This window comes from Pelodiscus sinensis, chromosome 5 (assembly GCF_052426305.1).
Source record: "Pelodiscus sinensis isolate ZL-2025 chromosome 5, ASM5242630v1, whole genome shotgun sequence".
Classification (NCBI taxonomy): domain Eukaryota; kingdom Metazoa; phylum Chordata; order Testudines; family Trionychidae; genus Pelodiscus; species Pelodiscus sinensis.
In genome coordinates, this window is record NC_143056.1 from 134082248 (window position 1) to 134139421 (window position 57174).

The window sequence follows — 57174 nt, forward strand, 5'->3', positions numbered from 1 at the left end:
CTGAACCGGTGCCAATGCAGACGCCCGTCGCTAGAACACGAGACGCCCCCGACCCCCACTCCTGCCCCATGGAGAGAAACCCCGGAATTCGGAAAGGTCCCGTCCCGCCCATTCGACACCTGCTCCCGGCCATTCCCTGTCCTGCCCCGGGACAGGCTGCCATGCGGGACGGCGCCCAGCCCAGCCCACAGAGCCCCCAGGGAGCGGCTGGGCTGAGGGTGCCTGTTCTAAAATGAAAGGAACTAGAAATCAAGCCGGTCCCACGTTTATTAGCGCGATGGCGCTGAGGTGGAACTGCACGGTGCAGCAAAACCAGAGCTACTGCAAAGAGTGACGGAATGGGAATACGCACGGCCCTGCGCCCTCGGAGATGGGGGGTTGCTGGGAAAGGAGGGGGCTGTATTTCCTTGAGAGCCTTGGGAACTCCAGCTCAGGCAAGGGGCTGGGGGCTACAGAGATGGAGGGGAGCTGGCTGTGGGCGAGGACTCCTGGATTCTCTCCCCAAAGCCCCTCACAGGCACGTACTCCTGGCAGCTGTCCCCGCCCAGGTTGGGCCCGCACTCCAGCGAGTAGGAAAGCTGCACATGGCCCCGTTCCAGGTTGCACATGAGCGTGACGTTCCTGCCGGCCTTGAGTTGGGTGAAGCAGACTCCCAACAGGTCGTCCGGCGAGATGTCGCTGTCCCACACCTCCACTTTCAGTTCGGGCTCCTCTGGTAGCGTCACCGCCCCGAAATCCAGGTCTTCGTTCCACTCGGGGTTGTCGTTGTTTGCAATGAGGCTTGTCTCCAGCTCCTGGCCTTGGAAGAAGACCTTGACGTAGCCGTCGGTGGTAGTTGTGATGTCCCCAAACAGCTCTTTGCCCGACATCACACGAACCTTCAGCCGGGCCCCACCCCGCCGGAGGGAGCAGCACATGGAGTTGGTGAGGGGGTTCCCGGAGCAGTGGCAAGTGCAGGGATCCAAGGTGTCGGCGTAGCCGCCTTCTGAGCAGCTCCAAGGACACATCCTCTGCCCCCGCTCAGCCACGTACTCCTTCACTGCCTGCCTCAGCGCCTCCCGCCGGGGGTCTCCCGGACTCGCCAGGGTGTGGATGGGCCCCAGGGAGTAGGAGACCAGGCTGGATCTGGCTTTGAGGCTCTCCAGCCAGGCTGTGAATGTCGTGGTGTTCTGGGTGGTGGAGAAGAGTTCCTTGGTGTGGCGGCTCCCCCCCGTCACCTCAATGTGCTTCTCCAGGTAGGGCACCAGGGAGCTGAAGTTGCCCTGGCTACTTGGCTCATGGGTGTGGGAGTCCGAGGGGAACTGGTTCAAGCCCAGGTCTTCCAAGAACTCAAAGCCCAGAGTCTCCCTGATTTCAGTGTCTGTCAGCCCGTGCAGCGCTGCCCGGCAGGTCGGGATGGCCGTCAGCTTCCGCATGCGCCCGCCGAGCGCTACGTGGCTCAGATAGTGGGTGCCGTATGTGGCCAGGAAGGACCGGTACGTGTCAGGTTCGTAGCTGGGTGGAAGCTGGCGCATGGCCTGGGAGAATTGTGGAGCCAGCCGGGGCTGATGAGTAAGTCTCAATCTGCCCAGAAGGGAAAGAAAGATGAGACAGCTACAGTCCCCTGCTCCTCTCCCCAGGAAAACTGGCCTCACTGCCTCAGTGATAACTCTGTGGCTTTCCTGAGGGGAGGTCAGTAGGTGACACTCTCCCTTATACTCAGTGCTCCCCAATGGCTCCAGTGAAGCAGTAGGAGTAGCAAACCCAAAAGAATGACCAGATGCAGCAGGAGGCGCTTTGCTACAGGGTGAGGGGCAGGAACCCAGCAGGGGGCACTGCGCTGCAGGGGGCGGGGCGGGGGCCCAGCAGGGGGCGCTGTGCTGCAGGGAGCAGGTGGGGGCCCAGCAGGGGGCGCTGTGCTGCAGGGAGCGGGGCGGGGGCCCAGCAGGGGGCGCTGTGCTGCAGGGAGCAGGTGGGGACCCAGCAGGGGGCGCTGTGCTGCAGGGAGCAGGGCAGGGCCCAGCAGGGGGCGCTGTGCTGCAGGGAGCAGGGCGGGGCTCAGCAGGGGGCGCTGTGCTCCCGGGAGCAGGGCGGGGGCCCAGCAGGGGGCGCTGTGCTGCAGGGAGCAGGGCGGGGGCCCAGCAGGGGGCGCTGTGCTGCAGGGAGCGGGGCGGGGGTCCAGCAGGGGGCGCTGTGCTGCAGTGAGCAGGGCGGGGCCCAGAAGGGGGCGCTGTGCTGCAGGGAGCAGGGCGGGGCCCAGCAGGGGGCGCTGTGCTGCAGGGAGCGGGGGGACCTACCGGGGGGATTCTCACCTGTAAAACACACAGGACACGTCATTGAGCACAAACATGTACTTGTCCTGCTGCTCCTTCTCGTAGGCGAAGCTGGCGAGCGGGGATCGCGCCCCCCCCAGGGCCAGGTCTTTTGTCTCCTCCGTCAGATCCAGCCCCTTCTTCCAGTCGTTGGTCACAGCCGATGCCACGGCCTGGGCCACGGCCCCAGCTGACTGCTCCACCGAGCTTCTCACCTCCTGTTGGCAGGAAACGGTTTCCTTCCAGTTCACCACGACCAGCGGCACCTTCCTGTCCTGCCGCGGGGTCTGGCACAGGGTGCAGGTGCCATCAGGGCCCTGCCACAGGCTGGTGTCCAGCAGGGAGGCCTCCATCCAGCCCAGCGTGGTGATGTCGATGCCCTTCCCCACCAGGCTGTGCCAAGGCATCGGGGGCGTCGTCTCACTGCACTTCTCAGCCGTGGCGGTGTAGCAGTGCGGGGAGACTCCAGGGAGAAAGAGGAGAAGTGGGATGAAGATGCTGCAACTAGGCATGGCTGGTGCGGTAACGCCTTCACCAGGAAGCATCTTTCAGTGTCTGAGCCTCCCTAGTGGGAGAGAACCAGAGAGAGCCTTCATCAATGGGAATCCAGTGGCAAGGAGTTCCACAGGCACAAGACATACTACCAGTATTCCAGCAACCTCCAAGCTGCTACAACTCTCCCTGGATGTGAGAGGAAAGATTCCAACAACCAATGTTAGAGCTGGCCCACCCCTCTGAATCTAACAGAGAATTTCTGCAGGGGGGGGGGAGGATGGGAGCAGTGCAGGGGCTATGACACACACAAGATGGCAGTTCTGATTCTGTCCACTAGGGGGCAGTTGATTATATTGTGTGTAGGAGGGGACATAAAACACACATTAGTGAGTCGTTCTCATTCCATGCAATGGACAAGCTGCTGTGCACAGCCCTCCCCCCACGCCCCAATGAATCTCCCCTCCTGTCGGGCTTTGAATCCCCCCATGAGCAGCAGCCGCACAGGCAGGGGCTCTCAGACTGTGTCTCCCTCCCAAGGGATCCATCGCATGGCCCTGAGATGCGGCCACCTCTGTGGTGCAGCAGCTGGGGAACAGCAGTGGTACCACGTAGGTAAGGGGGGTGTAGGGAGGGGCTGTGGTCCCCCCTGAGGTTTGAACCCCTACTCTTAGCTGCACCAGGGCCTGGGCTGCTCCCAGCTCTGCCTGTGGGTCACGAGGTTTGTACCAGGGAGGCGGGGGAGGCCGGTCACAAAGGGCTGAGCCTGCCAGGCACTGAGGGACCGAGAGAGGATCCTGCAAACCTGGCTGGTCCTCCGCCTTCTGGGCAGAATCAAAGGGCAGGAGCAAACGGTGGGGGGAGGGGGAGTCGTGGGGGCGCAGGGGGCTGGATGGGGACCAGGCGGTTCAGTTTATTCCTTAACGACCCTGGGAAAGGCGCAAACGCAGAGGTGGAACATTTGCCCTCAATACAAAATTCCCCGTCTTGCTGCAGGGCAGAGCTGCCTGCCCAGCGCTGCAAAGGGGCCTCCCAGCACTGGGTGCCTGGGCGCCGGGGGCAGAGGGAATCCAGGGAGCGGAAACGCAAAGGAACGCACAGGGCAAGACAATCCCACGTGTGACCCCACATCGGGGGGGGCGCGGCTGGTCCCACTCCAGAGAGATCTGGGAGTCGCTGCGGAGAGCTCCCTGAAAACCTCTGCAGTGTCTGTCGGAAACGCTCAGAGAATATTGGGAATGGTTCGGGAAGGAACCGATCACAGACAGAAAGTGTCGCACTGCCGCGATGTACAGCCATGGCAGCCCACAGCGTGAACTCCACAGGCCGGCCTGGAGGTCCCACCTCAAAAAGCAACCTTGGATTTGGGAAAGGTAGGGAGAATGGCACCAGAAATGCTTGGAGGGGCCCATCCTTAAGGTGACATAGGCCATTGGGTGCCAGCAACGCCCCCTGCCCTGGGCATCCGCCAAACCAGACTCCCTCTGAATAGACGGATCAGTGCACACAGGTCAGGCATTAGGAGCAGCAACATACAAAAGTCCCCTGATCAGTTTCAGACTTGCAAGCTGCCAGCCTGAGACAGAAACCTCCAAACACAGACCGGAGAGAGATTCTGCTGAGCTGGGATTCAGGTGCAAACTGGACTCCCCGAGCCAAGGTCTAAACACGCCCAGGGAGCCGTTCTCCCAGTGCACTGGGGAATTTCCCGCTCACGTCCGAATTTGGGCAGACGCCCTCAGCGGTGCCCAGACCCGGCCCGGTCCATCACACAAGTCCCTTGTCCAGGTGTGACTCCGCCCGGCAGCCGTGGCTCAGACTCTGCAGAGTCACAGCAAAACTCCTCAGCTGGGGATGGGCCCCCCCGAACGTCCACGACCCGCCCAGAGCCTCGACTCGCCGGCCCATCGGCCCTGCCACCCTCGGTGGGGACGCCTGTTGTGTCTCCCAGAAGCAAACCCCTGCGATCCCAGCACGGAGCCGACACGCCTCCCCTCCGCACACAGCCCACAGGCAGGGGAGCAGGACAGACAGACGCAGCAACGCACAAGCTTTCCCTAGACACCCACGGAGCCCACTTGTACCCCACGGAGCCCAGAGGTTCACAACAACTGTCAGGTCACAACAACCATCTCCCTGGGGTGTGTGCACTGAATTAGGGGATCTCTGCCCCTCTGCTTGCCCCCGTGTGTGTGCTGGGATGTGGGGCCAGGCAGTAACGATTCGTGGGGCAGGGGCGCTGGGGCAATGGGGAGTGGTGGGAGATGTGGGGGTGCAGGTGGAGTAGAAAGGGGGTGAAGGAGGAGATCGGGGGTTCAGGGCTCAGAGGGGTCAGTGCTGGGGGGACAGAAGGGGGGACACCAGGGCGGTGGAGTCAGCTCTGCACTTTGCTTGGGAAGTTCCCTCCTTTGCCCGGGCACCTCCCCTGCCCCCCCCCCCCCCCCCGCGTTTCCCCGTGTCCGGCACGTACCTGTTCTGTGCCCAGGCCGGAGGGATCCAGCGCCCAGACTCCCTGCCGCCGGGTTTGCCGGGTGCCCTCTAAATACAGCCCCAGGCGCTGGGGGCTGGTGTTCCCAGGGATGCTCCGCCCCCTCCCCTCGGGCCCCCCCCTCTCTCCGCCCACCCCGTGGTGCCTGGCCCAGACACTGACCCTCCCTCAGCCCCCCCCCCTCCAGCCTGGGCAAAGGAAACCCTGACCGGCCGCCCCTCCCCCCGCCCCCGGTGAGCCCCCGGCCCCCCCAGAGCCTGGGCAGACCCCCCTCTGCACCTGTCAGGGCTGGCAGAGCCTGAGTCCTTCCCCTCTGGTGCCAGGGCTGCGGGGCCCAGTCCCCTCCCCGCCGCACCCAGGGCCGGAGGGGCCCCCCGCCCACCCCAGCCGGCCCAGAGCTCCGCAGTCCCAGGCTGGCTGGTGCCCTGGGGGAGGGGTGCGTGGGGCCCCCTCTAGGCTCTGGGGCAGGAGGAGGGGGGATGCTACTCTGAGCCCCAGGACTGCCACTGACAGGCCAAGTGGATGAACGCGGAGCAGCTTCCCGAATATCCTGACCCCACCCCCAGGCCCTGCCTTCCTGCTGCCTCTTCCCCCCCCCCACTCTGCCCCTTCCCAAGTCCTCCCCCCCCCCCCCCACTGCTCTCCGGTCTGGCTGCTGCAGTCCCTTTGACACCTGTGCCCAAGGAACTGCAAGCGGCAGCCTCAACCCTGAGGCTCCCCTGCTCCCCGCTCCCCCTCCCGGCCAGCATCCCCTGGGAACTAAGCACTAGTGCAGCCCCTCAGGGGAGATGCCAGTGTTGCCCACCTCACTAACAATGCCCTCAGTGCACTTTTTTCTACAGGTGGTGCACGTTGCAGAGGCCCTGGCACACAGAAAAAATTATTCCGCACATAGGTGGAAAAACTCCACCAAGAGATGGAAAACATTAGAGAGAAATTGCTCCTGGCCGGCTACGCTGCTTGGTTCCTCTGCTCCCCTGCCAGCCGCTGTCCCCACAGCCCTGGTTACAACCCTCTCCCCCTCCGACTGACCCACCGCCCAAGAAACACCCGAAGCCGCCCTGCTGTTCCCCTCGGGGTCCCTGGGTAGGGCTCTGAACCCTCCTCCTGTCTGATCATTTCTTGTATCCTGCATTTATCTGAGCTTTGGACTCAGCGGTTTCTCCCCCCTGTGCTGGGCAGGACACGTCCCCACCCCCACTGTCCCAGGTTGGATCCCCACCCCCACTGTCCCAGGTTTGATCCACACCCCCACTGTCCCGGGACTGCGATTGGTGGGTTTGGTTCCTACAGTGTAAACAAAGCTGAAGAGCCAATCGGAAGCTGACAGTAAAAATCTTCCAGGGACGCTGGCTCCAGCCCCGGCATTTCCCAGAAACCACCCAACTGTAAAGGGCGGAGGGGGGGGGGGGGGAGAACAGCACACAGAGCCCAGAAAAGGTCGCTGGCCTGTTCCCCACTGACCCAGCCCCGACGCGCGGCAGGGCGGGTGGGGGGCAGTGCGACTGACCCTGGGGAGGCAGCCGACGTGTGGGCCCTTCCCAGCTCTGTGCAACAGGCCAGCCCAGGGAGCTGTGTGTGGTGAGCCAAGCCCTGGAAGGGATGGCAAAGGGCAGGGAAAAGACAGGTCCTTTGGGCGTCACTGGGCACCCCCTTGTGGCTGATTTGGAGGCTCTTCCAGACAGCAACACGGAAAACCAACCGCCCCCTAGTGCACAGAGTCAGAGCTGCCAGCTTGCGTGTGTCATAGCCCCTGCACTGCTCACACCCAGCAGCGATTCCCTTTGGGATCCGGAGGGCGAGGGGTGGGCAGGCTGTAGCATAGGTTGCTGGAGATCTCCCGGGAGGGGTGTAGAGGTTGCCGGTTTCGGGGATGCTGCCGGGATGGGTTGTGCCTGTGGAACGTTGCTAGTTCCAGAGGCATAAAACCAGAGACTCAAAGGCACAGTCTGTCTGTGGATGAGAGTCGGAGGCCCGGCGCTTGAGCTCAGCCCTTTGGTGGAGCAGCAGGAGCAGCCGTGGCTGGGAAGGGTCCGGTCCCATCCTCACGGCTCCCAACCCAGCCCCACTGACACGGACACTCTGGGGCGAAGGAGAACAAGAGAAAAGGGGGAAAGACACAGGAAACTGGATTCCCGCCTGTGGGAAATGAACCCCAAGTCACACTGAATTGTCCCAGCTCTGGACTGTCTCTGAGCGCGCGAGAGGACCAGGGAAGGGGGGGGGTCGGATAAACCCTCTGACAGGCTGCCAAAGGAAGCACCCCAGAAGCGCAGGATCACACCGTGTCCAAAGCAGTGAGCCAGGGATGCCCCTGATCCCATCCACTTGGTGTGGTAGGGTCTGTCCACACTGCATTCCTCTTTGTAGTGAGGAATGCACCGTCGGCATACCAGAGTTGCAAATGAAGCGGGGATTTAAATATCCCGCCCTTCATTTGCATACTCTCGCCCGAGCGCTCTTCCGAAACACAGCTGTTTCGAAAGTGAAAGTGCGCTCCGGCCGGGGTTAGTTCAAAATACACCCCTGGATTGAACTAACGTTACTCCTCAAAAAATGAACGCTCGCTTTGGAAACGGACTCGAAATACGCTACGCACGGTGCAAAGCTCACATTGCATAGCTCATTTCGAGCTACAGGTGCAGTGCAGACACCCTAAGAAGGCCTGTGTTTGGACGTGTGTGAGTGTCTCTCTGTGTGTGTAGGGCTGCGTGTGTGTGTCTGTGTCTTTGCAAAGGGACTTTCACCCCCAGCCTAGGCCAGCCTCGAGGGACAGCAGAGATGTGCTTACACACGTTCCCTTCTTGCATTGAGTCGGTCTACTTTTGCTGCAGTGACATGAAGTTGCCCATTTAAACTAAGAAATGTGGTTTTGCATTGTTGTTTTTAAGGTGTTCCTCACACGCACCGGTCCTGTGTGGCAGCCTGTCCAAGAGCAGGACAAGGAACGGGCCTGTAGCTAGGGTTGCCAGATGGTTGAAACAAAAATACTAAACACCTCCCCCCCCCCCAAAAAAAACACCATGAAGAAATTCTGTTGAAGGAAAAAAAGGGGGGGGAGACCAAAATTGTTGAGCAAAAAAAAAAAGGAATATAACACTTATTAAGCAAAAAAAAAATTTTTTTTTAAATAAAACAGCATGTCCCCTTTAAGAGTGAGTGCAGGGATAGGAACAGGGAGCGGTTGAGCACTAAGACCCAGGGGAACTTCCCCTTGGTTGGCAGCCATTTCGTGCCAGCAGCCTTGCGGAAGCAGGTAAGCATGGGGGCTGGGCTCAGGGGGCTGGGGGTGTTGGGGGCCAGAGGGCACTTCAGGGAGGCCAGGCGCTGAGTGTTTGTAGGGTTGCCAGGTGCCTGGCATTTTTGTCTCCTGGCCAGGGAAAAAATCAGAAAATACCGGACATCTCGGGTGTGTCTGGATTTTTTACCGGACAGGAGGCAAAAATACCGGACTGTCCGGGTGAATACCGGACACCTGGCAACCCTACCTGTAGCAAGTGTCAAACGGGTGGGATGGGACCTTCCTGAATTCCGGGGTGTTCTCTGCATGGGGCGGGAGTGGGGGTCGGGGGCGTCTCGTGTTCTAGCGACGGGCATCTGCATTGGCACCGGTTCAGCCCCTGCACAAACAGCCCAAAGCCGAGACCCCCAGTGAAACAAGCCCCAAAACAGCCCCCCAGGCCCAGAGAATAAAAGCGATTTTTGACTAAATCAGGCCCAGTTCTGCGGGGTGCAAGCTGGCGCCCCCTGGTGCCTCCCCTAGAGACTGCAGGCCACTGCTCAGCACCCCCTGGTGCCTGGGATTTCCCCAACCAGACTTGGTGCTACATTTGCATTCCTCTCTCGAAAGAGACATGCCCTTAGAGACCTATTAGGCACTAATGTGTGTGTGTGTGTGTGTGTGTGTGTGTGTGTGTGTGTGTGTGTGTGTGTGTGTGTGTCTGACAAGGAGCAATGGTCTAAAGTTGCAGTGGGGGAGGACTAGGTTGGATATTAGGAAAAACTCTTTCCCTAGGCGGGCGGGGAAGCCCTGGGCTGGGTTCCCTAGGGAGAGGGAGGAATCTCTGTTCCTAGAGGTGTCTCGGCTTGACCAAGCCCTGGCTGGGATGATGGAGTTGGGATTGGCAGCGAGCGAGCCGCCCCTTGAGCTGCAGGGCCCATGGCTACCACCTTGTTCACCTTGCCCTAGGGCTGGGCCTGGGCGTAAAGCCTTGGTGGGAAGAGAGCACACAGAGCCCCTAGCATGGGAGAAATAGGGGACCCATGTCATGGGGCAGGCGAGCGTGGGGTTTGGAGAGCCCCTGCCATAGGGGGTAGGAAAGAGGAGGACCAGGGAGGGGGCACACAAGGCGCTCGTGGGGGTCCAGTGAGCTCAGCCCACAGCAGCCCCAAGGTGTGATCCCTCCGTCAATGTTTTACAAGCACAAAGTCTCCTTGTGAGAATTGGGGGTGCCAGAGCAGCAGCCAGCAGGCCCCAGGGGGCAGGGGAGGGTGTTCCCAGGGGAGGCACCAGGGGGCGCCAGAGCAGCAGCCAGCAGGGCCCCGGGAGGGCAGGAGAGGGTGTTCCCAGGGGAGGCACCAGGGGGCGCCAGAGCAGCAGCCAGCAGGGCCCCAGGGGGGCAGGGGAGGGTGTTCCCAGGGGAGGCACCGGGGGCGCCAGAGCAGCAGCCAGCAGGGCCCCAGGGGGCAGGGGAGGGTGTTCCCAGGGAAGGCACCAGGGGGCGCCAGAGCAGCAGCCAGCAGGGCCCCAGGGGGCAGGGGAGGGTGTTCCCAGGGGAGGCACCAGGGGGCGCCAGAGCAGCAGCCAGCAGGGCCCCAGGGGGCAGGGGAGGGTGTTCCCAGGGGAGGCACCAGGGGGCGCCAGAGCAGCAGCCAGCAGGGCCCCAGGGGGCAGGGGAGGGTGTTCCCAGGGGAGGCACCAGGGGGCGTCAGAGCAGCAGCCAGCAGGGCCCCAGGGGGCAGGGGAGGGTGTTCCCAGGGGAGGCACCAGGGGGCGCCAGCTTGTGCTGGCAGAACTGGGCCTGGTTTAGTCAAAAGTTGCTTTTACTCTCTGGGCCTGGGGGGCTGTTTTGGGGCTTGTTTCTCTGGAGGTCTCTTTTTTTCCTACCAGGGGCCGAACCGGCGCCAGTGCAGACGCCCGTCACTAGAACATGAGACGCCCCCGACCCCCACTCCCAGCCCATGAAGAAAACATCCAGAAGGTCCCGTCCTGCCCATTCGACACCTGCTATGGACCAATTCCTTGTCCTGCGTCGGGACAGGCTGCCCCACGGGACTGCGCCCTCTCAAGGCCAGAGAGCCTGCCAGTGGGTGGGGATCCGAGGGGGACCTTTTCGAACAATAACTAAAATAAAACAATGCCAGTGCCCACGTTGATTAGCGTGATGGTTTCGGTGCAAGTGAAAGGTGCAGGCAGCAAATGGAAAGTGTCCATCCGTTTGAGAGAGGGGTGGGAAATGTGGAGCTGCTGGATTTTCTCGAGAGCCTTGGAAACACCAGCGCAGCAAGCACGTGGGGCTAGAGGGTTGGGGGGGTGCGTCTTGTGTTCTCTCCACCTAGCCCCTCGCAGGCACGTACTCCTGGCAGTCGTTCCCACGCAGGTTGGGCCCGCACTCCAGCGAGTAGGAAATCCTCACCTGGCCGTATTCAAGGTAGCAGGGCAACGGAATGTCCCGATTAGTCTCCAGGTCAGTATTGCAAGATCCCAGAGAGTGGTCCGTCCACGGCCAAGATTCGCTGTCCCACACCTCCACTGTCAGTTTGGGGGTCGTCCATGCCTCCAGCGTCACCGTCCCAAAGTCCAGCTCTGTGTCCCACACCGGGTCATTACGGTTGTCAATGGTGCCCGTCTTCATATTTCTGTCTTGGAAGAAGACCTTGACATAGGCATCAGTCCCAGAGGCGGGATCCCCCTGCAGGCCTGTGCCCGACAGCACCTGGACCTTGAGCCGGGCCCGGCCCCGCTGCTTTGAGCAGCACCTGGAGTCAGCGAGCGGGTTCCCAGAGCAAGAGCATTTGCAGGGGTCCAAAGAGTCAAAGTTGCCACCTTTTGGGCAGTGCCTGGGGCAATTCCTCCCCTGCCCCCGCTCAGCCACGTACTCCTTCACTGCCTGCCTCAGCGCCTCCCGCCGGGGGTCTCCCGGCCCCACCAGGGTGTGGATGGGCTCCAGGGAGTAGGAGACCAGGTTGGGACTGGCTTTGAGGCTCTCCAGCCAGGCTGTGAATGTCGTGGTGTTCTGGGTAGAAGAGTTCCTGGGTGTGGCTGCTCCCCCCCGTCACCTCGATGCGCTTCTCCATGTAGGACATCGGGGAGCTCAGCCTGCTCTGGCCGCTCGGCTTGTGTATGTGGGAACCCGAGGGCAATGGGTTCAATCCCAGGTCTTCCAAGAATTTGGAGCCCAGATTCTCCCTGATTTCAGCGTCTATCAGCCCGTCCAGCACTGCCCGGCAGGTCGGGATGGCTGTCAGGTGCCGCACGCGCCCACCCAGTGCTGCCAGGCTCAGATAGTGGGTGCCGTACGTGGCCAGGAAGGACCGGTACGTGTCATGTCTGTAGCTGGGCGGAAGGCGGCGCAGGGCCTGGGAGAACTGTGGTGTCTGCTGGGGATCATGTGCGAGTTTAAATCTGCCCAGAAGGGAAAGAAAGAGGAGTGATGAGCCAACTATGGTCCCCTGCTCCTTTCCCAGGGAACCTGGCCCCACTGCCTTAGGGCCAACTCTGTGGCTTTCCTGAGGGGAACTCAGGAAGTGACACTCTCCCTTGTACTCAGTGCTGCCCCAATGGCGCTGTGGAGGGACTAGTAATCAAAACAGAATGACCAGGCCCAGAAAGAGCTGCTTTCCTACAGGGAGAGGGGCAGGAACCCAGCAAGGGGGGCTGCGTTGCAGAGAGCGGGGCGGGGTCCCAGAAGGGGCACTGTGCTGCAGGGAGCAGGGTGGGGGCCCAGCAGGGGGCGCTGTGCTGCAGGGAGCAGGGTGGGGGCCCAGCAGGGGGCGCTGTGCTGCAGGGAGCAGGGTGGGGGCCCAGCAGGGGGCGCTGTGCTGCAGGGAGCAGGGCGGGGGCCCAGCAGGGGGTGCTGTGCTGCAGGGAGCAGGGTGGGGGCCCAGCAGGGGGCGCTGTGCTGCAGGGAGCAGGGCGGGGGCCCAGCAGGGGGCACTGTGCTGCAGGGAGCGGGGTGGGGGCCCAGCAGGGGGCGGGGCAGGAGCCCAGCAGGGGGCGCTGTGCTGCAGGGGGCAGGGCAGGGCCCAGCAGGGGGCGCTGTGCTGCAGGGAGCAGGGCGGGGCCCAGCAGGGGGCACTGCGCTGCAGGGGGCGGGGCGGGGGCCCAGCAGGAGGCGCTGCGCTGCAGGGGGCGGGGCGGGGGCCCAGCAGGGGGCGCTGTGCTGCAGGGAGCAGGGCGGGGGCCCAGCAGGGGGCGCTGTGCTGCAGGGAGCAGGGCGGGGGCCCAGCAGGGGGCGCTGTGCTGCAGCGAGCAGGGCAGGGCCCAGCAGGGGGCGCTGTGCTGCAGGGAGCAGGGCGGGGGTCCAGCAGGGGGCGCTGTGCTGCAGGGAGCAGGGCAGGGCCCAGCAGGGGGCGCTGTGCTGCAGGGAGCGGGGCGGGGCCCTACCGGGGGAGTCTCACCTGTAATACACACAGGACACCTCACTGAGCACAAACATGTACTTGTCCTGCTGCTCCTTCTCGTAGGCGAAGCTGGCGAGCGGGGATCGCGCCCCCCCCAGGGCCAGGTCTTTTGTCTCCTCCATCAGACCCAGCTCCTTCTTCCAGTCGCTGGTCACAGCCGATGCCACTGCCTGGGCCACGGCCACAGCCGACTCCTCCACCGAGCTTCTCACCTCCTGTTGGCAGGCAACGGTTTCCTTCCAGTTCACCACGACCAGCGGCACCTTCCTGTCCTGCCGCGGGCTCTGGCACAGGGTGCAGGTGCCATCAGGGCCGTGCCACAGGCTGGTGTCCAGCAGGGAGGCCTCCGTCCAGCCCAGCGTGGTGATGTCGATGCCCTTCCCCACCAGGCTGTGCCAAGGCATTGAGGGCGTCGTCTCTCTGCACTTCTCAGCCGTGGCGGTGTAGCAGTAGGGGGAGACTCCAGGGAGAAAGAGGAGGAGGAGCGAGATGAAGATGCTGCATCTTGGCATGGCTGGTGCCAGGGCGCCCTCGCCAGGGAACGGCTTTCAGTGTCTGAGCCTCCTTAGTGGAGAGACCCAGAGAGAGCCTTCATTAATGGGAATCCAGTGGCAGGGAGTTCCACAGGCACCACACACGCTACCAGCATCCCAGAAACCTCCAAGCTGCTACAACTCTCCCTGCATGTGAGAGGAAAGTTTCCAACAACTTATGTTAGAGCCGGCCCACCCCTCTGAATCTAACAGAGAATTGATGCAGGAGGTGAGCAGTACAGGGGCTTTGACACACACAAGCCGGAAGTTCTGATTCTGTCCACTAGGTGGCACTTGGGTTTGTAGTGTGTAGAAGGGCGTATAAAACACAGATGGGTGAGTAGTTTTCATTCCATGCAATGGACAAGCTGCTGTGCACATCCCTACCCCCATCCCCGGGTGCATCTCCCCTCCTTGTGTCAGGATCCTTTAAGGTGACATAGGCCATCGGGTGCCAGCAACGCCCCCTGCCCTGTGCATCGGCCAAACCAGACTCCCCCTGCGTAGATGGATCAGTGGACACAGATCAGGCATTGAGAGCGGCAACATACAAAAGCCCACTGGTCAGTTTTGGACTTGCAAACTGCCAGCCTGAGACAGAAACGTCCAAACACAGACCGGAGAGAGACTCTGCTGAGCTGGGATTCGGGTGCAAACTGGACTCCCCGAGCCAAGGTCTAAACACGCCCAGGGAGCCGTTCTCCCAATGCACTGGGGAATTTCCCGCTCACGTCTTTGTCCTCGCCCCTTCTCCCCCTGCTGGAGATGAGCCACTGCCAGGCCGGTTCGGTTAGCTCTGGGGTCACTCTGCCTTGCTGCTTTCTTTCTTTCTTTCTTTCTTTCTTTCTTTCTTTCTTTCTTTCTTTCTTTCTTTCTTTCTGCAGCGGCAGAGGACGTGAGTTGCAGCTCCCAAGGCTCATGCCCTAATCCCCTCCTACGTGTGTCAGTCTTTAGTCCACATGTTGGCAGGCAGAGGGCCCGGGGGGCACTAACAGCCTGTCCCTGCGCCTCCTTCCAGCCTGCAGGGAACTCCCCGTGACTGGCCCGAGATGGGCAGGGGCCGGGTGCCGATCCATGCAGCGAATCGCCCCTTGGCGGCCCTTCGGAAGTAGCAGGCCGGGCAGGAAATCACCTGGCACCGGGCATGGCCTGGAACCCGACACACCGGCCCGGGAAAGGCGTCTCCGCAGCTCCCACGCTCCCGATCTCTGCCGGGAACGGAGCTCAGACCCTGTTCTCACCTGTGTGTGCCGACCTCTCACCCAGTCCCCCCCCCCCAGTTTTGTAGGGTGGGGTGCAGTGACCGGGGGGCTGTGAGTGTGAGCCGGGGAAGAGCTGAAACACTCGCTGCTCTGGGGGAGCCTGGGGCCGAGCCTTTGGGACTGGCCATTTTTACACCATCAACCAGATTTTTCAATCGTCCTCGTCAGATTGGACTGGCTATCGGGGAGGGAGCCCAAGGCCGGGTCCCTTTCAGGGGGCTTTGGGGTTCAGACTGGCCAGTCGGGGAGAGGAACCTGTGTCATTGCTGGTCCGGGGAATGTACGTGCTGGAAATAACCCTGAATTTGGGGATTGTCTGGCCCGTTAATGTCACAGGTTCTGGGGGCACCGCTGAGAGGTCAAGTCAGGGCAAACTCCTTAAAAACAGGGCTACTTCCAGCGCAAGCCTGGGGGTCCTCTCTAAGGCACCGAACCAGCCCCAAAGCGCACTCGTGTTTGCCACACTGCTTCCCCAGAAACCACACGAGACTGGGGCGGCCAACTCGTTACAGACGAAGAGCCAAACGAGTGGTGGATACAGTTAGGGGCGGCCTGTGACTATAGGCCGACTCAGCCGTCGCCTAGGGCACCGCCTTCAACGGGGCACCCGGGGCACCCAATGATGATGTCACGGGGCGCACAGTGCACCCAATGATGATGTCACGGGGTGCACAGTGCACCCAATGATGATGTCACGGGGCGCACAGTGCACCCAATGATGATGTCACGGGGCGCACAGTGCACCCACTTATGATGTCAATCCCTTGACGGCCGTGCAGGTGGGGGCGCCGATTGTGCGTTCCGCCTGATGCGCCAGCTGCCACAGCTCGCCTCGGGCCGCTCCTGGATACAGTGCAAAGAGCCAAGGGAAGAAATGTGTTGAGGAAAAAAAAAGCCCCAGGTGCCGTTTGGTCAAGCAAAAAAGAAAAAAAACCCAGTTTGCCCTTTTAAGAGTAAAGCAGCCATTGCCCTTTTAAGTCAGCCGTTTGGAAGTCTGCTCGGGATGCTCCGACTCCGGCTCTGTCTCCTTCAGAGAGAAACATGCAACTCCTTCCAGAGCCGCGACTGTGGGTGCGAGTGCGGGAGCCTCCATGTTTTCTTTTAAGAGCTGCACGCGGCTCACGAGCCGCAGGTTGGCCACCCGTGTCTTAGACACTCCGGCTTCTCCAGTACCACAACCCGCAGCGCACCTGGCACAGATGAAAGTTAGGAAACCCAGTCTCCCCAGATCCAGACAGGTTCTCCCAACGCAACGGAGCAGCCACAGTCCCCGGTCAATTTATACCCCAGATTTTATGCAACCCAACCCGCCCGGCCCGTCCTCTAGCATCCAACATGGAAGGGTTAGGAGGAAAAGAGAGAAGAGGCCGAGAGTGAAATCAGTGAAGGACTCGAATTCCATCCCCCCAGCAATGCAGGGATCCTGGCGCAGGCGTGTCGCCGGGGTGGGATATTCTGCTATCACAAGTCTCCGGGACACGCCCTGTGCTGGGAGGGGCCGTCAGTCCTGCCCGGCTCAGTTCCTAGCAGAGATGCTCCTGCGGGGAGGAGCCGGAGCGAAGCCCAAATGGAGGAATCTCCAGGGGCCGTTTTCTCCCCTTGCCCACGTGGGGGGAATCCCAGGCAGCCGGCCGTGGTTGCGGCTGGTTTTGTGTGTTCCCGATAGCATCCCGACACGTCTCACCCACCATCACTTTGGGCAACTTCCGGGTGTTGGCAGAGCCAGGGCACTGGGAAAGAGACAAGGGGGCAGAGCAGAGGGACCCCTCCCTCGGCCCCTGACACACGCGGCCCTGAGCCCCTGACCTGTGTCTGCTCCAGGGTGTGGGTGGCTCTGAGTCCCTCTCTTGCCCCCCCCCAGTGTGCCAGGATCATCGGGGGGAGGGGAACGAGGCCCTCTGCCCTGGCTGTGTGCATAGAATTGGGGGGCCTGTGCCCCGCTCCCCACCCCCGTGTGCATGCTGGGATGTGGGGCCAGGCAGGAACGATTCCTGGGGCAGGGGCGCTGGGGCAATGGGGAGTGGTGGGAGATGTGGGGGGGGCAGCTGGAGTAGAAAGGGGGTGAAGGAGGAGATCGGGGGTTCAGGGCTCAGAGGGGTCAGTGCTGGGGGGACAGAAGGGGAGACACCAGGGCGGTGGAGTCAGCTCTGCAATGTCTCTGTTGGGGGGGAAGTTCCCTCCTCTGCCCCCTGCCGGGCACCTCCCCTGCCCCCCCAATCCCAGTCACCCGCTTTGGGCAGGGCCCAGGCCGTGGCCCCCTCTCCCCAGAGCTCCGGGTTTGCCCCGGATCCGTCCCCTGCGTTTCCCCGTGTCCGGCACGTACCTGTTCTGTGCCCAGGCCGGAGGGATCCAGCGCCCAGACTCCCTGCCGCCGGGTTTGCCGGGTGCCCTCTAAATACAGCCCCAGGCGCTGGGGGCTGGTGTTCCCAGGGATGCTCCGCCCCCTCCCCTTGTCTCGCCCCACTTCTGTGCCCTCCTCTCCCCAAATCCCCCTTTATGCTGCCTCTTCCCACCCCCACTGTGCCCTCTCCCCCAGGCACCCCCCAGACCCGTCTCTGCTCCCTGGCCTCCCCGCCCACTGAACACTCCATCAGCAGCGGTAGCTGCTACAGCCCCACTGGCGGCCCTAATCCCCCGGCCCCTGCCTCCTGCTCCCCCTCCCCAACCCCAGATCCCGCTGGCTGCACTGGTCCCCTCCCCCCCCCCCCCGTCCACCTGCTGCCCCCACAGGCCATTCGCCGGCCTGTGTCCAACGGGCAGACCTGACACGTGCACATTCTGGCTGTTTTCTCAGCTGAATCGGAGTGGGGACAGAGGAACTCCAGTTTCTGACGGCGGCGTCTCCCCTGACCGTGGCTGTCCGTGGAAACGGCTCCTCCCACCGGTTTTAAAGGGCGGCTGTTGAGGTGGCCGGATGCCCCGGTGTCTAGGCCTGTCTGGGGCTGTGTCTCTCACCGGCGCTCTCTGTCGCAGTGCTTCTCTGCACTAGGGGGCGGCTGGGAACAGCCCCAGAGCCAGTCGCAAGCTGGTGCCCGGCCACACTGGAGGGACCTGCCTTTTCCCGTCACTGCCAGGCGTGGCCTGCCAGCAGAGGGCTGCCCTGTTGCACAGATGTGAATGACCCACCGTTCGGCGGCTGCCGGGTATCTACCCCGCTGCCCCATGGCTGGCCTGTGGGTCAGGGCCGGGGTCAGCAGGGGAAGGGGAGCGGTGACCGGTTCTGGGCTCTGTGTGCTGTCCCCCCGCAATGCAGCTGGGTGGTTTCTGGTAAATGCAGAGGCTGGGAGCCAGCGTCCCTGAAAGAGCAAACCCGCCTACCAGCGTCCCAGGACAGGGGGAGGGGAAACCCGCCCAAAAGCTAAGAGCTCTGGGCCAGGTGAGGGGAGGAAGTCTCGACCCGTCCATAGCCGGCAGCAGATCCTCTCGCTCACATGGACTGTGGGCCAGGGCAGCCCGCGGGGACAAACGAAGGTGGGACAGAGACCCAGGGAGTGGGGGAGTGAGTTGCCAGAAGTCTGTACCTGTGAGAGGCTTAAGGGAGAAAACCCAGGAGTCCTGGCTTAGTCCCCTGCTCTGCCCCACCCGCCCCCACTCCCCTCCCCAAGCCGGCTCCCAGATCTACCTCCCAGCCCCATGCTCTAACCCCTAGGGTTACCAGATAGCTTCAGAAAAAACACCGGACACACTTGATCGTGGGGGGGAAGGGACCATCCAGGAGGGGAGTGGGGCTGGCCGGGAGGAGGGGGGATGGGAAGCAGGGCTGGCCGGGGGAGATGGGGGGTTGCCGGTGGGAAGCAGGACTGGTCTGGGTGAGGGGCCGGGGGGAGCAGGGCTGGAGGGGGATATCGGGGAGGGGGTTGGGGGAGCGGGGCTGACTGGGAGAGATTGGGAGGAGAACCGGCTGTTGGGAAGGAGGGCTGGCTGGGGGAGATCGGGAGGAGCAGGGCTGGCTGGGGGAGATCGGGAGGAGCAGGGCTGGCTGTCGGAGATCGGGAGGAGCAGGGCTGGCTGGGGGAGATCGGGAGGAGCAGAGCTGGCTGGGGGTGGGGAGCAGGGGAGGCGGGGAATCAGCCGACAGCAAGACGGACTGACCCGGGCACATGCAGATCCCAGGGCGCTGTCAGTCCTGTGCACGGTCCGGCAAAGCGCGAGCGAGTCCGGCTGCGGCTCCACAACGCGCTTGACCAGCACCCGGGAGCAGGGACCCGGCTCCTCCTCCTCCCCAAGGCGTCACGCACAGCCAGAGGCTCCCAGACACTCCCCCCCGCCCCTGCCAGGCTTCAGTTGGGCGCGTAGCCGGAAAACCAGAGGATACCGGACATTGCACTTCGCCGGTATTTTCGGAATTTTTTTCCCAGACAGAGGGCCCAGAAACCGGACTGTCCGGTTGAATCCCAGACACCTGGCAACCCTACTCACCCCCAACCCTCAGCGATCTCCTGGGGGGTGCTCCCACGTGGCCCCTCTGCAGCATGTCCCGCAGCAGGCTAGGCCTTTGGCACATGGCCCGTGTTAAAAGGGCAGCCCGAAAGGTCCCACGTGTGGGCTGTGTGCTTAGCTGAACCAGGGTGGGGACTGGCTGGCTTATGGGGTGGGGACTGGAGCTGTTCCCTCTAGGGAGCACAACAGCCGCATGCCGTTCATCGGAAGCTGGTGCGGGCTGACCACCTCTTGTACCCGCTGGGCCTGCTGCTGTTGTGGTCGGGGGGTTGCTTTTCCAGCATCCACTTCAAGAGCTTTTCCATGTCCATCCTGCCAAAGGTCGTGGGGACGGGGCGGCCTCCCGAGGCTTCAGACACAATATTACTTTTCCGCGTGCTTGTCCCACCATTTTGTCCTGTGCTAGGTTTGGGGGGGGTGCAATATCCCCTGGCCTTTATGGAAACATGCTCATGACTAGGGATGTAACTGGGAGATGCTTCCCGGTAAGTGGTTAACCGGTGCCTGGCCCCATTGTGCGGCCCTGCAGGGCCAGCAGCTGGCAAGCCCACAGGGCGGAGTTCATGTCCCGGACACTGACTGGCCGGCAAAGATCGGCCTGCCTGTCGCTCAGAGCTCCACTTTTGCTGACTTTGCTCAGGCCCATGCATCAGGCTCTGTCTGTGTATGTCCCAGAAATCACACAGGTGCTGGGGGGCAGCACGCAAAGCCCAGAAACATTCACCAGCCTCCCCCTGCAGACCCCAGCCCCCTTCTTGGCCTGGCTGGAGAGCCTCCAAGGGGTCTGTCTTTCCCCGACCGTTTGCCATCACTTCCAGCACAGAGCTGCGAATGACCCCTGTCGGCGGCCATCCTGGTAGCAATCGCATTCTCCCGCTGCCCGCTCGTGGTGCATCAGGGCTGGGTCAGCAGGGGAAGGCGGGCAGAGGTGAACGTCCCTGGTGCACAGCCCCTGAGCTGGGCGAAAGCCAGCAGGGAGCCGTTTCAAGAGCTGGCAGAGCCCTGGGGTGCGATAGGACAGTATCTGTTTGATGTTTCAGTTCCTTTCGCCCCCAAAGGCCGGTGACCTTTTCGGAGCTCTGTGTGCTCCTCCCCCCGGCCCCCCATCCTGCAGCTGGGTGGTTTCTGGTAAATGAAGAGGCTGGAGCCAGCGTCCCTGAAAGAACTGTACTTTTAGCTTCCAACTGGCTCCTTGGTTTGTTTTTTATTTTTACATCACAAAGCAAACCCACCTATCAAAGTGCCGGAAAAGTGGGTGGGGGGAGAAACTGCTGACCTCAAGGTTCAACTCAATTTGGGGGACAACCAGTGATCAGACAGGAGCAGGGGAGAGGGTCACAAGGCAGAGCCAGGGATTGTGAAAGGGACCCCTGAGCGGAGACCCCTGGACAGCACCCGCCTCAAAGGTGTCAAGGGCTTTGAGCAGACCGCAAGAGTGCGGCCAAGGGGAACTGCCTGGCTGGGCGGTGGGATGGAAGAACGGAAATAGGCCCCTGGTTGCTGGACCCCTCCCCATCTAGCATCCTTCCCTTGCTGCTATCCATGGCTCCTGTGGCGGCAGGAGCGGGTCCAGCTGGTCCCTTGGCGCGGTTTGGAACCGAACTGGCTGCAGCTCATGCAGCCATTCCCAGCTGGGAGGGGGCAGGTAGCGGAGGCTCATGGGGCGGGGCTGATAACAAGGTTTGGAAGGTGGGGGTGAGGCAGGCAGGGAGCATCCCCTCACAGAACCTGCTGGAGAAAAGGCAGCCCTGGTCGCGGGAGCACACCCCATAGCGAGTGAGAGGCGGAGAGCCCAGTGTGCATCATGGAGGGCAGCCAGACCCCCAGCGGTAGTCCAGGGGGTCTCCAATCCTGTGGCTTCCTTCCGGCGCGCTGAGGAGAGCCCTGCCAGCCCCACGCCCAGCTGGCAATTGTGTTGCTGGGCTCCGCAAAGCAGCTGCCAGGGAGCTAGATGCCGACACCACGTTCCAGGCTCAGAGAAGATGCTGGTAGGAGACCGGCCGTGCAGAGGCCTCACGGAACCCCCCTCGGATGCAGATCCGAGCGGTCGGTCACATCGGAGCCCTTGGGGAGGTGGAGGAAGTTGTCTGCCCTCGTGCTTCGTGCACGGTAAAGGAATCTGTGCAGGGCCTGGAGGCGGAAGACACGGACCTGGCCACCCTGGCCTCCATCCTCTAGGGGAAGACTCCGAAGCCCTGCAAAGATCCAGTGGAGTCCTGGCCGGCGCGATCAGGGGCCCGTTCAGACACAGCAGATACTCTGCGGAGGGGTACGGCACCTGGAGAAAACCCCCAAACGGTGGCCTGAAGCCGAAAGCCTGTGGAATGGCCAGGACACACGTGGTGGTCCCCCTGTCGAACGCCTTCTCTTCCACGAGAGTGAACGACACACCACCCCCAAACCGGAGCTCAAGGAGTTCCCGGACCAAAGAAAGATGGTGACCTTCCTGGCCACGTAGGGCACCAGCTGTATGAGGCAGGCTGCTGGGGAGACGCATGCAGTCACTGACCGGCATTCAGAGCTGCTGGGTGGTGCCGGACAGGTTGACAACCACCAGCCCGAGGAGCACCCGGGCCCAGTTCTCGCTAGGCCTGGGGCTGCTCTCCAGGGCCCTGAGGCAGTGCATGCACAGGAACAGCAGGGCCATGTGGTGTTCCAAGGTGACAGGCATCCCCTGCCACCCCGAGCTGCTCTTCCTGATGGGTCCTCTTGGCCTGGCCGGGAGCCACAAAGCCAGCCCCAGCCTGGGCTCTGCTCCTTGCTGCTCAGCCATACCTGAGGACTCTGCCTGTTTCCTACCCTTTGCCGTCGCTTGCAGAGCTGGGCCTGCCAAGCAAAGCTCATGGAGCCAGACGGCTGCAGAGCTGCGAATGGCCCAGCTCTAGGGTAGCCCCCTACTAGCGATCACGCCATCCCGCGGCGCGCCAAGCGCCGGGGTCAGCAGGGGAAGGCTACCCTGCAATTTCTGGTAAATGCAAGTAAAGGCTGGACGCCAGCGTCCCCGACTAAGGTTTGTACTTGTCTGTGTTCATTGGCAAGGGCTCTGGGGCACCCTCCGGCCACGGCTCTTTGGCTGTTCGGTGGTTGGGGGGGTGGGGGGGCAGAGAGGGGAGTGTGTGCAGAGTCTTGGGTGGGGGGAGAGGTGGAGTAAGGGTGGATATCGGGGGAGGGGAGCACTGGAGTTGACGGCTGCTCTCAGTTCACCCACTGGTGGCCCATCCACCCACCCACCCCACAAAGGCCTTAAAGGGGCCATGCTGGTTTTTTTGTATTTTTGGTTTTTTGTTTGTTCGATTTTTGATTAATAACTGTCAGGGTCCTTTTTTTTTTTTTGGCTCAACAACTTTGGTCTCCCCCTTTTTTTCTCAACAGTGGTTGCTTTTTTTGGGGGGGGGGGGAATGTTCGTTATTTTTGGTTAAACCATCTGGCAAACCATTGCTGGCAACATCCAGCAATGGGAGGGGGACCCCACACACCATGTGACCCAGGCCATCAAGCCAGCCAGGGACTGGCTGCAGGATGGAGGGAGGGGTGGCAGGTCAGGTTTTCCTCTGCCGAGTGGGGGGTGGGGGTGAAGGGAGGGTGGGGCCTCAAGATGGCACAGGGGTGGAGCACCTCCAGGGAAAACTAGACGTCAGCACCTGGGGCTGTATTTATAGGGCACAGGGCGAAGCTGGTGAGCAGGGCGTCTTTGGGAGCTGGGATTGCTCTGGCCTGGGACACTGGACAGGTAACTGACGTCGGCTGATGCCAAACCCGGGACATGTCGAGGACTGGGGTCAAGTCATGCGCTCTCCGGACTGTGAGTGTGGGTGGTGGTTGGGGGTGGATCTTCCCCCAGTCCTGGGCTCTACCGAACGCAGGGAGACCTGGCAGCAGGGGGGACCCGATGGGAGCCAGGACAGCTGATTCCTGCCCTGTGCAGTGTGGGGACCCGGCCCAAGCTGGGAATTCGCTGTCCCCCCGCTGTGCTTCTGATGTTGAAATGTTCTCAGAGCTGGTGCTGGGACTGGGACTGGACACAAACTGGGAATCAGCTGATTCCTGGCTCACACCTGGTCCCCGCTACCTCCCTGCCCCCCGCAGAGATGGCGCTGCAGGGAACCGGCTTTTAAGCCTGCTCCCCCCAGCACCAGCTCCTGCTGCCCCACCGTGCTGCCTCTGAGGGAGCGACCAGACAGGGGACTAGTCGCTTACATCCCTAGTCCTAGGAGCAGAGGGGGGAACACGCAACACACATGCCCCGGGGTGACCCGGCACCCACAAACGCTGGCTTCCCAACACGCTCTTGGCTTTCAATACCACTTCAGGGGTCCTGGCTTCAGGCCCCTGGACCGGAGTCCCCAGGGGCTGCCAATCAGGGCAAACGGCAAAGAAGGGGGCAGACCGTCCCCAAACTGGGGTTGTTTCTAAGAATTCCACTCACCAGCCAGCCAGAGCGCGGCGTCTACAGCCCCGGCCTGGTTGGCAGAAGCCAGCCCCGCTGCTCCCCAGTAGCCACCCAGCCTTGGCCTCCCACCCGGGCGCGAGTGCCAGCCGCTTGGGCACGTTGCCCTCCGGGGAGTGACTCTTCCAGACTTGCCCCAGGCCCCGCATGCAGCCAGAGCTGCTCAGCTCCGCTCAGCTGTGTGACAAAGCAAAGAGAGAGCCTGGGCTAACGTCCAGGGGACCGTGTGAGCTACGAGGAGAGGCTGAGGGAGTTGGGTTTGTTCAGGCTGCAGAAGGGAAGAGTGAGGGGGGATTTGAGAGCAGCCTGCAACTCCCTGAAGGGGGGTTCCAGAGAGGCTGGAGAGAGGCTGTTCTCAGTGGTGACGGGTGGCAGAACAAGGAGCAATGGGCTCAAGTTGCAGTGCGGTAGGAAAAACTCTTTCCCTAGGCAGGTGGGGAAGCGCTGGGCTGGGTTCCCTAGGGCGGGGGTGGAGTCTCCATCCCTAGAGGTGTTTAAGTCCCAGCTTGACAAAGCCCTGGCCGGGTTGATTGAGTTGGGATTGGTCCTGCCTAGAGCAGGGGGCTGGACTCGATGACTCCTGAGGTCTCTTCCAGCTCTCTGGTTCTATGGTTCTATGACCTACAGCTGCAGACACAGTTCCCAGCTGTCTCCTAGGCGGGGGGGGGGGGGGGGTGTTCTGGCCTTGCAAAGAGCCTTTTCCCAAATCAGTTCATCAGGTTCCTTCCAGCATCAGGCTGATCCAGGTGGGAACTGGAGACCTCAGCTCTGTGGCTCAACTATTCCCTGAGCAAACTGAGGGGGGCTGAGCTCACAGGGCCAACTAATGGCTCATCATCTTGGTTTTGAAAGAAGACCTGCTATTTCCAACGGACCCCTCGGTGATTCGCTCCATGGATTAGCATGAGGCACCTGCCCGTCTCTAGCCATTTCCAGGCAGTTTCTTGCACACTTCAAAGTGGAATGAAGACAGTGATATTACTACCCCCACAGCTCACTCTCACACACACACACACACACACACAAACACACACTCATTGCACACACACACACACACACACACACTCATTGCCTAGTAGGTCTCTTAAGGTTGAATCTGGATTAGCCTGCTAGTGCTTACCCTCTTCTGGACCCATATCCCTCCCCTTTCTAGCCCACTAGACCGGGGTGGTCAATAGTTATTAATGGGGGCACTCCAAGATTTGGGTAAGTGGCCACGGGTTGAACTTTTCCATGGAGGGGGTGCAGAGTCTGGGATGGCGGCTGGGTGCAGAAGGGAGCTCAGGGTACGGGACCGGGGTGCAGCAGAGGCTGTGGGGTCTGAGAGGGAGGTTGCATGAAGGAGGGGTTATCAATGGGGCAGCGGGTTTGGGGAGGGGATATGGTTGCAGGAGAGGAGTCTGGCCTGGGGGGAGCTATACGACGGGTTGCAGGGGTTGTGACCTGGAAAAGGGCGAGAAGGGGCTTAGCTAGGCAGCTCTAGCCGGCAGCCCTGCAGGAACCTGAGCCAGGCGCCACGCCTGTGAGCTGGGCTGGCTGCTCCAGCAAGGAGAGGGCGGGAAGCTTCCCATGGTGCCCCTGTCGCCAGCAAAATTTCTCAGCTCCTCCTATTGGCTGGAAACTGGCCAACGGGAGCAGAGGGGTTGTTTTTAGGGGCAAGGCACTGCAGGAAGCTTCCTCCTCCCTCTCCAGAGCAATTAGCAGCCGGGCATTTAAAGAGGCATCCGCTGCTCTGTAGAAAGGGGCCTGGTGAGGCAGCCCTGGCCAGATCCAGGGGCTTGGAGGGCAGGATCCGGCCTGCTGGCTGCAGCTTGCCCTGCACTACTCCCAAAGCAGGGGCAGAACCCAGGAGTGCAGGCTCCCCGCCCTTTCAGCTCCAGCTCATTGACCCAATTGCACTCAGAGCAGGGAGCGGGGTGGGAGCCCAGCAGGGGGCGCTGTGCTGCAGGGAGCAAGGCGGGGGCCCAGCAGGGGGCGCTGTGCTGCAGGTGGGGGCCCAGCAGGGAGTGTTGTGAGCAGGGAGCGGGGTGGGCTCTAGTATAAGTTGCTGGAGATCTCTCTTCTCAGATGCAGGGAGAGCCATAGAAGCCTGGAGACTTCTGGGCTGTGTTGGCCTGTGGAACTCCCTGCCGCTAGATTGTCATGACTGAAGACTCTCTCTGTTTCTCTCCCTCTAGGGAGGGTCAAAGCCCAACAGCAGCTTTGGGTGAGGGGTGCCCCTCATCACACCAGCCATGGCCACAGCCAGGGTTTTCATCCCTCTCCTCCTCCTTGAGCTTGTGCCTGGGGTCTCTCCCTTCTGCCGCACAGGCACGGCTCAGGAGTGCAGTAAGAGCGTGGCCTTTGTGCCTGGGCACAGCCTGGTACGGGAGGGCATCGACGTCACCACGCTGGGCTGGACGGGGAACTACCTGGTGGACACCAGCCTGTGGCGCGGCCCCAACGGCACCTGCACCTTGTGCCGGAACCCGCTGCAGGGGGGGCAGCTGCAGAGGGCGCCGCTGGCCGTGACGGACTGGAAGGTGAATATCTTGTGCAACCGGGAGCTCAGCACCTCGGTGCAGGAGTCGGCCGTGGCCGTGGCCCGGGCAATGGCGTCCGATGTGAACAACGACTGGAAGGTGGAACTGGAGCTACCGGGGGAGTCCATGGGCCGGGCCCTGGAGGGGACCCGATCCGAGCTCTCCGGCTTCGCCTACGAGAAGGAGCAGCAGGACAAGTTCATGTTTGTGCTCCACGAGCTGCCCTGTGGGTATTACAGGTGAGAATCCCCTGAATGTCCCCCCGGCCCGCGCCCTGCAGCACAGCGCCCCCTGCTGGGCCCCCGCCCTGCTCCCTTCAGCACAGCGCCCCCTGCTGGGCCCCCGCCCTGCTCCCTGCAGCACAGCGCCCCCTGCTGGGACCCGCCCTGCTCCCTGCAGCACAGCGCCCCCTGCTGGGACCCGCCCTGCTCCCTTCAGCACAGCGCCCCCTGCTGGGCCCCTGCCCTGCTCTCTGCAGCACAGCGCCCCCTGCTGGGCCCCCGCCCCGCTCCCTATAGAACAGCGCCCCCTGCTGGCCTCTGCCCCTCTCCCTGAGGCACAGCGCCCCCTGCTGGGCCCCTGCCCCGCTCTCTGCAGCACAGCGCCCCCTGCTGGGCCCCCAGCCTGCTCCCTGCTCACAATACTCCCTGATGGGCCCCCGCCCTTCTCCCTCCAGTGCAGCGCCGTCTGCTGGGCCCCTGCCTTGCTCCCTGAATCACAGCGCCCCCTGCTGGACTCCCATCCCACTCCCTGCAGCAACGTGCCTCCTGGTGAACTCTCACCCCGCTCCCTGCGGCACAGCGCCCCCTGCTCCGCCCCTCCCCATTCGCTGCAGCACAGCGCCCCCTGCTGGGCCCCTGTCCCATTCCTTGCTGCAAAGCGCCCCCCTGCGCCCCAGCCCTGCTCCCTTCAGCACAGCACCCCCTGCTGGGCCCCATCTTGTTCCTGCAGGACAGAGACTCCTGGTGATTCCCCGCCCTGCTCCCTGTAACATAGGGTATTGTCCTGAGTCCCCAGTTCCCTTTTGGGCCACTGCCCTGCTCTTTGGACCACAGCTCCCTGTAGTGCTGCATTGGGGCAATGGCACAGCACTGCCTGGGAGGGACCCTGCCTCCTAATCAGAGAATCAGAGAACACTAGGACTGGAAGGGCCCTCGAGAGGCATCGAGTCCAGTCCCCTGCCCTCACGGCAGGACCCAGTACTGCCTAGACCATCCCTGAGAGACATTTATCTAACCTGCTCTTAAATATCTCCAGAGATGGGGATTCCACAACCTCCCCAGGCAATTTATTCCAGTGTTTGACCACCCTGACAGTTAGGAACTTTTTCCTAATGTCCAACCTAAACCTCCCTTGCTGCAGTTTAAGCCCATTGCTGCTTGTTCTGTCCTCAGAGGCCAAGATGAACAAGTTTTCTCCCTCCTCCTTATGACACCCTTTTAGATACCTGAAAACGGCTCTCATGTCCCCTCTCAGTCTTCTCTTTTCTAAACTAAACAAGCCCAATTCTTTCAGCCTTCCCTCATAGCTCATGTTCTCTAGACCTTTAATCATTCTCATTGCTCTTCTCTGGACCCTCTCCAATTTCTCCACGTCTTTCTTGAAATGCGGTGCCCAGAACTGGACACAATACTCCAACTGAGGCCTAACCAGCGCAGAGTAGAGCGGAAGAACGACTTCTCGTGTCTTGCTCACAAAACACCTGTTCCTGCAGCCCAGAATCATGTTTACTTTTTTTACAACAGCGTCACACTGTTGGCTTCTATTTAGCTTGAGGTCCACTATAACCCCTAGATCCCTTTCTGCCGTACTCCTTCCCAGACAGTCGCTTCCCATTCTGTGTGTGTGAAACTGATTGTTCCTTCCTAAGTGGAGCACTTTGCATTTGTCTTTATTAAACTTCATCCTGTTTACCTCAGACAATTTCTCCAATTTGTCCAGATCATTTTGAATTATTACTCTATCCTCCAGATTAGTCACAACCCCTCCCAGCTTGGTATCATCTGCTAACTTAATAAGCGTCCTTTCTATGCCAATATGTAAATCGTTGATGAAGATATTGAAGAGAGCCGGTCCCAGAACAGACCCCTGCGGAACCCCACTTGTTATACCTTTCCAGCAGGATTGTGAACCCTTAATAACTACTCTCTGAGTACGATTATCCAGCCAGTTATGCACCCACCTTATAGTAGCCCCATCTAAGGGTGTGTCTAGACTACTGACTTTTGTCGACAAAACTATACCAGCGTCTACACTACCACTGAGTTCTGTCGACAGAAGGTGTTATTGCCTGTAGGGTTGCGTCTAGACTACAGGGTTCTGTCGACAAAGCAGCTTGCTTTGTCAACAGAACTCAATGTATCTGGACGCTCTTTGTCGACAGAAGTTTTGTCGACAGATACTGTCGACAAAACTTCTGTCAACAAAACCCGGTAGTCTAGACGTACCCTAAGTTGTATTGACCTAGTTTATTGATAAGAATATCATGCGAGACAGTATCAAATACCTTACTATAGTCTAGGTATATCACATCCACCGCTTCTCCCTTAGCCACATGACTCGTTATCTTATCAAAGAAAGCTCCTAACTCCTGTCTCTTTTTCCCCTCTGGCAGGATGAGGGTTCCCCCAAACCCTCCTCTGACACCCTTATTCGCCCAAGCCCTGAGTGACCTTCTACCCACCTACGACCCATCCACATACCGACCCTTCCTGGCCACGTACGGCACCCACTATGTGAGCCAGGCAGTGCTGGGCGGGCGTGTGCGGCAGCTGACGGCCATCCCGACCTGCCGGGCAGCGCTGGACGGGCTGACAGACGCTGAAATCAAGGAGCGCCTAAAGTCTCAGTTCCTGCAAGACCTGGGTTTGAGTCAGCTCCCCTCTGGCTCCCACGTCCAGGAGCCGAGCAGCCAGAGCAGCTGGAGCTCCCAGGCGGCCTACACGGATCACCGCAACGAGGTGACGGGGGGCCATGGCCATGCCAACCTGCTCTACTCCACCAAGCAAGACCCCGGGGCCCTCTCGGCCTGGCTGGAGAGCCTCAAAACCAGCCCCAACCTGATTTCCTTCTCCCTGTCACCCATCCACACCCTGGTGAGGCCAGGAGACCCCCGGCGGGAGGCGCTGAGGCAGGCAGTGAAGGAGTACGTGGCTGAGCGGGGGCAGAGGAGGTGCCCTCGACGGTGCCCACAAGGCGGCTACGCCGACCCCTTGGAGCCCTGCAAATGCCGTTGCTCCGGAAACCCCTTCACCAACTCCATGTGCTGCTCCCTGCAGCGGGGCCTGGCCCGGCTGAAGGTCCATATGATGTCGGGCAAAGACCTGTGGGGGGACCCCTTGTCTCCCAGCGACCCCTACGTCAAGGTCATCTTCCAAGGGCAGAAGCTGCAGACGCGCTACATTAAGGACAACAACAACCCCCAGTGGTTTGAAGACCTGGACTTCGGGGTGGTGACGCTGCCGGTGAAGCCTGAACTGGAAGTGGAGGTGCGGGACAGTGACCCGTGGCCATGGGTGGACAGCCACCTGGGAACCTGCCACGCCCACCTCAAGGCCAGCAGGAACGTGACTCAGAGCTGCGTCGTCTCGCCCGGCCTCGTGACGTATTCCTACTCCCTGGAGTGCGGGCCCAACCTGGGCGGGGACACCTGCCAGGAGTACGTGCCCGTGAGGGGCTAAGGGGGCACCTGCCAGGAGTCCTGATGTCCAGCCACCTGCTCTCACCACTAGCCCCCACTTCCTTTCCTGAGCTCACATAGCTAATGTTTTAGAAAATTAAGCAGCGTTGCCTTTCAACCCCACGCCAAGGCCAGGCCGGAGGGAGAGCAGGGATGTGCTTACACACGCTCCCTTGTTGCATTTCACTCCAGTTGTACATTTGCTGCAGTGAAATGAAGTTGCACATTTAAACTAATAAACGTGTGTGTATTTGCATTGTTGATCGCATGGTGTTCCTCACACGCACCAGGCCCCTGGGGGTTCTGTGGGCTGGGTAGGGCGCAGTCCCACATGGCAGCCTGTCCCGGCGCAGGACAGGGAATGGCGGGAGCGGGTGTAAAATGGGCGGGACGGGACCTTTCCGAATTCCGGCATGTTTTCTTCTTGGGGCGGGAGTGGGGGTTGGGGGCGTCTCGTGTTCTAGCGACGGGCGTCTGCATTGGCACCGGTTCAGCCCCTGCACAAACAGCCCAAAGCCGAGACCCCCAGTGAAACAAGCCCCAAAACAGCCCCCTGGGCCCAGAGAATAAAAGCGACTTTTGACTAAAGCAGGCCCAGTTCTGCCGGGCCCAAGCTGGCGCCCCTGATACCAAACTGTTTAGGACAGTCAAGACAGAAGCAGACTGTGAGGGACTCCAAGAAGATCTCACCAAACTCAGTGATTGGGCAACAAAATGGCAAATGAAATGTAATGTGGATAAGTGTGAAGTAATGCACATCGGGAAAAATAACCCCAACTACACGTACAGTATGATGGGGGCTAATTTGGCTACGACAAATCAGGAAAGAGATCTTGGAGTTATCGTGGACAGTTCTCTGAAAACTTCCACACAGTGTGCAGCGGCGGTCAAAAAGGCAAATAGGATGTTGGGAATTCTTAAGAAAGGGATAGAAAATAAGACCCAGAATATCTTACTGCCCCTGGATAAAACTATGTCACGCCCACATCTGGAATACTGTGTACAGATGTGGTCTCCTCACCTCAAAAAAGATGTTTTGGCCTTGGAAAGGGTTCAGAAAAGGGCAACTGAAATGATTAGGGGTTTGGAACGGGTCCCATGTGAGGAGAGGCTAAAGAGACTGGGACTTTTCAGTTTGGAAAAGAGGAGACTGGGGGGGATATGACAGAGGTCTATAAAATCATGAGTGGTGTGGAGATGGTGAATAAAAAAAGTTATTTATTAGTTCCCATAATAGAAGAACTAGAGGACACCAAATGAAATTAATGGGGAGCAGGTTTAAAACTAATAAAAGAAAGTTCTTCTTCACACAGCGTGTAGTCAACCTGTGGAACTCCTTGCCAGAGGAGGCTGTGAAGGCTAGGACTAGAACAGAGTTTAAAGAGAGGCTTTTATGGATGTTAGGTCCATTAAAGGCTATTAGCCAGGGGGTAGAAATGGGTCCCTGGCCCGTTTGTCTGGAGAGGGATGGCAGGAGACAAATCGCTTGATCATTGTCTTTGGTCCACCCCCTGTGGGCACCTGGTGCTGGCCACTGTCGGCAGACAGGATACTGGGATAGATGGACCTTTGGTCTGACCCAGTACGGCCATTCTCATGTTCTCCCCTGGGAACACCCTCCCCTGCCCCCTGGGGCCCTGCTGGCTGCTGCTCTGGCGCCCCCTGGTGCCTCCCCTGGGAACGCCCTCCCCTGCCCCCTGGGGCCCTGCTGGCTGCTGCTCTGGCACCCCCCTAGTGCCTCCCCTGGGAACACCCTCCCCTGCCCCCTGGGGCCCTGCTGGCTGCTGCTCTGGCGCCCCCTGGTGCCTCCCCTGGGAACACCCTCCCCTGCCCCCTGGGGCCCTGCTGGCTGCTGCTCTGGCACCCCCCTAGTGCCTCCCCTGGGAACACCCTCCCCTGCCCCCTGGGGCCCTGCTGGCTGCTGCTCTGGCACCCCCCTAGTGCCTCCCCTGGGAACATCCTCCCCTGCCCTCCTGGGGCCCTGCTGGCTGCTGCTCTGGCACCCCCCTAGTGCCTCCCCTAGGAACACTCTCCCCTGCCATCTCTGTACCCCCAGAGCCCTCTGGCATTCCTTCCTCCCCCTATGTTGGGGCTCTGTGCACCCCCCACTCCTTTCCCCCATATCAGGGGCTCTGTGTGTCCCCCATTCCCCCATGCCAGGGCTCTGGGAGCCCCTCATTGCCCCCCTTTCCCTGTCAGAAGAGCTCAGAGGTTATGAACATCAGAGCGGCCAGACGGGGCCAGAGGAAAGGTCCATGTAGCCTGGTGTCCTGCCTGCTGGCGGGTGCCCCACAGGGAGGGCCGTACGTAGGCCTGGAGAGCCGGTTTCTCTGTTGCACTCAGAGCGGGCGAGGCTGTAGCTAGAGAGCCGGCCCAGCCCTGGGACAGGCACGTTGGGAGGACGTGGACACACGGCGAGCATCCAGAGGAGAGTGATAAAGCGAAAAGTGGTCAGGAAACGTGGCCTGTGAGCAAAGCTGCAAGCTGGGGGCACGGTCTGTCCTGAGAGAGTTGGGGGGCTTGGGGCCGGGCTTTACTCGGGTTGCCAGATGGTTTAATCAAAAATACCAACCTCCCCCCCTTCCAAAAAAAACCACCGGGGGAAAAAATCTGTTCAGAAAAAAAGGGGAGACCAACATTCTTGAACATAATAAAATGGACCCCAGACTTAGTAAGCAAAATAAAATCAAATAAAATAATTTTAAAAAACCCAGCATGGCCCCTTTAAGAAACGCCCTTGAGGCTCTTTGGCTTTAACAAGCTGGTGGCGGCTGGTGGCCATATTGTTTTCTGGCTCCGGGCCAGGCAGTTGTCCTGCAGAACCGGGTAACCTGGTTGCTGAGTGTCTGTAAGGTTGCCAGGGGTCCGTTTTTTACACAGAGAGGCTGATATTTTTACCTCCTGCAGGGAAAAAATCAGAAAATGTCGGACATTTCAGGTGTCTGGTATTTTCTGAATTTTTTTACCGGACAGAATGTGAAAATACCGTATGGTCTGGGTCAATACCGGACACCTGGCAGCCCAGGGCTTTCCACGTGTTCAGGACTGTGGCCCTGTAGGGCCCTGTCTTCTCCCCACACGCCCACCAGGGTGGGAGAAGGATTCATGAACCTGTCCCATGTGCAGCTCTGCCCTGATCTCTCCCCTCTCGAGATGGAAATACGGTTGCCAGGTGTCCGGTATGTGGGAATTTTTGCCTCCTGTCTGGTAAAATAATTCAGAAAATACCAGACACCTACAATGCTGTCCGGCTGAATACGGAGGCAGCCTGGCATCCCTAGTGCCCACTGGGTTCATCAGGGAAGCTGTCCGGCCCCACGCAGGGGGAAAGATGGCAGGTGGCCACCAGCAGCTTGTCAGGGCTAAAAGACTCACCACGTGGTTCTTAAAAGGGCCCCGGTGCTGGGGTTGTTTTTTGCGTAACAATTCCCGGGGGCCTTTTTTTGCTCAACAAATTTTTCTTAGAGTGGTTTTTTTTTTTGGTATTTTTTTCAGAAACCATCTGGCAACTTTCGATGGAAACAGAGTCTGAAGCAGGAAGCTCAGCGCTCGCTCCACCGGCCCCATCACCTCTGGGGTGACAAGCTCCCCCGCAACTCCTGCGCCGTGTCCGCAGAGCACGCCGGAGGATCCAACATTACCTGAATGGCGGCCGTCCCCTGCAGCACAGGCCGGGATGGGGAAGGCAATCTGCAGCCCTGGCCCCGGCCAATCCAGCCTGAGCCTTGCTGGCCACTTGGAGGGCTGGGGTTGCCATGCTGTAGCCCCGGCCCCAGCCCAGCTGGGTGGCTGTGATAGTCAGGCTGCCACACGGTACCCCAGCCTTCCCCAGGGCCCGGCCACTGGAGCGTCTCTATTCTCCCTTCCCCATGTCATGGGCCACCCCAGCCCTGCAGACAGACAACCGGCGGTGAGGAATGAGGCCGGGTGGGCGAGAGGATCCGCTGTTGGCAGCCAACCGGCGATTGCAGGGGGAGTCCTCACCGGCGCCTACAGGTGCTGCAGCCAGCGCGCTCCCTCCATCCGGCCTGGGGCTACCAGGGACACAGGCAGCTTCTGGGCTGGCCGCAGGGGCTGGGGCCGACAGCCTGGGATCTGTCCTTTCCCGGCCCTGCGAGAGCTCGGCCCCCACTTCTGTGACCACCCGAGCAGCAACCGCGCTGCCCCAGCGCCGGCCCGCAGTGCGTCAGGCCTGGGCTCAGCAGGGGAAGGCCGGTGACCTTTGGGCTCTGTGTGCCCCCCCTGCCCCAGCACCCCGCCCTGCAGCTGGGCGGTTTCTGGGAAATGCCGAGGCCGGAGCCAGCATCCCTGGAAGATTTTCACTGTCAGCTTCCAATTGGCTCTTCAGTTTTGTTTACGCTGTAGGAACCAAACCCACCAATCGCAGTCCTGGGACAGTGGGGGTGGGGATCCCTCCTGGGACAGTGGGGGTGGGGACCCCACCCACTAGGGACGTGTCCTGCCCAGCTCAGGGGGGAGAAACCGCTGAGCCCAAAACTCAGCTAAATCCAAGGGACAAGAAATGATCAGACAGGAGAAGGGTTCAGGGCCCCACCCAGGGACCCCGAGGGGAAGAGCCTTAAGATTTTTGGGGGTGTCAGTCAGTTGGTGGGGGCTCTGATTATGGCTGTAGGTGCCAGAGCAGGGTAGGGAAGCTGGCAGGGGAGCAGAGGAACTGAGCAGCACGGCCGGCCACAATATTCCCTCTAATGTTTTTCACCTATTAGCAGTTTTTTTCCACTTATGTGCGGAATATTTTTTTCTGTGTGTCAATGCCTCTGCAAGGTGCACCACCCGTAGAACAAAAACGCTGTTAGTGAGGTGGGCGGCACTGGCATCTCCCCGGTGGGGCCGCACAAGCGCTTGGTTCCCAGGGGACGCTGGCCGGGAGGGGGAGCAGGCAGCAGGGCAGCCTCGGGGTTGGGGCTGCCAGAGCCAGCGCTGCCCGGAGCTCACGGTGCCCTGGGCACACGCCGCCAGGGACTGTAGCAGCCACTGCTGCTGCTGAGACGTTTGGCAGGCGGGGAGGCCGGAGAGCAGAGAGGGGACGGGGGGAGGCCTTGGGGGGGTGGAGTGGAGGGTGGGAAGTGGCAGCAGGAAGATAGGAATGGGGGGGGGGGGCCAGGAGGCCGCAGATGCTCTGAGGTCACCCTCCAGGCACGGCTCAGTGTGACACCCCCCTCCACCGCCTTTGCAGAGCCTTGAAGGGCGCCTCACGCACCCCCCCCAGGGCACCAGCCAGCCAGGGACTGCGGAGCTCTGGGGCAGCTGGGGTGGGCGGGGGGCCCCTCCGGCCCTGGGTGCGGTGGGGAGGGGACTGGGCCCCGCAGCCCTGGCACCAGAGGGGAAGGACTCAGGCTCTGCCAGCCCAGACAGGATGCAGAGGGGGGTCTGCCCAGGCTCTGGGGGGACGGGGGTGGGGGGAGGGGCGGCCGGTCAGAGTTTGCCTTTTCCCGGACTGGAGGGGAGGAAGCGGGGGGGGGGGGTTGGGGGGAGGGACAGTGTCTGGGCCAGGCACCACGGGATGGGCGGAGGGGGGGGGCCCGAGGGGAGGGGGCGGAGCATCCCTGGGAACACCAGCCCCCAGCGCCTGGGGCTGTATTTAGAGGGCACCCGGCAAACCCGGCGGCAGGGAGTCTGGGCGCTGGATCCCTCCGGCCTGGGCACAGAACAGGTACGTGCCGGACACGGGGAAACGCAGGGGGGGGGGGGCAGGGGAGGTGCCCGGGCAAAGGAGGGAACTTCCCAAGCAAAGTGCAGAGCTGACTCCACCGCCCTGGTGTCTCCCCTTCTGTCCCCCCAGCACTGACCCCTCTGAGCCCTGAACCCCCGATCTCCTCCTTCCCCCCCTTTCTACTCCACCTGCCCCCCCACATCTCCCACCACTCCCCATTGCCCCAGCGCCCCTGCCCCAGGAATCGTTCCTGCCTGGCCCCACATCCCAGCACGCACACGGGGGCAAGGTGAGGGGCAGAGGCCCCCCAAGTCTATGCACACAGCCAGGGCAGAGGGCCTCGTTCCCCCTCCCTCCCTCCGATGATCCTGGCACACACGGGGGGAGGAGGCAAGAGAAGGACTCAGAACCACCCCCATCCTGGAGCAGACACAGGTCGGGGGCTCAGGGCCGCGTGTGCCAGGGGCCAAGGGAGGGGTCCCTCTGCTCTGCCCCCTTGTCTCTTTCCCAGTGCCCTGGCTCTCCCCACACCCTGTCGTTGTCCAGTGGGGCCACAGTGCAAGGGACGGTTGTTGAGACGTGTCGGGATTCTCATGTGAACACACAAAACCCAGCCACAACCACGGCCGGCTGCCTGCAGCGACTCTGGCGCACAGTGGGCTCCGTGGGGTACAAGTGGGCTCCGTGGGGTACAAGTGGGTTCCGTGGGTGCCTAGGGAAAGCTTGTGTGTTGCTGCGTCTGTCTGTCCTGCTCCCCTGCCTGTGGGCTGTGTGCGGAGGGGAGGCGTGTCGGCTCCGTGCTGGGATCGCAGGGGTTTGCTTCTGGGAGACACAACAGGCGTCCCCACCGAGCGTGGCAGGGCCGATGGGCCGGCGAGTCGAGGCTCTGGGCGGGCCGTGGACGTTCGGGGGGGCCCATCCCCAGCTGAGGAGTTTTGCTGTGACTCTGCAGAGTCTGAGCCACGGCTGCCGGGCGGAGTCACGCCTGGACAAGGGACTTGCTCCTGTGACAAACAACACAAGAGCCACGGGATTCCCGCCACGTGGGCAAGGGGAGAAAACGGCCCCTGGAGATTCCTCCATTTGGGCTTCGCTCCGGCTCCTCCCCGCAGGAGCATCTCTGCTAGGAACTGAGCCGGGCAGGACTGACGGCCCCTCCCAGCACAGGGCGTGTCCCGGAGACTTGTGATAGCAGAATATCCCATCCCGGCGACACGCCTGCGCCAGGATCCCTGCATTGCTGGGGGGATGGAATTCGAGTCCTTCGCTGATTTCACTCTCGGCCTCTTCTCTCTTTTCCTCATAACCCTTCCATGTTGGATGCTAGAGGACGGGCCCGGCGGGTTGGGTTGCATAAAATCTGGGGTATAAATTGACCGGGGACTGTGGCTGCTCCGTTGCGTTGGGAGAACCTGTCTGGATCTGGGGAGACTGGGTTTCCTAACTTTCATCTGTGCCAGGTGCGCTGCGGGTTGTGGTACTGGAGAAGCCGGAGTGTCTAAGACACGGGTGGCCAACCTGCGGCTCGTGAGCCACGTGCAGCTCTTAAAAGAAAACATGGAGGCTCCCGCACTCGCACCCACAGTCGCGGCTCTGGAAGGAGTTGCATGTTTCTCTCTGAAGGAGACGGAGCCGGAGTCGGAGCATCCCGAGCAGACTTCCAAACGGCTGACTTAAAAGGGCAATGGCTGCTTTACTCTTAAAAGGGCAAACTGGGTTTTTTTTCTTTTTTGCTTGACCAAACGGCACCTGGGGCTTTTTTTTTTCCTCAACACATTTCTTCCCTTGGCTCTTTGCACTGTATCCAGGAGCGGCCCGAGGCGAGCTGTGGCAGCTGGCGCATCAGGCGGAACGCACAATCGGCGCCCCCACCTGCACGGCCGTCAAGGGATTGACATCATAAGTGGGCGCACTGTGCGCCCCGTGACATCATCATTGGGTGCACTGTGCACCCCGTGACATCATCATTGGGCGCACTGTGCGCCCCGTGACATCATCATTGGGTGCACTGTGCGCCCCGTGACATCATCATTGGGTGCACTGTGCGCCCCGTGACATCATCATTGGGTGCACTGTGCGCCCCGTGACATCATCATTGGGTGCACTGTGCGCCCCGTGACATCATCATTGGGTGCCCCGGGTGCCCCGTTGAAGGCGGTGCCCTAAGCGACAGCCAAGTCGGCCTATAGTCATGGGCTGCCCCTAACTGTATCCACCACTAGTTTGGCTCTTCGTCTGTAACAAGTTGGCCGCCCCAGTCTGCTTTAACCACTAGACCCCGCTCCCTTCCCTGTGTGAGGGAAACAACCAAGGAATCCATAGTTCCAGCCCCATCCTGCACTTGCTCTTGTCCTCACCTCCCTCTCAGGGCGGGAAAAGGACCCAGGAGTGTGGGTGCCCAGTTTCCCCTCCCTCGCCCGTCGTACCCCACGGCAGACGTCCAATGGGACCAGGATGATCAGGATCTGGCCCCAGGCACCTTCCCGCTGGTGGACTAAAGACTGACACACGTAGGAGGGGATTAGGGCATGAGCCTTGGGAGCTGCAACTCACGTCCTCAGCCGCTGCAGAAAGAAAGAAAGAAAGAAAGAAAGAAAGAAAGAAAGAAAGAAAGAAAGAAAGAAAGAAAGAAAGAAAGAAAGAAAGAAAGCAGCCAGGCAGAGTGACCCCAGAGCTAACCGAACCGGCCTGGCGGTGGCTCATCTCCAGCAGGGGGAGAAGGGACGAGGACGTGAGCGGGAAATTCCCCAGTGCATTGGGAGAACGGCTCCCTGGGCGTGTTTAGACCTTGGCTCGGGGAGTCCAGTTTGCACCCGAATCCCAGCTCAGCAGAGTCTCTCTCCGGTCTGTGTTTGGAGGTTTCTGTCTCAGGCTGGCAGCTTCCAAGTCTGAAACTGACCAGGGGCCTTTTGTATGTTGCCGCTCTTAATGCCTGATCTGTGTCCACTGATCCACCTCTACAGAGGGAGTCTGGTTTGGCCGATGCACAGGGCAGGGGGCGTTGCTGGCACCCGATGGCCTATGTCACCTTAAAGGATCCTGACACAAGGAGGGGAGATGCACCCGGGGATGGGGGTAGGGATGTGCACAGCAGCTTGTCCATTGCATGGAATGAAAACTACTCACCCATCTGTGTTTTATACGCCCTTCTACACACTACAAACCCAAGTGCCACCTAGTGGACAGAATCAGAACTTCCGGCTTCTGTGTGTCAAAGCCCCTGCACTGCTCAGCTCCTGCATCAATTCTCTGTTAGATTCAGAGGGGTGGGCCGGCTCTAACGTAGGTTGTTGGAATCTTTCCTCTCACATGCAGGGAGAGTTGTAGCAGCCTGGATGTTGCTGGGATGCTGGTAGCATGTGTGGTGCCTGCGGAACTGCCTGCCACTGGATTCCCATTAATGAAGGCTCTCTCTGTTTCTCTCCCGCTAGGGAGGCTCAGACACTGAAAGCCGCTCCCTGGCGAGGGCGCCCTGGTACCAGCCATGCCGAGATGCAGCATCTTCATCCCGCTCCTCCTCTTTCTCCCTGGAGTCTCCCCCTACTGCTACACCGCCACGGCTGAGAAGTGCAGAGAGACGACGCCCTCGATGCCTTGGCACAGCCTGGTGGGGAAGGGCATCGACATCACCACGCTGGGCTGGACGGAGGCCTCCCTGCTGGACACCAGCCTGTGGCAGGGCCCTGATGGCACCTGCACCCTGTGCCAGAGCCCGCGGCAGGACAGGAAGGTGCCGCTGGCCGTGGTGGACTGGAAGGAAACCGTTGCCTGCAAACAGGAGGTGAGAAGCTCCGTGGAGCAGTCGGCTGTGGCCGTGGCCCAGGCCGTGGCATCGGCTGTGACCAGCGACTGGAAGAAGGGGCTGGGTCTGTCGGGGGAGTCAAAAGACCTGGCCCTGGGGGGGGCGCGATCCCCGCTCGCCAGCTTCGCCTACGAGAAGGAGCAGCAGGACAAGTACATGTTTGTGCTCAATGAGGTGTCCTGTGTGTTTTACAGGTGAGAATCCCCCGGTAGGTCCCCCGGCCCCGCCCACTGCAGCGCAGCGCCCCCTGCTGGGCCCCCACCCCGCCCCCTGCTGGGCCCCCGCCCCGCCCCCTGCAGCACAGCGCCCCCTGCTGGGCTCCCGCCCCGCCCCCTGCAGCACAGCGCCCCCTGCTGGGCCCCAGCCCCGCCCCCTGCAGCACAGCGCCCCCTGCTGGGCCCCGCCCTGCCTCCTGCAGCACAGCGCCCCCTGCTGGGCCCCCGCCCCGCCCCCTGCAGCACAGCGTCCCCTGCTGCCCCCCCCCCGCTCCCTGCAGCACAGCGCCCCCTGCTGGGCCCCCGCCCCGCTCCCTGCAGCACAGCGCCCCCTGCTGGGCCCCCACCCCGCTCCCTGCAGCACAGCGCCCCCTGCTGGGCCCCCGCCCTGCTCCCTGCAGCACAGCGCCTCCTGTTGGGCCTTGCCCTGCTCCCTGCTGGGCCTAGCACAGCGCTCCCTGCTGGGCCCTGACCTGCTCCCTGCAGCACAGCGCCCCCTGCTGGTCTTCCACCCTGCTCCCTGCAGCACAGCACCCCCTGCTGGGCCCCCACCCCGCTCCCTGCAGCACAGCGCCCCCTGCTGGGCCCCCATCCCGCTCCCTGCAGCACAGCGCCCCCTGCTGGGCCCCCATCCCGCTCCCTGCAGCACAGCGCCCCCTGCTGGGCCCCCGCCCCGTTCCCTGCAGCACAGCGCCCCCTGCTGGGCCCCCACCCCGCTCCCTGCAGCACAGCGCCCCCTGCTGGGCCCCCACCCCGCTCCCTGCAGCACAGCGCCCCCTGCTGGGCCCCCGCCCTGCTCCCTGCAGCACAGCGCCCCCTACTGGGCCCCCGCCCCGCTCCCTGCAGCACAGCGCCTCCTGTTGGGCCTTGCCCTGCTCCCTGCAGTTCAGCGCCCCCTGCTGGGCCCCCATCCCACTCCCTGCTGGGCCCTGACCTGCTCCCTGCAGCACAGCGCCCCCTGCTGGGCCCCCGCCCCGCTCCCTGCAGCACAGCGCCTCCTGTTGGGCCTTGCCCTGCTCCCTGCAGCACAGCACCCCCTGCTGGGCCCCCATCCCGCTCCCTGCAGCGCAGCGCCCCCTGCTGGGCCCCCATCCCGCTCCCTGCAGCACAGCGCCCCATGCTGGGCCCCCGCCCCACTCCCTGCAGCACAGCGCCCCCTGCTGGGCCCCCGCCCTGCTCTCTGCAGCACAGCGCCCCCTGCTGGGCCCCCATCCCGCTCCCTGCAGCACAGCGCCCCCTGCTGGGCCCCCATCCCGCTCCCTGCAGCACAGCACCCCCTGCTGGGCCCCCATCCCGCTCCCTGCAGCACAGCGCCCCCTGCTGGGCCCCCGCCCTGCTCCCTGCAGCACAGCGCCCCCTGCTGGGCCCCCACCCCGCTCCCTGCAGCACAGCGCCCCCTGCTGGGCCCCCGCCCTGCTCCCTGCAGCACAGCGCCTCCTGCTCAGCCCCCGCCCTGCTCCCTGCAGCACAGCGCCTCCTGTTGGGCCTTGCCCTGCTCCCTGCTGGGCCTAGCACAGCGCTCCCTGCTGGGCCCTGACCTGCTCCCTGCAGCACAGCACCCCCTGCTGGGCCCCCATCCCGCTCCCTGCAGCACAGCGCCCCCTGCTGGGCCCCCATTCCGCTCCCTGCAGCACAGCGCCCCCTGCTGGGCCCCCGCCCCGCTCCCTGCAGCACAGCGCCCCCTGCTGGGCCCCCGCCCCGCTCCCTGCAGCACAGCGCCCCCTGCTGGGCCCCCATCCCGCTCCCTGCAGCACAGCGTCCCCTGCTGGGCCCCCGCCCCGCCCCCTGCAGCACAGCGCCTCCTGTTGGGCCTTGCCCTGCTCCCTGCAGCACAGCGCCCCCTGCTGAGCCTCTGCCCTGCTCCCGGCCGTGCAGCTCCCTCTATTGCTGCACTGGGGCAATGGGGCAGCACTGACTGCGAGGGGAGAGCACCTCTTGCTGAGCCCCACACACATACCAGTGAAGCCAGTAAGTGGAACTAGGGAAGTGGGTCAGTCTGTGCTGGGGGAAGGTCTCTGATTGGCTTCTAACTCCTCCCCCAACTCCTCTCTCTTTCCCCTCTGGGCAGGGTGCAGCTCACACAAAGCCCCTCTCTGACGTCCCTCTTCTCCCGGGACCTGGGCACGCTTCCACTCGCCTACAAGCTGTCCACATACCAGCCCTTTCTGGCCAAGTACGGCACCCACTATGCAATGCTGCCTGCGCTGGGCGGGCGTGTGCGGCAGCTGACGGCCGTCCCGACCTGCCTGGCCGCGCTGGACCGGCTGACAGACATTGAAATCAAGACGCGCTTGGCCTCTGAATTCCTGCAAGCCCTGGGCTTGAACCCATTCCTCGATGGCTCCCACGCCCGCGAGCCAAGCAGCCAGGGCAGGCTGAGCTCCCCGGTGCCCTACCTGGAGAAGCACATCGAGGTGACGGGGGGGGACAGCCACACCCAGGAACTCTTCTCCACCACCCAGAACACCACGACATTCTCAGCCTGGCTGGAGAGCCTCCACGCCAGCCCCGGCCTGGTCTCCTACTCCCTGGCGCCCATCCACACCCTGGTGGGGCCGGGAGACCCCCGGCAGGAGGCGCTGAGGCAGGCAGTGAAGGAGTACGTGGCTGAGCGGGGGCTGAGGAGGAGGTGCCCGCAGCACTGCCCAGAAGGCGGCTCCGTCGACTCCTGCAAATGTCACTGCTCCAGCAGCTCCCTCACTGACTCCACGTGCTGCCCCCTCCGGCGGGGCCTGGCCCGGCTCAGTGTCCACGTGCAGTGGGGCAGGGACCTGTGGGGGGACCACATAACTGCCACCGATGCCTACGTCAAGGTCTTCTTCCAAGGCCGCGAGCTGCAGACGGGCCACATTGACAACGACAACAACCCCGAGTGGGACCACGACATGGACTTCGGGGAGGTGACGCTGCCGGTGTGGCCTGAACTGCACGTGGAGGTGTGGGACAAAGACCGGTGGGAAGACGACCTGCTGGGAACCTGCAGCGCCCATCTCAAGGCTGTCCGGAGGGGCATGCTCCTCTGCCACCTGGAATGGGGCCATGTGGTGTTTTCCTACTCGCTGGAGTGCAGGCCCCACCTGGGGGGGGACAGCTGCTGGGAGTACGTGCCGGTGAGGGGCTAAGGTGGCGGGGCAAGAGGAGGCCAGCGGGCCAGATTCACCCCTCCAAGGCACCGGATCTGGCCTGTGGCTGCTTCGCTGGGACCCTTGTGCACAGAGCAGCTCACACTTGAACATCCGGCTGCTCTCTGCTCCGGACACTGGGCAGGGGCGGGAGGCGGGGATGGAGCAGGGACTGTGTGAATTCTGCTTGCCTCTGCATTCACTCTCTTTGCCTTGTGGGGGGCGGTGTGATCTGTTCTGCAATGACTCTGTGTGTGGGTGGGTGCCTCAGTTTCCCCGGGCACTGCCACACTATCTGGACGAGGAGGGGGAGGCTGGGGAGGACTCACTGGGGAGGAATATGCAGCCTCTCCGTCCTGAGGGCCAGGAGACAGCAGGTAACCCCCTGGGCCAGGAAAGGGAACAAAGGGGGCTGCGGGGGGGACCCCTTCTCCCCGAAGATACTGGCTGCTCTGGGTCCCTGTGCTACACTGTGTCCCTGCCAACCAATAAACCTTCCATTCTACCGGTCGGCTGAGAGTCCCGTCTGGCTGCGGATGGGGGGCAGGGCCTGGGGATTCCCCCACACCCAGTGACAGGAGGGAAGGCATCCCGTGTTGCTCCGCCCCCAGCAAAATCTCTCCGTTCCCGTTGGACGGTTTCCAGACAGCAGCTGGGACATTTGGCTGGAGCAGCTTGTGAAGTCTCTGTCCGTCCAACCTCCTGCCCCCACGGCTGGAGCAGAGCCACGCGGAGCAGCCGGGCGACCCGCCTGGGCCCACAGCATGCAGGTACGGAGCCTGCCCCAGGTTCCTGCAGGGCTGTGGGGGGGAGCTGTCTAGGTTCACGTCCAGGTGACACTTCAATACAGATTCTCAGCCACCCTCGAAAGCCCTGGAGTCCAGGAGATGGTCGAGGCGGCTGCCAGGAAGGTGAAACTTGCTCCTGTGTGTCCACATGGTATCTCCATCGCCACCCCCACGTTCTCTCCAACAGGGGGCAGTGGCCACAATAGCTCCGCCCCCAATTTTATCCACCAATCAGACCGTGTGTCCATCCCCCTAGTTCTGATTGGTTCATTCCCACGTCCGTCCCCCTGGATCATGCATAAGAAGCCAGGGAGCAGACTGGGGACGGCTCACTCAGCCATGGCTGGCCTTACGGAACCGAGGCAAGGAGAGAGGGATCAGGGCTCCCCACTGCCCTGTCCTGCTGGGACAGATCCCCTGGTCTCCCCCAGACGAGGCAGAGTTGGGGTGACCGCCCCTCCGCACAGCAAAGCAGACCCTGAACCAGCTTTGCAATGCTCCAGCTGGGTACTGTCTGTGTTCGAGCCCGGAGTGAGTGGATCAGAACTGGGATCCATCTGCACAGGGCTCAGCCCTGCTCTGACGTGGCTCTGACCCCCTCCCGCACCTCGAAGCTGCGCTGACCTCTGGTCTCGACACGGTCTTGAGCAAGACGGGGGGTTGGGAACAGCCCCCCCTCTTGATCCTCCATCAGCTGCAGCTAAATCGCCGGGGCTGATGTCACCCAACCTGGGCCCGTGCCCGGATCCCTCACTTGTGTCTGGCTTCCAGGGTGGCAGCCGTGGCTGAGCGAGCTGTCTCTGACCCCCTGCCCGGGCCGGGCTTGGAGATGCCCCGTCCCCCCGGAGAACGGGAACGAATGGACCGAAATCGGCAATTTGGGAATGAAGTCGGATTGGTGGACAAACTGGGGGGAGGGGCATATTAGAGCCACGCCTCCTTCATTGTGCTGGGCCTTGGAGCTGAGCCGGGATCAGGCCAGATGGAAGGACCCAGGTAACATGTTGGCTCTGGCTAAATCCCAAGCATCCCAAGGTGAGACGAGGCTTTTCGGCCCCCTCCCTCCTGCTCTTCCTTCCCTCCCCCTCTTCCTCTCTCTGCGTCTCTTGGAGACGTGTCTGGCCCGGCCTCCCCTCCGGCCTGGCGCTTGCAGGAACCGGAGGGTAATTGGCAATTGCAGCTCATGTAGCGATGGAATCACCAGGCACGCGTCCGACCAAACCAACCGGCCCGGCGCGGAGACCTCTTGGCTCGGTCTCGCTGCGGCTGCTCGGGGCAGGGCCGGGCTGCGTGTCTCCAGTGGCTGCGGCGTGTCCCTGCTGCGCCTTTTCTAACCTTGGGTGCGTGTTCCCAGGGTGGTGTCTCCTGGGAGACGGGACGGGCAGCATCTCCCGGAGCTCGGCCCAGCTCAACCCTCACGACACAAGGGAGACGTCGCCCTGCCTCAGCCAGAGTGCCCGGGCTCAGCTCCCTGCCTCTCACCTCTCACGCTGTCCCCGGCCGGGCCGGGAGCTGTGCAGGGCGCTCTGCTGCGGGGGCTTCTGGCCCCGGCCCGGCGCTGCCTCTCCCCCGGCTCTTCCCGGCAGCGCGTGACTCCCGTGGCCACGAAGAGCCGGGTCCCAAGGAACGCCCCTTGCTGCTTCTGGCTTTGAAATGGGTAGGAAATGCCCACAGGCTGACAGGTCCCTCTGCTCCACCCCAGAGGCAGCTGCAGCTCACAGCCCTGGGGTGGGGAATGGCACGCGGTTGCTGGGTTAAAAAAAAGGATGTCACCCCCTCCAGGGAAAGTCCCCATTTCCTCCTCCCTGGAACCAACCAGCCCCCTGATCCTGGGGCTGGCTTAACCCCTGGCAACGTCCCAGCAGGGCCCAGTCACTCCGGCCCGTGTCCCTATGGCATGTGAAATGTCAGCACCTTCACCCGCAGGGTCAGCTCCGGGCCAAGGGATGCCGATTGTAACGGGGATGGCCCATAAATGGGTGTGACCCAGGCTGTTATCCAGTGTCCCCCGTCTGTTTGCCAGGAGCTAGGGGTGGGGGGGCCGATCACTGGCTGATTCCCTGTTCCACTCACGCTGTCTGGGGCACCCGTCGGCAGGCAGGACACCGGGCTACATGGACCTTTGGTCTGGGCCCGTCTGGGCTCTGATGTTTGTAACCACTGAGCTCCGTGACAGGAAGAGAAGTCAGGAAAAGGGGGCAAAAAGCCCGGGCATGGGGGACCCCAAAGCTCCTGAGATGGAGAAGTGAGGAGAAGCTGTAGGGAGGGGGCGCACAGGGCGCTGGTGGGGGTACAGTGAGCTCACCCCCACAGCAGCCCTCAGTTAATGCTTTATAACAGGGGTTCCCAAACTTTTCAGCACCACGCCCTCGTGTTTGACTTTTGAGAAACTCTCATGTCTCTTGCTTGCTGAGCAAAAAAAAAAAGGAGCGGGGCCCCTTTAATTCCCAGGACCAGCGTAAAAAAATAGGTGCCAGTACTCCAGGGACGGACCAGGCTCTTTCTTGGCAGAGGTGATGGGGGGGAGGGCTGGGTCGCTTCATGCCCCCCCAGGAATTTTGCTTACACTCCCCTAGGGGGCATGCCCCCCCAATTTGGGAATCTATGCTTTACAAGGACACAGTCGGAGGTGGGCAGGTAGGGCATTCCCAGGGGAGGTAGCAGAGGGCACCAGCTCGTACCTGGCTGAACCCGGCCTGCTTTTTTCAAAAGTTTCTTTAATTTTCTGAGCATTGGGGGGGTGTTTTGGGAGCTTGTTTTATTGGAGGTCTTGTCTTTGGGCTTTTTGTACCAGGGGCTGAACCGGTGCCAATGCAGATGCCAAGGCAAATACCTGGTGAGCTTAAACATAAAAATCAAGCTTACAAGACGTAGAAACTTGAACGGATGACTAGGGAGTATAAATATATTGCTCAAGAATGCAGGGTTGTAATCAGGAAGGCAAAAGCATGATTGGAATTGCAGCTGGCAAGGGACGTGAAGGGAAACAAGAAAGGTTTCTCCAGGCATGTTAGCAAGAAGAGGGTGATCAGAGAGGGTGGGGAGTCCTTACTGGATGAGGAAGGTAACCTAGAGGGCTATGTCTGCACTGCCATTTTTTTGCAGCAGAAGAGATGCAAATTGTATTCTCATTTGCATATCTTCTGCCGATCCTTTTTGCAGAAGAGGTTTTGACGTAAAAAGCCCCGTGTAGACAGGGTCATTTGTCAGGAACAAAAAACTCCTCAAAAAATGAGGTTTACAGGATCTTGCACAAAACGGTTTTTTTCCAACAAATAGCTACGTGGGGCTTTTTAGCAGCAAGACCTCTTCCGCAAAAAGGCTCCACAGAAGACGTGAAAACAAGAGTGCGATGTGCATACCTTCTGCCACAAAAAAACGACCATGTAGACGTAGCCCTAGTGACAGAGGATGTAGGAAAAGCTGAAGTACTTGCTGCTTTCTTTAGCTCTGTCTTCCCAGACAAGGTCAGCTCCTAGACAATGCGCAAGGTGGTGCAGTGTGGGAAGGAGGTGGACAGTCCTCAGTGGAGAAAGAACTATTTAGAAAAGCTAGACATACACAAATCCATGCTACGTCTAGACTGGCATGATGTTCCACAAATGCTTTTAACAGAAAAGTTTTCCTTTAAAAGCATTTTTGGAAAAGCGCGTCTAGATTGGCATGGACGCATTTCCGGAAAAGCACTTTTTGTGGAAAAGCGTCCGTGCCAATCTAGACGCACTTTTGCCCAAAAAAAGCCCCGATCACCATTTTCGCCATTGGGGCTTTTTTGCGCAAAACAAATCTCAGCTGTTTACACTGGCCCTTTTGTGCAATAGTTTTGCGCAAAAGGAACTTTTTCCCGAACGGGAGCAGCATAGTATTTCCGCAAAAAGCACTGATTTCTTACAGTAGGAAGTCAGTGCTTTTGTGGAAATTCAAGCGGCCAGTGTAGACAGCTGGCAAGTTTTTCTGGAAAAGCGGCTGATTTTCCGGAAAAACTGGCCAGTCTAGACACAGCCCGTGTGTGAGGCTTCAGCTGGAGAACTATCCCCAACTCTGGATCCTGTGCTTTCAGGAAGATGTCGATGTACAGGCTGTCCCTGGGTTACGTACCAGATAGGGACTGTAGGTTTGTTCTTAAGTTGAATTTGTATGTAAGTCGGAACTGGTACATATTGTAGGGGAAACTCTAGCCAAACATTTCTCCAGAGCTCAGTTTTATTCTCCCACACCTCACTTCCCTCAGTCCTTTATTCTCAAGATGAGGTGTCTGCTGAGAAAAGCCGCTCTGCGTCTCCCTGGTCTGCTGGGGGGAAGCAGCTAGTGCGGGGTTGCCTCACCCCATTTGTAAGTAGGGATCTGATGTAAGTCGGATCCATGTAACCCGGGGACTGCCTGTATTGGGGAGAATAGAGAAGAACAACACAATCTGAGAAAAGGTTTGGAAAACCTGCTGTATGAGGAAAGGTGAAGAAACTGGGCGTGTTTAGCCTTAAGAAAAGACTAGGGGCTCGGGAATAGTCTTTAACTATTCTCAAGGCTGTTATAAAGAGGATGAGGGTGAATTGTCTTGCATGTTCACACAAGGCAGGACAAGAAGTAACAGGCTAAATCGGCAGCAATCTCAGTTGGATAGCAGGAAAAGGTGGGTTTGGCACAAAAAACACCCCTTCCCTGTACTTCTATCCAGCTGGCGCCGTGTACGGCCCTGTCTTCTCCCCGCACACACACTGGGGACAAGAACTTACAGCCCCCTCCTTCCCGCAGCACTGTCTGATGGGTGGCAATGCCAAGCAGAGAGAGCTGGAAGAGAGTTTAGCTGGATCCAAAGCAGCCCCCTTCCCTCCCCTTGTTCCTCCATCAGCTGCAGCCATGGCAGAGTTTAGTTGTACTTGTTATCCATGGAATCGCAGCTCACATCCTGATCCCTCATTGCCCGAAACCTAAACCTAAGCCATCCCTAGTCTCCTGCCCGTACCGCCTGGCTTGGATATGCATGATCCAGGAGAATGGAAATGGGATTGAATAAATCAAAACAGGGCAGAGGGTGGAAACAAGGTGGATAAAATTGAAGAGCTATTTTGGACACTTCTCCCTGTTGGAGAGAACTTGGGGGTGGCAATGAAGATGCCGGTGGACACATCGGAGCAAGTTTCACCTTCGTGGCCGCTGCCTGTACCATCTCTACCCACTTCTGGACTCGACTAGGTAGGGCTTTCGAATGTGGTTGGATGTGTCCCTAGAGGTTTCATCACATCCAATTAAATATTAATCTAACTCCCAAAGGTTCTAGGAGGGCCCTGGAGGTTTGGTATCTCAACCACCATGACCGTTGTCCTGAGTCTCAGAGCTGACCTGGGATCAGGCCAGGCAGAAGGACCCAAATGAGTTTCCACCTCCACTGGCTCTGGCCATATCCCAGACATACGCCAGGGCTGTGTCTAGACTGGCCAGTTTTTCCAGAAACTCAGCCGCTTTTCCGGAAAAGCTTGCCAGCTGTCTACACTGGCTGCTTGAATTTCCGCAAAAGCACTGACTTCCTACTGTAAGAAATCAGGGCTTCTTGCAGAAATTCTATGCTGCTCCCGTTCGGGCAAAAGTCCCTTTTGCGCAAACCTTTTGCGCAAAAGGGCCAGTGTAGACAGCTCAGATTTGTTTTCCGCAAAAAGGCCCCGATCGTGAAAATGGCGATCGGGGCTTTTTTGCAAAAAAGCACGTCTAGCGGCCAGTGTAGACAGCTGGCAAGTTTTTCCAGAAAAGCGGCTGATTTTCCGGAAAAACTGGCCAGTCTAGACACAGCCCATGTGTGAGGCTTCAGCTGGAGAACTATCCCCAACTCTGGGTCCTGTGCTTTCGGGAAGATGTAGATGTATTGGGGAGTATTGGGGATGCTTTTCCGCAAAAGCGCATCGTTATAACGCAAACTCCGCGCCAATCTAGATGCTCTTTTCCGAAAATGCTTTTAACGGAAAAGTTTTCCATTAAAAGCATTTCTGGAAAATCCTGCCAGTCTGGACGTAGCCCTGGATTTACCCAAATAGGAACCAGAAGGTGTGATGGCTAGTTAAGGAACCCATCCTTCTTGCTAAATTTGTAATAGACAAGACCTGTGTCCCTGGATCTGGCCCAGGCAAATAAGAGAAGAACGAAGCAAGTGAGTAAGGGAAGGAGAGTGAGAAGTTAACTCTGCGGAGTCGGAGGGACTCCAAGGATTCCTTTCGCGCTCAGCTCACAGCAGCCCCAGGGTACGACCCCTTGGTTAATGCTTTACAAGGACAAAGTCTAGCTGGGGAAATCCGTGTGTGGCAGGCCAGGAGAGGACATTGCTGAGCGAAGGCAGCAGGGGGCGCTACAAGTTCACTGACAATGAAAGTCATTGGGTTTGGGGTTTATAAGAAAATGACACGGGTTTTCGAAAGTGGCGGGTGTGACGGGGGGGTTCTTTGGGGGTGATTTAGTTGGGCTTTTTGTAAACTGGGACTTCAGTGCAAAGTTTAGGGTAACCTGACAGCACATGCGAAACCTGGGACAGTGGGTGAGGTGGGGGATTCTCAGTGCCTATATAAGGCAAAGCCCCTAAAGGGAGTGCGGTCTACAGGATTCGAGTGGGGGAAAGGCAGCAGGGAGCCAGGACTCCTGGGCTCTGTCCTAGCTCTGGAAAGAGAGTGGGGGCTAGTGGTTAGAGCTATGGGGCGGGACTCCTGGGTTCTGTCCTAGCTCTGGGAAAGGAGTGGGGGCTAGTGGTTAGAGCAATGGGGTGGGACTCCTGGGTTCTGTCCTAGCTCTGGGAAGGGAGTGGGGGCTAGTGGTTAGCGCAATGGGGCGGGACTCCTGGGCTCTGTCCTAGCTCTGGGAAAGGAGTGGGGGCTAGTGGTTAGAGCTATGGGGCGGGACTCCTGGGTTCTGTCCTAGCTCTGTGAAAGGAGTGGGGGCTAGTGGTTAGCGCAATGGGGCCGAGACTCCTGGGTTCTGTCCTAGCTCTGGGAAGGGAGTGGGGGCTAGTGGTTAGAGCAATGGGGCGGGACTCCTGGGTTCTGTCCTAGCTCTGGGAAAGGAGTGGGGGCTAGTGGTTAGCGCAATGGGGCCGAGACTCCTGGGTTCTGTCCTAGCTCTGTGAAAGGAGTGGGGGCTAGTGGTTAGAGCTATGGGGCGGGACTCCTGGGTTCTGTCCTAGCTCTGGGAAGGGAGTGGGGGCTAGTGGTTAGAGCTATGGGGCGGGACTCCTGGGTTCTGTCCTAGCTCTGGGAAAGGAGTGGGGGCTAGTGGTTAGCGCAAGGGGGCAGGACTCCTGGGTTCTGTCCTAGCTCTGGGAAAGGAGTGGGGGCTAGTGGTTAGAGCAATGGGGCGGGACTCCTGGGTTCTGTCCTAGCTCTGGGAAAGGAGTGAGGGCTAGTGGTTAGCGCAATGGGGCCGAGACTCCTGGGTTCTGTCCTAGCTCTGGGAAGGGAGTGGGGGCTAGTGGTTAGCGCAATGGGGCTGAGACTCCTGGGTTCTGTCCTAGCTCTGGGAAGGGAGTGGGGGCTAGTGGTTAGAGCAATGGGGCAGGAGTCCTGGGTTTTCTCCCCTAAGCCTCTCACAGGCATGTAGTTCTCTCAGCTCCCTCCCCCTCCCCTGCAGGTTGGGCTGGCCCTCGCGTGGTTAGGACCACATTACGAGGCCAGGTGGGACAAGGCAGGCGCCCGCGACCCTCCTGCCGACCTTGCAGCGGGGCTGGCAGACGCTCCGCAGGCCTTTGCCCCGTGGGTTGATGCCCCACACCTCCACTTCCACGTCGGGCTGCGCCAGCAGCATCCCTAGCCCGGAGTCCGGATGGTTGCACCTCGTGGGGTCGTTCTGTGATCAGCGCAGCCCGTCTGCAGCCACCCGCCTTGGAAGGCTTTGACATCGGCACCGCTGGGGAACGGGGCCTTTGTCCCGCAGCACGTGGACCTGCCTTCCCCGCCGGCCTGCGCGGTGCGGGGAGTTGCTGAGGGGGTGCCGAAGCAGGGGCAGTTGCGGGGGTCCAAGGAGCGCTTTCCAGGCAGTGCTCAGGGCATGTCCTCCGCCCCTGCCCAGCCGTGGACTCCTTCACTGCCTGGCAGCCCCACCAAGGTGTGGATGGGCACCAGGGAGTAGGAGACCAGGCCAGGGCTGGCTTTGAGGCTCTCCAGCCAGGCCGAAAGGGCCCTGGGGTCTGTCGTGGTGGAGTAGAGCAGGTTTTCACGTCCATGGTCCCCCGTCACCTTGGTGCAGTGATCGGGGTGGCCCTAGACGAGCTGCCAGCCACTGGCGCCCTCGGCGAACCATGCACTCGGCGCCCCCACCTCCAAACCCCTCCATGATATTGCACCACCATTTGGCGCCTATATGGACGGGCCGCCCCAGGCAGTGATCCATGTAGGCAGGGCCGGCCCGACCCCTTTTGGCGCCCTGCGCTTGGGCGCATGGCGCTGTCCCCAGGCGCAGGGCGCAGGCCCGCCCGTGGGACACAGGCCCACCCCCCCAGGGTGCACGGGACCGCCCCCCGGGGTGCACGGTGCATGCGCGTGCTGGCCACAGCCGCTGGTGTGCAGCCCGGGGCCCACCCCCGGTGCGCTCGGCGTATGCACGGGCCAGTCACTGGGGAGAGCAGCAGGCTGGGGAGACAGCTGCAAACCACAAAGGCTGTGAAGGGCTGACGGTTGAGGCAGTTTGGGGTGTTTTCATCCCTTCTGACAGGAGGACAAGGAGGTTAAAGTTCAGCCAGAGAGTAAGGCTGCCTGCTGTGCTTGTCTCTGGCTGCCTGATGGGATGCGACCAGAAGAGGACACATTGGGTTTTAGAACCCAATCTCACCTACCCGGATGGGTTTTTCTGGTCCCAAGAAACCAGCCACAGTTCCCAGGTCAATGTACACTCTGGATCTAACCCACGAGATCACGCCGGGCCAGTCCTTTAGAATCTACCATCTAAAGGTTTATTACTACAAGAACGAAAAGCAGGAGAGTGAGGTTGTGAAGGAGAATACGTTACATGCACCGAATCTCCCAGTTCTCGATGCAGGCTCTCAGCAGAGATGTTACAAACTGCTGGCTTAGAAGTCTCTGGTGCACACCCGATGTCAGGATGGGTCCACGGTTCTTTCCGGCTCCTTGTTCCCTGCAAGGCTGCATCTGGGATCAGGAGCAAAACTGAAGACCAAAGTGGAGGGTGCCACATGGCACTTATAGACCTCTCCTGGCATCTTCCTGGCCAGAGAAGGTCACATGGTCCAACAATCTATCCTTGTGTCCCAAGTTAGCAACCATTATTCTGGCTGGCGTGCAGATATCCAGGCATTCCTTCAGGTGTGTCTCTGGCACTTACAGATCTATTGTCCCTGGAGCCTTGCTAATTAGCACAGTCAGGGGCTGAGCCTTCCTCGCCCAGTGCTCAGCCACAGAGAATTTTCCAGCATCCATACAGAGTCCATGTTTATAACTCCACACACAGATATTATACAATTACGTGACTAGCATAGACAGAATCAGTAGAAGATAAGCTTTCGTTTGACACCTCACATGGCCCCCCTTTTATAGACTTTTGGGGCAAATACCCCCCCCCATGAGTGCAGCAGTGATCTGGCTGCTCCCCTTAAAATCCAGTAACGTGACAGACCTTGAACGGATTTGTCTCCCATATGAGCTCCCCATCCCATGAGGGAGGCATCGGTCGTTATCTGTGTGGTAGGTTGGTCTTGATGGAATGGGGCGCCTTCCAATAAATTGCTGGGCTCGCTCCACCATTTCAGAGACGTTATGACATTGGTAGGTGGGGGCACCTGTCTGCGTGTGTCCCGCTTCCTGTGAGAGTAGATGGAAACTAGCCAAAGTTGAAGGCAACGAAAGTGGAGACTCGCATAAGCAACCATGTAAGTTGTAGCCACCATATGCCCCGTGAGCTGAAGGTAGGTAAGTATTGAAACTCTGGGGCTATTTGTGATGGTAAAAACAAGGCCTTGGATTGCTTAGAATCGTTGCGTTGGTAGGTACGCTCTTGCAATGGTTGAATCTAGTTGGGCTCCAGTGAACACTAAGGTTTTCGTAGGCAGAAGCGTTGACTTCTGGTCGTTGAGAACGAGGCCTAATACTACGAACGTGAGTCTGGTTATGGATTCGTGTACAGAGTATCTGTCTTTGATGGTGTCATGATTATGAGGATTAGCCCGCAGCCTGGGGACTAAGGGGTTAACTACACCTAGCCAGGTGGAGTGGCCAATAGGAATGTAGGTAGGACTTTCAAACTGGGACAAAGGAATTTGGGTTTTTTCCTCTTTTGTCTCTCGGTGTGAGTTCTCTGCAGCTACAGAGAGAGACAAACATGTCTGTCTCTCTCTCTCTCTCCAAGAAACAATTCTTCACTTTCTGTAAGTAGGGTAAAGTTTAGATACATCCGTCAAGTTTTCTTGTTTTATGATTTGGGTATGGGATCTGAGATCTGTACATGTTTTAAAAGAAGTTTTGGCTTTTCTGTGTAACTAAGTTCTAGGCCCATAGGCTGCAACTAGACTGGTAAGTTTTTCCGCAAAAGCACTCGCTTTTGTGGAAAAACTTGCCAGCTGTCTACACTGGCCGCTTGAATTTGCGCAAGAACACTGACGATCTCATGTAAGATTGCCAGTGTTCTTGCACAAATACTATGATGCTCCCGTTCGGGAAAAAGCCCTCTTGCGCAAATGTATTTTCGCAAGAGGGCCAGTGTAGAGAGCTAAAAACTGTTTTGAGCAAAAAAGCCCCGATGGCGAAAATGCATCTGTGCCAATCTAGACGCTCTTTTCCGCAAATGCTTTTAATGGAAAAACTTTTCTGTTAAAAGTATTTGCGGAAAATCATGCCAGGGAGTTTCTCCGTGAGTAGATTTTGTTACCTTCCCATCTAGTCATAATGCTTGCAACAGGAATATTGTTGTAATAATAAAAGTTCTTTCTTTTCTTTGTATTAACCTGGCAGTGGTTAAGGGTGGTGCCCCGCTTTTTACTTTAAAGGTGAGATTTTCCCAAGCGGTCTCTCCCGTGGGTTCTTGATTAATTTGGGTGGTAGCATGAACAGAGCAAGATACGTCCATGTTTCTGCTCCATGAACAAAGTGAGAAACCCTCGCGCATCAATGTCCCCTCCCCCACGTCCTGCTTCTTGCAACACAGCGCCCCCCGCTGGGCATCCATCCTTCCAGCAATCCACAGAGCGGGCAGTGGGGCCAGTTTGTGCTGGGAGAAGATGCTGAGGGTCTCTAGCTGGCTCCTATCGCCTGTCTCTTTCCCCTTTGGGCAGGTTGACGGTCCTCCAAACATCCCCTATGCTCTCCATACACCTACAACCTGGCCACATACCAGACCCTCCTGGCTACCTACAGCACCCTCTCTACAAGGCAGAATGATCCGGCTGGAGGGGGAGGAGGGAGCGTGTGGCATCTGACGTCTATCCAGACCTGTCACGATCTTGGCCAGACAATGCCTGCAGTTGCTCGGCCTCATGTCAGCGTCAGTGTATGTGGTCCTGTATGCCTGATTACACGGCCTTCAGCCATGGCTCTGCGCCTGGTTTTGACCACACAAGCCCCACCTGCACAAAATCCTGAGTCCTCCAAACAGGCGGAAAGGATCTCTCCAATGGTGGTTGCAGCGCGACAACCTTTGCAAGGGAGTACCCTTCCAACAACCTCTTCCCTCTGTCATCGTAACCACCGATGCTTCGTTGGAAGGCTTGGGAGGTTGTCTCCAGCTGAGTCAGCACTTCACAGCAGTATTCTAGAGCTCCGAGCAGTCAGATGAGCCTGCAAATATTTTCTCCCCTTGATTCGTGACACGTCAGGGAGACGATTCACAGACAACACAACGTGCATGTTTTATATAAATCACCAAGGGGAGCCGGGTCATGCCGGCTCTGCAAAGAAACCCCGTGGCACTGATGCACCCACCATCGTGTCGATTTCAGCTGTCTATCTTCCAGACAAACAAACTATCACAGCAGAAGTGCTGAGCCGAAACTTTCTTCAGACATCTGAGTGGGAGATCCACCCGCAAGTCTTGCATTCTGTGTTCCAGAAGTGGGGTTTTCTGGATATAGACGTGTTTAAATGCCCCAAGTACTGCTCCAGAGCAGGTCTAGGTAAGAACTTGCTGGATGATGATTTGTTATTCAACTGGGAAGACGAACTGGCCTGTGTTTTTCCCACCTCTTCCACTACTCAACAAGATCCTACAGAAAATAAAACAGGACGGGGCCCAAGTCACATTGCTAGTGCCAGCATGGCCCAGGCAGACCTGGTTTCCTTATCTCAAATGTCCAGTGCTCCCCCAATTTGTCTCTCACAGTTTGCAAATCTCGTGACACAGGACAAGAGTCAGATTTTTCACCCAGACGTTAAAGGTCGCGCCTCAAAGCTTGGCTCCTCCAGGGCTGACAACGCCTCACCTCACCAATTCAGAAGAGATCTGTCCTTTAGTCATGAACAGTTGCAAAGAGAACACCAGAAAAACCTGCGCTCAAAAGTGGCAACGTTTGACCTCACACGACATCGCTACCAAGAGCATGTTTAATGGGGAGCAGGTTTAAAACTAATAAGCAAAAGTTCTTCTTCGCACAGTGCACAGTCAACCTGTGGAACTCCTCGCCAGAGGAGGCTGTGAAGGCTAGGACTATAACAGAGTTTAAAGAGAAGCTAGATAAATTCATGGATTTTAGGTCCATAAAAGGCCATTAGCCAGGGGATAAAATGGTGTCCCTGGCTTCCGTTTGTCAGAGGCTGGAGATGGATGGCACAAGACAAATCACTTGATCGTTGTCTTCAGTCCACCCCCTCTGGGGCACCTGGTGTTGGCCGCTGTCGGCAGACAGGCTACTGGGCTAGATGGACCTTTGGTCTGACCCAGTACGGCCGTTCTTATGTTTCTTATGTAAGGGTACGTCTACACTAGTCCCCTAGATTGATCTAGGGATGCTAATGAGGGTGACCGAAGTTGCAAATGAAGTGCGGGATTTAAATATCCTGCGCTTGATTTGCATGTTCCTGGGCAGTCACCATTTTAGAAATTGACTAGCCTGAAGTAACTGCCCGCAATGAGGTTTACCAGCTATTTCGATTTAGGGCTTTAATTCGGAATCCCGTTTCACTGCCACGTGTAGACGGGTGGAGGAAGTTCTCTGCTAACTCGCTTCGTGCCCTGTAAAAGAGCCTGTGCAGACCCGGCCCTGGCCTCCCTCCAGGGGACGACTCCGACCCCCTGCGGAGCCCTGGCCCGGAGATCTCCAGACCTAAGCTCTGGAGCCAGGCCTGGGTCCCCAGGGCCGGGCTCAGGATGTTGAGCGGGTGCCAGGGCCAGCTGGTGAACACCAGGGCTCTCCCTCGCAGGAGAAGTCCTGCAGCAGTCCTGTCCATCGCCATAGCCGCTCAGCCACCCTGGCCTCCCTCTCTGGTGCACATGGATGGGAAGTAAGCACTGAGCTAGGGCAGCGGACCCCAATGGGCATCCCCGGTGCCTCCAAGCCACTGTTCTCTCCTACGCCATGATAGCAGGGTCCTCAGCCTGGCAGGGAACCCCAAAGCCGCCCAGCCTGGGCTCCTGCACCCTGGTGCCCATTCACATCTGAGGGATCTGCCTTTTCCCAGCCCTTTGCCGGGAACCCATGGGGGAAAGTAATGCCCTCCCCCCCCCAGCCACAGCTGTTCTGAGCAACCACGGCTGGCTGGCGGCTGGGCAGGGCGGAGAGCAGACAGGGGCACGGGTCAGCCGTGGGGAGGAGCAGAGTGGGGGGAGGTGGGCATCAGGGGAGAGCGGCATGGGAGGGGGCAGCTGCTCTGATTTCACCCTCTGG

General features: G+C 60.1%; 3 protein-coding genes and 1 pseudogene across 6 annotated transcripts; 2 read left to right on the top strand and 2 right to left on the bottom strand.

Moving 5' to 3' along the window:
- Positions 1-249: 249 nt before the first annotated feature.
- On the bottom strand, positions 250-5408 carry LOC142829292 (perforin-1-like). 2 transcript variants are annotated; one of them, XM_089779049.1, is made up of 3 exons: positions 5254-5408; positions 2292-2856; positions 250-1563 (listed from the first exon to the last, which is right to left on the bottom strand). In XM_089779049.1, exons 2-3 carry the CDS (start codon positions 2834-2836, stop codon positions 450-452), a joined length of 1659 nt encoding a protein of 552 aa, XP_089635175.1. In that variant the 5' UTR covers positions 2837-2856; positions 5254-5408; the 3' UTR covers positions 250-449. The 2 variants fall into 2 exon arrangements, with proteins under 2 accessions (XP_089635175.1, XP_089635176.1); XM_089779050.1 differs by lacking the exon at positions 5254-5408 and having other exon boundaries at positions 2292-2878.
- Positions 5409-10638: 5230 nt separating this feature from the next.
- Positions 10639-17923, bottom strand: LOC106731510 (perforin-1-like; annotated as a pseudogene). Its single transcript, XR_016349764.1, has 3 exons — positions 17452-17923; positions 12892-15879; positions 10639-11896 (listed from the first exon to the last, which is right to left on the bottom strand). The product of XR_016349764.1 is annotated as a perforin-1-like (transcript).
- A 133-nt stretch (positions 17924-18056) lies between these two features.
- On the top strand, positions 18057-30039 carry LOC112547638 (perforin-1-like). Of its 2 annotated transcripts, none has more exons than XM_075928691.2 (3): positions 18057-18160; positions 25755-26338; positions 28714-30039. In XM_075928691.2, exons 2-3 carry the CDS (start codon positions 25812-25814, stop codon positions 29777-29779), a joined length of 1593 nt encoding a protein of 530 aa, XP_075784806.2. In that variant the 5' UTR covers positions 18057-18160; positions 25755-25811; the 3' UTR covers positions 29780-30039. The 2 variants fall into 2 exon arrangements, with proteins under 2 accessions (XP_075784806.2, XP_075784805.2); XM_075928690.2 differs by lacking the exon at positions 18057-18160 and adding an exon at positions 22723-22860.
- A 5276-nt stretch (positions 30040-35315) lies between these two features.
- LOC112547640 (perforin-1-like) lies at positions 35316-43096 on the top strand. Its single transcript, XM_075928678.2, has 3 exons — positions 35316-35452; positions 38884-39448; positions 41538-43096. The coding sequence occupies exons 2-3, from the start codon at positions 38937-38939 to the stop codon at positions 42589-42591; spliced, it is 1566 nt and encodes a 521-aa protein (XP_075784793.2). The 5' UTR covers positions 35316-35452; positions 38884-38936; the 3' UTR covers positions 42592-43096.
- Positions 43097-57174: the final 14078 nt, after the last annotated feature.

Coding starts and splice junctions, on each gene's coding strand:
- LOC142829292 (XM_089779049.1), bottom strand. CDS start 2,836: ATGCTTCCTGGTGAAGGCGTTACCGCACCAGCCATGCCTAGTTGCAGC. Junction 1,564..2,291: donor GTGTCCTGTGTGTTTTACAG/GTGAGAATCCCC, acceptor CCTTCTGGGCAG/ATTGAGACTTACTCATCAGC.
- LOC112547638 (XM_075928691.2), top strand. CDS start 25,812: ATGGCCACAGCCAGGGTTTTCATCCCTCTCCTCCTCCTTGAGCTTGTG. Junction 26,339..28,713: donor CTGCCCTGTGGGTATTACAG/GTGAGAATCCCC, acceptor CCCCTCTGGCAG/GATGAGGGTTCCCCCAAACC.
- LOC112547640 (XM_075928678.2), top strand. CDS start 38,937: ATGCCGAGATGCAGCATCTTCATCCCGCTCCTCCTCTTTCTCCCTGGA. Junction 39,449..41,537: donor GTGTCCTGTGTGTTTTACAG/GTGAGAATCCCC, acceptor CCCTCTGGGCAG/GGTGCAGCTCACACAAAGCC.